This window comes from Sprattus sprattus, assembly GCF_963457725.1.
Source record: "Sprattus sprattus genome assembly, chromosome: 19".
NCBI classification, from domain to species: domain Eukaryota; kingdom Metazoa; phylum Chordata; class Actinopteri; order Clupeiformes; family Clupeidae; genus Sprattus; species Sprattus sprattus.
Window position 1 is genome coordinate 11,907,688 of NC_137917.1, and position 71,590 is coordinate 11,979,277.

A 71,590-nucleotide genomic window follows, 5' to 3' on the forward strand; every position below is an offset into this window, starting at 1 on the left:
GTTTCCGTTTGGATACAGACTACAAATAAATGGCGATCTCTTCTGAAATTGTTCTGCCCAAGTTCTGAGTCTCAACTTAAGGTTACTGTCTTCTTGTGCCACTGACAGCCGCACTAGTAGGAAGAGCTTGTGATGTTCCTCAATGGTCTTGATGTTGCGAAATGTCTATATGCTCCAATACAGCATGTGCCTATTGCACACAGACGTTGAAAATACTGAAATGTAAACAGCCTTAATATACACCCCACACAACAGTGGCAAACCGGTTGCCTATGCACTTGACATTTGACATTGAAATTAATTTCAATCATTTTGCATAAATAACTATAATTACTGACCCAACTGTTTTATTGTTTTTCAAACTTTTTATATTGGAATGAAATACTCTCCTCTGCCAATCAGCCTCTTCCTTGCATGCATGCATTTGCCTCAACAACTCTGTGTCCTCAGTAAAGTGTGTGGGTTATTTGAAATGATTTGTGGCACAGAGCAATGTGACTTTCTCTCTTTGCGGTTTTTACTGCTCATAGAAAAGGTCTGTTAAAAACATTTAGGCAAGGAATCACACATAAGTTATTGTATATGTTATATAGAAATAAATACAAATTAGTTTTACAGACTTTTTCCGTATCTGTGTCCTAATCTCTTTACAGTCTTATCTGTACAAATGGCAACAACATCACAGCTAGACCTTGACCCCTCTCATTTCCTCCATAAACATTTGTGGTTTACCAGAATAGCTTACTTCTTGCGCTGATCCAGATGTTTTCCGAAGCAAATAAAACTAGTGAGCTACCCACCTAAAAAGATTGCAAACACCATCAGCAGCTCAATTGACACTGAAAAAAGCTTTATATGGCCGGGTGATTAATCAAATTTTAATTTAATTTAATTGTGATTGCTCAACAGTAGCAAACCCTTGCCCAGCAATTAACAGATTATCTAAACCCCAACACTGTAGCACACAGTAGCTTTAAGATTAATAGAACTATATTCAAAATAAGTTTTAAGCAATACCGGTTGATATCATCTCATTACTCTGTATTTTGTGCGTACAAGCACCATAGCAACATGTCCACAGATAGAAGTTGGAATGTGCTGTATTCATGACTACAATACATATACATCTTGACCCCTCTCATTTCATCCATAACTATTTATACTTCAGACTTGAAGTTCAAGGTTTTCTTTTAATAAGGAGTAGCCTGCTACTGTGTAGTAAGAACTGTGTCAAGTTATGCTTCCATTTAAAACATGAATGTTTACATGTTTGCCTTTTGTTCATCTCATACCAAATATCTGTTAAGGGTAGTGTTCTTTTACTTTTAATATAGAATTTTTCATTCAAGGACTTTAAATATATTTACATTTCCAGTCTTTTGTTAATGTTTCCTTTTTCCAGTTATAATATGTAAATTATGTTTGTACCTTGCTCTGTGTGTTCCTCATAAATCTTTGCATGAGACCTACTTTGAGTTGTGGGGAATTTCCGATGGCTGCTGTTAAACAAGTAAACAGATAAACCTTCATAAAACATTAACTCAATTCGACAGAAACTCATATCTCATTTAAAATGAAAGAAATGTTATGAGAGAAAGCAGGGTTTTTACAACCACTGAATTACCAGAGTGATCAAAATACTGTATGTGTGTTTCAGGGACAGTAAACATAATAAAAGTAAGGAACAAACATCTGCTACACTAAGGTTACAGCACTATTTATCCAAATTAATTTCCATAAACCACTAAATGTCTTTCACAACTGCAAGGCAGAATAACAAAATCTTACAATTTAACATTTAATCAATAGATAGCAGCACATACTAGTGCTGGAAAATTATTCTAAACTCTCTTTGACAGATGCAATTATGGTAAAGTAATCAATTTTTTTTCATCTCAGAGAACGATTTGATACATGCCGGTCTGTGTTGTCAAGGAGTTTGCAAATGCAGGGAAATTCCATTGTGTGTTATGACGTGTAAGTGGCACTTATTAGGGGGAGCCCAATGAGAAATATGAAAGGCATCGGGGATCAAATCAAACTCTCTCAGGTCTTATTATGTTATGACATCAGTTCAATATTTTCTACAGTAACATTATTTTATGTGGTCTACGTCCAGAAACAATTGCTTCAACCCTTCACATTTTTCAAGGAACATTAAACTTGAAATAAAATGTCTGTTCAATGAACTTTTGAGGCAATATGCATCAGATGGTCTTTTACATGTTTTGGGCTGGACATGTTAGGCCATGACAATTAACTTTTATCCTGATGACGCCAGCAACAAATTCTGATTATGACAAAGGTTTTGGAGTCATGAGTAGCTTACACAGAAAGGACTAGAAATAGGTGCCACTCTACTTTGAGTACATTACAAAGTTAAACATGGCAGGAGTTCAAAGAATTGAGGTGACACCTTATATTTGAAACAAATGTTTCATTGGATGTAATTTTTTATTAAAGTAAGTACACATGTGTTATACAATGGCAATGATTTGATGCTGCAAACAATAGAGCAGCATTATCAGTTATTTTCATATTCATCATATTAAAGTCTAAATAATGTGTGCCTATATAGTATATTCAAAGCTGACAATCACATATTCAATGCATAGAGATTACAGAAAGAAACAACAACTTTCATTCACATTATGATTTCCTCTGTGTGTTTGTAAAGGTGACTTTATAGGATGTATTCTCATTGCTAATAGGATGCCCTCCAATAGTGGCAATGATTGATTGAGACCCTGGACTGCAAAACCACTTGGAGCATGATGGTTAGCTAGAGTTTCAATTAAATAGATACATTTGAGAGTGACTTAAATCTAGTTGTAGTCACATGACTCATTTTTGTGTAGTGGTGTATTCTGGGGGCAGATCTTCAGACTTGCCACTTCTGCAACCATCAGCACTGCAGTTATGAAGAGGAGGAACCACACTGGTTGGGAAGAAAGGCATCTGGAAAAGCAACACATGAACAAGGTAGCTGAAGGATCCACACCCACCTATTTATCACAAGTTGATTAGTAATGATCTTTTCCAATTAAATCTTCATGACTGTACCTGTGTACTCTGTGGAGGTGCAGACAGGTGGGAGGTGGGAAAAGTTGGGGGCAACTGGCTTGAAACGTATACAACCTGCTACAAAGTCAAATACAAAACATGTGAATAGGGGCAGCCTATTCAATGTGGAGTCTTATAACTGACTGCATTGGGCATCAAAGGTGCTGCTGGACTGTCAAGATATATCCCAGTTTTACTCACCTCAGTGTTAGAAGAGCAGGTGGCTTTGCAGGCAAACGCAGATACACATATGGAGACAATGAACTCCAGTAGTGACAACACTATCATCACTCCAGCGATCCCCTGAGTCCTGCTCTGTTGTAGGGGAAAGAAATATTACACATAGCGACTTTGAGCAGTAAAGTTTGCTATATACATATTATAATGTTTGGTGCACCTACCAATGATAATGCATTGTTCCATTGGCAGTTATAGCCATAGTCATCATAACAACCGTAATAAGGGAAGACGATGAAATCCAAGCTAAACAAAATGATGGCAATCCCTGCAGTTATTGTGCTGAAGACATTCATCCCCAGTGATGCTTTGACCTACATGAAAAAAATGCAAAAATCACATCACAATAACCATAATATTAGTTTCTGTCCAATATATTTGAAGATAGCCCATTTTATGGTTATACACATAAATAAAGTTTGATGATCAATGTTCAATGATCAATGTTAAATTCTAGTTGCTATTGGTTTGGAACTCCCCATGGCACCCAATCTACTCACTGTCACTTGCATGTGCTCATACACAGTAATCCCCCCCCCCCCCCCCCTCCTTCTGTGAAGCGCATTGTGTTGCCTCCTGGAATGAAATGTGCTTTATAAATAAAGTTTGATGATGATAATCAATGTTTCATTGAATTAGGCCCACAACAACAGCAAAAGGCTCAACAGTGGTGTCTGGCATCCCAGACTCATACTCATCATGGTATGAACAGAGTTCCAAATTTATAATTCTGTATATTTTTATTTGATCTTTATTTTGACCACTATGGTAGGAACAACACTTTGTGTTCAACTGAATTGATCTGCTGTTGTGTTGAATGGTTGATATCTATCCAATCGGGTGAGATCACCAACATTTATTGGTGCTGTTGTCAGCATAGTACCAACATTATCTTGGTGGCCCTCGTGCAGAGAGAATGGCTGTTTAAGCACAATTGCACCCATATTTATTTTGTCGCTGTTCACAAGGTAAGGTAAGTCATTATTCTGGTGCCTGTGTGAGGCTGGTACCTATTGTACCTACACCACTACCACAGACAGCAACAGATACACCTCAACATAGGTCTCAACATACACCTCGACCAGATTTCACATCTCTCAGTGTTAGTTCAAGTTAACGCTTCAGGGACTGTTACCCAGCGGTGGGAATTATTTTTCCTGTTGTCAAAACTCCTTCTAGAGACAAAACCCACTGAAACCTTGAACCCTTTTTTTTTCAAATATATACAGTTTGAAAATCAAATATAAATAAGCACTTTGTAAGGAGAATAGAACTGATCTCTAGCACATTTCAATCTCTGAGTGAGGTTTCTGCTCCTAAGGACCCACCTATTAGCAAATGACAGCCATTCATATGATAAGGTAATGGTGATTCATTGATCTCTATTTGCCCATGGTGTGGCGAGAAAACCTGTGGGGGTAGTGAGCCACTCTAAAATTATAAATATGTAGCAGTGAAACCACATACACTTTCTGAATGCTAAACTCACATATGTATAGCCAACACCTATGCTTACAAGGTTCAGAGTTCAAAAGTCTCGGTCAGAAATCTTTACAATGTTTTTTTGTACAAATTCTGAGCAGCTCTGAATGAAGGTTTTCGTAAGGGTGATTTTACATTTGATTTAAATACCATTTTATTTGACTACATTCCAAATAAAACATTACTCTAATGTTGTTATTGCTGAAGTCTTCCATAACATAATCATACAGGCAACTAACAATACTTTTAGTTAGGGGAAATATACAAAAACATCAAGGCAAGTGAGACTTCCTAAAATAGTCAAGCAGGCCTCTGTCCGTTAAGGGTTAATTCACAGCCCCTGCGTGCACCTCAGCCACAACCACTGGCTCACTTTTTCAGCAGCCTCAGATGACTCATGGCTCATTTAGCTACAAAGAGTTAACCTCAACGTGTTTATTCCCAAACAAACACGCAAATGATTTTAAAACCTGATTATGTCTCCATGTGTAGCGACACTGGGTCAGGCTAGTTTCATATCCAACACCAAATGCATCTTCTGTCTTCACCCACCCACTGACTGAGGTTCTGCTGAGTTGGGAGGACACCATAAGTGGCCCCAACAATTAATTGAATGCAGTGAGCGTCCATCGCCCAAAGTTCTCTCCAGCATTAACACATCCTTCATATTGCATCACAAACAGACAGATGTATTAAACTGCTCATACACTTCATCTATACTATTATATATTCTTTATAAATACTCAGTTTAACAAGCCAACAAAACCAAAGAAGTTAAGATAGTTTCATTGACAATAAACGAAAGGTCCTGTGCACACTGTGAAAACATGAAAACTGAAAGGTAGTGTGAATGTAATGTATTACAGATGTTACCTTAAAGCCCCATTATGCAACAATTATACTTCAGGATTAGGGTTAGGATAAGCAGTTTAACCTTAAAATAACAGCTTAAAAAAAATTGGGGCGCTACAATGACTTTTAATATGGAGAATCGCATCCGTGCCATTGCCATACCAGGGTCCATAGGCATATAACTGCGTTCTGTAGTTTTGCCTGCCGCAGCCCGCTGGCCTGACTTGTTTACTTTCTGCCGATCTAGTAAGTAGCTATTGATCCATTGTGCTGCTTTAAGGTACAGGCCTGTAGACAGTGTTGAATGTTCTATCATCAAATACTCACCAAACATGGATTGAGCTTCTTATTGGCTCTAACAGTGAGAGAACCAGCAGTGATGTACTGAAAGAAAGAGTGGTTTCACAAATAAAAAATACATATGACATTAGGAGTGCCATTGGTAATATGATGACACAAAAAAGGTTACACTGTGGGTTTAACAAAGTATATTAAGAGGCAGAAGAATTATAACAAGAAATATAACAGATTGCAATAATTTAAACAAACTACTTTAGTGTATACATTTTTAAAGGAGAAAAAATTATGAATAAATAAATGAATCTCACAATGATGGCTCCCCAGAACATGATGCCAGAGAAAGTGGATATTGTATATGCATAAAATGCAGTCACGATACCGAAGAGGAAGACAACCACACCAATCATAATCTGAACTGTCTGTGGAAAATAAAGGCAAACAAATGGACTTCCATGGAATTTGATTGCAAAAATACAAGTTCCAACTATACTCAGTCTGTAATATTTTATTTATTATATCATACATGAGTTATATTGAAGATCATTATCCTAGACTCACCCCCAGAGCTGCTGGTTCTCCTTTAAGGAATTTCCCAAGCATAGAGGATGCTGGTGGAGAAGAGACTGGTGGAACAACTCTGCTCTGGGCTAAAGTGACACTTTGGGCACCTTGTTGTGGGTACACATGAGTGACAACCACAAAGCCACCGGCAGGAGGAACAGAATCAGCCATGGTTACTGCTGGAAGTCGCACAAACCTGAAATGACCAGCAGGTCAGTGAAAGAACAGTTTTCAGAGCACATTTTTCCAAAGAAACTGCACTCAAGAAGAGAAACTGACTCTTTCCTGTTTTTTTTGGCTCATGGCCACAGGAACGTTTTATGAAATCCTCTTTGTCAGTAACTGTGACAAAGCCACACGATTACATTAAAGGGAAGGGAGAAGTGGGGAGAATAGGAAGAAGTTCGGAGGAAAGCACAGAAGCAAGGGTGGGAAAAGGCTGATATCTGGCCAGATATTTTGAGTGTGATAATGTGGAAGTTGTTAGTCCCGACATTGCCCAAGATGGGCCATTCTTCAGTTTTGTCAAGTCCCAACCACTTCTCTCTTATTTGTTTTCTCATCATCCCTCTCTGTCTCACTATTGCCTCAACGTCCTTATTCTCAGTAATAATACATGAGTCAAATTAGGATACAAACTTGAGCCCTTGTCAAAGAGTAAACATTTGGATTGAAAAAGACCTGAAAAAAGGGCCCAGGTTGAAAAGTCTTTCATTTTAGGCAGATTAGATACACACATACAGTTTTAGTAATACATAAATATGCACTGCCAGACAGATTTGACTGACAGATTTACCAACATTTTCACCTTTAACTATCTTTGCTGCACATATGGCAGTGTAATCAACTGCTACCACTCCTAGAAATATGTTAATCAGGTTATTCTGTTATTCAGGGGAGACATCTCTCATAGTTAACCGCTCTCAAGTCGAGCCAAAAAGACAAACACGGACTTACCTTTGACGAATTCTAATTTAAATGGAAACAGGTTCCGTGTGGATACAGACTACACATAAATGACGATCCCTTCTGAAATGGTTCCTCCCATCTTCTGAGTCTTAATTTACGGGAACTGCCTTCTTGCGTCACTGACAGCGGCACTAGTAGGAAGAGCTTGTGATGTTCCTTGGTGGTCTTGACGTTGCGAAATGTCTGTTAGAAAGGGATTAAACATCGGCCTCTAGTGGTAAACAAAAATGTTGCACACTGACTGAGGTACACACAGCCGCGGAAAAAGGTAAGAGACCACTTCAAAATTATCAGTTTTTCTGGTTTTACTATTTATTGGTATGTGTTTGAGTTAAATGTTCATTTTTGTTTCATTCTATAAACTACTGGCAACATTCCTACCAAATTTCAAATAAAAATATTGTTATTTAGAGCATTTATTTTCAGAAAAATGACAATTGGTCAAAATAGCAAAAAAGATGCAGTGTCTTCAGATCTCGAATAATGCAAAGAAAACAAGCTTATATTCATTTTTAAACACAATACTAATGTTTTAACTTAGGAAGAGTTCAGAAATCAATATTTGGTGGAAAAAGCTTGATATAAAATCACAACTTTCATGTGTTTTGGCATGCTCTCCACCAGTCCTTCACATTGCCATTGGGTGACTTTATGCTACTCCTGGCGCAAAAAATCAAGCAGCTCGGCTTATTTTCATTGCTTGTGACCATCCATCTTCCTCTTGATCACATTTCAGAGTTTTTTTTATGGGATTCAGGTCTCAGAATTGGGCTAGCCATGACAGGGTCCTGATGTGGTGGTCCTTCATCAACACCTTTACTGGCCTGGCTGTGTGGCATGGAGCATTGCCCTGCTGGATAAAACACTAAAGGAAGCAAGTTTTTCTTCCGGGACAACGTTGTACTTTGCCTGGCTGAGGTTTGTAAAAGACCATAAGGATTGAACCAAAGCGGACTGGAGGTTCTTCTAAGTTCGTCTTCTCTGATGAGTCCAATTTTCAGCTTTGCCCAACACATGGTCGTCTGATGGTTAGACGGTGACCTGGAGAGGCCTACAAGCCACAGAGTCTTGCACCTACTGTGAAATTTGGTGGAGGATCTGGGGTGATCTGGGGGTGCCTCAGCAAGGCTGGAATGGGGCAGATTTGTCTTTTTGAAGGACGCATGAATCAAGCGAGGTACAAAGTTTTCCTGGAAGAAACCTTACTTCCTTTTTCTTTGACAATGTCCCCCAACTCTGAGGAGTCTTTTTTCCAACAGACAAGGCTCCATGCCACACAGCCAGGTCAGTGAAGGTGTGGATGAAGGACCGCCACATCAGGACCCTGTCATGGCTAGCCCAATCTCCAGACCTGAATCCCATTTAAAAGCGGTGGAATGTGATCGAGAGGAAGATAGAAGGTCATAAACCATCAAACAAATCCGAGCTGCTTGAATTTTTGCGCCAGGAGTAGCATAAAGTCACCCAACGGCAATGTGAAAGACTGGTGGAAAGCATGCCAAAACACATGAAAGTTGTTGATTTCTGAACTCTTCCTAAGTTAAAAAAATTAGTATTGTGTAGTTTAAAAATGATTATGAGCTTGTTTTCTTTGCATTATTCGAGATCTGAAGACACTGAATCTTTTATGCTATTTTGACCAATTGTAATTTTTCTGCAAATAAATGCTCTAAATGACAATATTTGTATTTGAAATTTGGTAGGAATGTTGCCAGTAGTTTATAGAATGAAACAAAAATGAACATTTAACTCAAACACATACCAATAAATAGTAAAACCAGAAAAACTGATAATTTGTAAGTGGTCTCTTATTTTTTTTCCGTGGCTGTATGCTCCAATAATGTGTGTGCCTATCGCACGCAGACACTGAAGCTAGTAAAATGCAAACAGCCTTAATATACACCAAACACATTAGTTTATTTGACTTCTGAAATGGTCCCTCCCATCTTCTGAGTCTCAATTTACGGGAACTGCCTTCTTGCGTCACTGACAGCGGCACTAGTAGGAAGAGCTTGTTATGTTCCTTGGTGGTCTTGACGTTGCGAAATGTCTGTTAGAAAGGGATTAAACATCGGCCTCTAGTGGTAAACAAAAATGTTGCACACTGACTGAGGTACATATGCTCCAATAATGTGTGTGCCTATCGCACACAGACACTGAAGCTAGTAAAATGCAAACAGCCTTAATATACACCAAACACAATAGTTCATTTGACTTTTTACTTTGTAATTTAAGTGTTTCCTGAGGTCCATGACAAAGATATAGAGAGAGAATAGGAGAGAGAGAGAGTGAACGAGACAGAAAGACAGATAGATATTGTTGTATGTTATATATACAGAAAAATAAATAAAGAGTCCCGGAGAGTGAATTAAACAGAGGGAGTGAGTGAAAGTGTGAGTAAAAAAGTAAATGACTTTTTCTGGTAATGGTGATACTGTCATGCATTTTTCATATATTTTTAATATAGCTTACTAAGGTTTTAAATAACCTTAGCTTAGCTATCATGCTTCATACAGTAGACATGTATTTTGATGATATTTGATAGTTTAAGATTTTATATAATTCTCTCTCACACTCTGGAACTGCCTATCTGGCAGCAGGATAAGCAGCTTGCACTCCACTTACCCTTTTCCCCCTATATAATAACTAATATAATTCTGAATCAATTTTTGGGGTTTTCTGTTCTCATTATGTTGCTTCCAAACCCGTTCGAAACACAGGTAATTCAATCCAATCCAGTTCAGATGGTGTGCATTACAAGTTAAAGACCAAAACCATTACTGTCTTGGAAATAGCAACAAGTGTGTTGCCATGTATGTAATATTTGTATGTACAATTTTTATAAACCCATAACTTGTTTAAAAACAAATCGAGCCATCAGTGCTTTCTGGAACCACTTTACAAGGTTGAGATGTGAAATCAAAAATATTTTACTTTTATTTGGACTGTCCCTCCCACTGGTGTATGCAGCTGAAATGACCAACAACTCTAAAGTTTTGTTACTCTGGAAGCCCTTGAACATAGGATGGATTATTAGTGTGTATCTCATATCACACATCAAATGCACTTCTGTATCTTTTACCAGCAAAAAAATGAATAAATTAATTAAAAAAAATGTATGACAATTGATGGAACTGCAAAAAGCTATTCTACTGTTATTCTGTATCAATTCAATTCAATTCAATTCAATTTTATTTGTATAGCGCCATAACAATACAATTGCCTATAGGCGTTTGTACATCTCCCACGCCTGTGTTGCAACAGACAACTGAAAAAACCTAGAAGAAGACAGGATCACATGGATAAACGAGCTATTACTCAAGCTCCTATAAGCAACGTGTAGCCTAGCCGCATAGCCTATATTTAATCTGCACAGCAACACATTATGGTGGTTAAGAAAATCAGTGGTCAGAGCAGACTGTAGGTTATGCGAAAATTAATTCTATTTTGTATTGATAATAAGTGTATTGAGTTTGGAACAGTTCAACAAAGCAATGTGCAACATGAAATGTCTGAGTTGTCTTGTCAATTGCTTCCTATTTCATGGTTTTATTACTAACAACAAATGTATGCTATTGTTGAGGGCTTTGTCCTTCACGTAATGTACCTCTGAAGTGACGTTATTGCTAGCTATCATTGTCTGAAAGGACAAGAGCTAACTTTCATCTTTATTATAGAACGTTTTGAAACCTTCCGTCTATAATACATATTTGTACGTCAGATTTGCTCCTATTGCTGAAAAATTGCGTGGCTAAGTAAGACCACGAAAAACTATCCACATGTAGGTTAAACAGCACACTATCCCAATAAAAACAACTAAGCACAGTAGAAAAAGGTAAGTCTCGAAAAAGGAGCCACGTCATACATTTAAATTGTTGTTGCTGTTATGAGGGGAAGTAATTGGGTGAATAAGCATAGACATATACTGTATGTCTATGTGAATAGGGGTTCAGCTTGAGGTAGCGATGCGATCACGTGGGACAATGACATCATCAGGTTGCGTGAATCCGTGCAGACGAACACCAGCCCCCGTACCGATTCAAATCTACTCACTTTCTACCCCCGATTTGGATCGTTGCGGATAGAGAGTGCGGATAGAGAGTGCTTGTCTACATGATAGGGCTATCTGTATTAGCTATCTGTATTAGTTTGACAAACTAGGCTCCATGTAAACGACCTCTAAGAAACTTGAACACCAGTTCTTAGCAAACGACTCTGTCTCTGTCTGGAAAGGGCTTAGGCTGATTACCAATTGTAAGCCCAGAGCCCCCCACTCCACTAACAACTCACGCCTGGCCAACGTCTTAAATGAGTTTTACTGCCGCTTTGATGGACAATGGGACAGTCCTGACACCATTCCCCGTGACACCCCCCTCCAGCCCCAGCCCATCAACTACACTGCCACCATCACAGCAGAGGCCCGCGCCTTCTCACAACTGCCCACCTCAGAGCCTCCCCCCTCCTCCCCCTACACAGTGGCGACTCTCTCTATCCTGGAGAGAGATGTTAACAGACTATTCAAGAGACAGAACCCCCGCAAGGCTGCTGGGCCAGCTGTCCGGTGTTCACAGATATTTTCAACACCTCACTGGAGACATGCCATGTTCCAGCCTGCTTCAAGACCTCCACCATCATTCCTGTCCCCAAAAAACCTAAGATCACCGGACTCAATGATTACAGACCCGTCGCCCTGACCTCTGTGGTTATGAAGGCATTTGAGCACCTTGTGCTGGTTCACCTCAAAGCCATCACTGACCCCCTACTGGACCCCCTGCAGTTTGCCTACAGAGCCAACAGGTCTGTAGACGATTCAGTTAACATGGCCCTCCACTTCATCCTCCAGCACCTGGACTACTCAGGAACCTACTTCAGGATCCTGTTTGTGGACTTCAGCTCTGCCTTCAATACAATCATCCCAGCTCTGCTTCAGGGCAAGCTCTCCCAGCTGAGCGTGCCTGACTCCACCTGCAGGTGGATCACAGACTTCCTGTCTGACAGGAGGCAACACGTGAGGCTGGGTAAGCAGGTCTCTGAGTCCCGGACCATAAGCACCGGTTCCCCTAAGGGCTGCGTTCTTTCCCCTCTACTCTTCTCCCTGTATACCAACAGCTGCACCTCCAGTCACCAGTCAGTCAAACTCCTTAAGTTCGCGGACGACGCCACCCTCATTAAACTCATCTCTGGTGGGGAAGAGTCTGCTAACAGGTTGGAGATTGACCATCTGGTGACCTGATGTGGTCAGAACAACCTGGAGCTAAATGCTCTGAAAACAGTGGAGATGGTTGTTAACTTTAGAAGGAACGCAGCCCCACCCACCCTAATCACCCTGGAAGACTCCCCAGTCCACACTGCAGAGTCCTTCCGCTTCCTGGGCTCCATCATCTCCCAGGACCTCAAGTGGGAGCTGAACATCAGCTCCCTCACCAAAAAAGCACAACAGAGGATGTACTTCCTGCGGCAGCTGAGGAAGTTCAACCTGCCAAAGACAGTGATGGTGCACTTCTACACCTGCATCATCGAGTCCATCCTCTCCTCCTCCATCACCACCTGGTACGCTGCTGCCACTGCCAACGACAAGGGCAGACTGCATTGTATCATCCGCACTGCTGAGAAGGTGATTTGCTGCAATCTGCCATCTCTACAGGACCTGTTTGCCTCTTGGACCCTGAGGCGGGCAGGTAAGATTCTGAGTAATGTTAACTCACATTTCACTCCTTTACATTGCACATTGCACATTCACTTTTGCACACCTGCACTGCAGTCTTTTGCATTTTACCCCTTACTTTTCTTCTTTATATACACTCTATTTATATATACATCTGTTTCCATACTGTGTTCTGTAGTACTTATGTTATGTGTAGTACTTAGTGTGTTCCTATGTTTCTATGTTATGTAGAAGTACTTACTAATTGTGTGTGTATGTTTGTGTTTTTATGTTTTTATTAGTGCTGTCAAACGATTAAAATATTTAATCGCGATTAATCGCATTTTTGTCATAGTTAACTCAAAATGAATCGCGATTAATCGTAAATGTATTAATCGCAATTTTTTATCTATTCTAAATGTCCCTTCAATATATATATATTTTTAATGCTCTTATCAACATGGAAAAGTAGATTGGCTTGCTTTATGCAATGTTTTATTTTATTGAAAAACAACATTGCCCAACAGGGCGGTACAAAACAAAATTATAAAATGCACATTTCAGTTAAAGGCACCCAGTGCAACTTTATGTAAACATTCAATGAAAAATAAACATTCAATTTCTAGTCTTTTTTACACGTAGTAAGTTTCAATAACTCCATACCATTACATATCGTCATTCAAGGAGCAAAGATGAGACGTCATTGTGTGGTGAGAACTGATAGAAAATCGTAAACAACAACAATCGCCGGTGGGGAGAGGCCATTTTTCCATTGACTGGAAGCCTGCTGTATTTATTGTAGGTTACAAAAAATAAAGAAGATGGCGGCGATTGTTGTTGTTATCGATTTTCTATCAGTTCTCACCACACAACGACGTCTCATCTTTGCTCCTTGAATGTCGATATGGAATGGTATGGAGTTATTGAAACTTACTACGTTTAAAAAAGACTAGAAATTGAATGTTTATTTTTAAGCCTCGAAAGTTGCACTGGGTGCCTTTAAACTCAGCCTATAGTGCAGTTTAACCATGGCTTAATATTTTCAAGTTTGCTGTGAACATAGAAGTCAGGCCTCTTATTTCAAAAACAATGAACCGAAACAGTTAGGTTACCAATAAAAGGTAAGCCTACTAACTCTGTGCTTTCAGCCAGCTGCCTATTATCATCCATTTCGCCGTATCGCGCTCACCATTCACTCAAACGTAACGTTAGCCTACTACACAGTTTGGGAGAGCAAAAAGAACGTGAATCTAAAAAAAAAAAAAAAAACGCGTTAATTGCGCGATAAAAAAATTAACGGCGTTAAAATAGGCTTGCGTTAACGCCGTTAATAACGCGTTAAACTGACAGCACTAGTTTTTATGTTTACTGTATGCACCTTTGCACCAGAACAAATTTTAGGTAGGCGCATACGTGACAATAAATCTGTTTCTGATTCTGATTCTGATTCTGATTCTGAACTGGAAATATTGCTATTCTGTTGTTGAAAGACTATAGCCTTATTTTGTATCTGCAACTCATTTTGGATGTGTACTCTGTCTGTGTCACTGAGACCTGAACAAATGGCATGTGATAGCTAATAGGAACAACAGGTGTGTGTATCTTGGTTCCTCATCACTGCAGGACACAAAAAAGAAACCATACTTAAAATGGCTAAAAAGTTTGATTTATTACTTTATGTATATATTTTGAATACAGTTGGAAGAAGTTACAGCAGAACAGCAGAGGATAACAGACCAGCATTATCTGTAGGCTATTATACATTTCAGCCAAAGCCTGAATAATGTAGGCATACATAATATATTAAATGATGACAAGTCATGCTATTCATGATAAATAAACATCAGCAATTTTGAGCACTCTTTTATACGTATGTTGATATCTTTCCAGTACCTGATGGTGACTTTTAAGGTTGTATTTTCATGCTAGCTAGGATGCGCTTACATACTCACATTCATTTCAGAGAACATGGAAAACAAGGCAGAAATAATTCATGTTGTCACATGACTCATTCTGGGGTAATACGGGGGAATATCTTGTTGCCACTGTTGGCCACATCTTTTCCACTACTTCCATCAGCACTTAAGGAAGAACCACACTGGTTGCTAAGAGAGGCATCTGGAAAAGCAACATGTGGAAAAGGTAGATGAGCTTGAGGTCTGTCATAATTGCCTTATCCATTTAAATGTTTGCGACTCTGTACCTGTGTACTCTGTGGAGGTGCAGACCGGTGGGAGGTGGGAAAAGAATGGGTCACCTGGCTTGAAACGTATACCACCTGCTACAAAATCAAACACAAAGAGGTAAAGAGGGACAGCCTATTCAGTGTGGAGCCTACTAACTGACTGCATTTGGCAGCAAAAGTGCTGCTGGACTGTAAAGATTTATTGTTATAGTTTTACTCACCTCAGTGTTTAAAGAGCGGGTGGCTTTGTAGGCAAACGCAGATACACATATGGAGACAATGAACTCTAGCAGTGACAACACTACAGGGACGTGCAGTCATAGGAGGCAGGGGAGGCAGAGCCTCACCTGTCATTTTGAAAAGTAAAAAAAAAAAAAAAAAATTTTTTTTTTCTATAATAATCATATATATTTATGTATTATAAAATAAATATTCATATTTCTCTAGTTATCTTGTGTTACGAGTGTCAATTCTGCATGATTCCGATCATTTCGAGCATTTTTATTATCAAAATAGCTGAATTTGAACATTTCCGGTTCCCAGTGATCAGCCAATGAGCATTGGACGTGCGGTCAAGGGAGGCAGATGCATTGCAGTCTATGGGCAGGGTAGGCAGTGCCTCCCCTAGGATTGCGAAATCACTCCAAACTGGGTTTTACGCATGCGTGCGCAAGCGTAGAACCTTTTGAGTTGAGCTGAAAACGCATTGAAATATATTGCAAGGGAGGCACGCACTACCACGGATTCAAGAAGGGTGGCGAGCGAGAGGGCACTTGTTGGGTATATAATCTGACGTTGGATTTTCTTCTTCACTTCTCTACTTGAGTTTGACAGCGAAAATGGAAGATTGCATTGCTAACCTGAGGCATGTTGAATTAACTAAGAGCGTTTAAGTATTTTAAGTTAACACAGTAGTATTACACATTTGCATTGGAGTATTTCACGTTTCCCAACGGGACTACATATTCATGCGCAACACGAACCTAAAGAAGCTAAAGGCTGTTGATGCAGGAAAGTTGCCTTGAAGTTGTGGGCAGACTAGGTAGGTGCTAATCCTGAGCTAAACTAGCCACTGACTGCATTCACTCAAGAAGAGGACAACGGATTTCCACTGATCTATACTGATAATCGTGAGTGGATTCATTTTGTTTCACCTCAAACTGACGGTTATGAGCTCCAACGAAAGTGCACCAACTTTAAATTATACTGGCCAGTAGAACATTTTGGTATTGTGTGCTATGTATGCGGTGTTTAACTGTTTACATGTTAATATGTTGTGTAAATAAATATGGAATTGTTTTTTCGAAGCTGTCCGAGTTGGTTAAATGGTCATTTAAATTAGCATCCCACCACCGTAGTTATATTTTCTCCAGACAAAATGAAATGAGCCATATCATTGGTGGGAGGGCTACATACACTAGCTTGCAACTATTCATATCTTATTAATAACTCATCATAATACAATAAAAAAACAATCGTTTGAAAATAATGGTATTAGACAATAAAACAACGTTTTTTCAGTTCTGATCAGATGACAATTTTAAAACCATAGACATACATGTATATATACATTATATATATAGTTTAAACTAGAGCTCAAAATGACGTAATTACTTCCGGTTTCTGTGCCTCACCAGCTCCGAACCTCACTGCACGTCCCTGCAACACTATCATCACTCCAGCAATTCCCCATGCACTAATCTGATATAAGGGAAACAAAGCATTCAAAGCGGTATGTTACAAATGTATGTTACAGACTGCAGTTTATACTATATGGAGTGAAGTGTACAGACCAACAACATTCCATGGTCCTGGTTTGAGTACTGATGAAACACGATAAAATCTATGCTATGTAGAATTATGGCGATCCCTGCAGTTATTGTGCTAATGATGTTCATCACCAGTGATGATTTCACCTGCATGAAAAAAACAGGAAAGAGTAAGTCATTAGAGGCATTATTACTAAATAGAATTCAAGATATTAATATCGGCTGGATACTGTATTATAATCACCCAAATGCATTAAACTACCCAAAAACGGGCCCTATTTTTCAATCGTTTTGGGTGCAATTTTTCTCAAAGGACAAAACGATGGAAATCGGTAAAGAGATGCAAGTGTATCCAGGTGAAGGACAGGTGTGTTTTTCACATGATTACTTGGCTTTAATTGTATTGTTATGTGAGCATTACACTAATTGTTCCAAATACATTATATAAAAATATATGGTTAAGAGGTAGTGTGATTTAAAACAGCCAGATAATATTAATGTACAGTAGGAACAATGCAAGAATAGGGCCTGATTCACAATGATTTGAACTAGGGTACACTTATAGTCTTGTTGATTGAGTACCACAAATATACTGTAGACTGGTAATGAGTACTCCAGTATTGACCAATACAGACTGCCTGCACAAATATGTTCAAATTTACATTTCATACATTACATTTCATATATGTATATAAAATAAATATTCATATTTCTCTACTTATCTGCCGTAAGGGTGTAATTTCAAACTCGGTTTTGCACATGCGTAGAACCTTTGAGTTGAGCTCAAAACGCATTGATAAAATCATGTTAGTGAGGCAAACAGTACCTCTGCCTCAATGAAGGGGTCGAGCGGGAGCTCACTTGTCGGGTATATGCTGGTTCTGACGTTGGTTTTCTTCTACACTTCTATACATTTCTACTTGACCTTGATGGCGAAAATAGAAGATTGTACTGCTAAGCTGAAGCAGTTCTCAAAACTGGACTTTCAGTCCAAACGTGAAATGAGACCAATGCCGGAGCTAAAAGTTTTGCTTCAAACAACGGGACAGAAGGTATTGACATTTGCATTGGAGTGTTTCACGTTTCCCAACGGGACTACATATTCATGCGCAACACGAACCTCGCTAAAGGCTGCTGGTGCAGGAACGTTGCCTTGAAGTTGTGAGCAGACTAGGTGCTTATCCTGAGCTAAACTAGCCACTGACTGCATTCGCTCAAAAAGAGGAGGGAGATCGCGGGACAATGGATTTCCACTGAACTATATGGATAGTCGTGAGTGGATTACTTTTGTTTCACCTCAAATTGACGGTTACGAGCTCCAACGACAGTGCACCAACTTTAAATGAGTAGAACATTTTGGTATTGTGTGCTATGTCTGCGGTGTTTAACTGTTTGCTTGTTAATATGTTGTGTAAATAAATATGTAATTGTTTTTTTCTAAACTGCGAAATGTGTCCGAGTTGGGTAAAAGTTCATTTAAATTAGCATCCCACCACCGTAGTTATATTTCCCTTGACAAAATGAAATGAGCCATATCATTGGTGGGAGGGCTACATACGTACACTCGCTTGTAGCTATTAATATTATTTGACTTATTTGACACGGTGTAAAAGTTCAATAAGCACACCGGTTATAGGTTTAGGCTGTAGGCCTATAGCCTCGTAAAAGTTAGGTTAACAAGTCAGTTGAGTATTGAGCCGCATAACTTCTTATAATAAATAAAAAAAATGATTGTTTAAAAATAATAGTATTAGACAATAAAACATAAAGTTTTTTCAGTTCTGGTCAGATGACAATTTTTAAACCATAGGCATATATACATGTATGATGTATACATTTCTATTTTTTTAAACAACTAAAGATCGGGATGACGTAATCACTTCCGGTTTCTGTGCCTCACCAGCTACGAACCTCACGGCACGTCCCTGGAATTGCTGTAATCAATTTAAGTAAATTAAAGTTTATTGAATTGGAATATGAATTAATGCTATTTCGAAGCTCACAATTAACATCAACATATTCATTCAAATTCATTGAATCATGCTACATTGGTTGGTCATCTAAAGAAATGCACTCAGCAAAAGCCTCTGATCTTCAGTGTTCTTGGGTTATTGTTAGGCCTGAGCTGATTGGGCTTCCTTTCTCTCCAGGACTGCTTGGGTGGTTGAACCCAGTCAGTACACACAGCCAGGTTGCTGATAACTTTTGTGAGGTCCTCATAGCTACTTGTTACTTAAGATTTGTATTTATATCATGGTATTAGTCACTTTTCCAATGCCAAGTGGATGATGAGTACAGAGACATGGTATCAGAAGAATATATCATAGCAGCACATACCAGTTGCACCCCTTTGAACTGTTAGATGGGAGCTTACTAGAAATAAAATGTCAACGTAACTATTAGCTATATAGTTTTCCCTCGCCCAAATACTCACCAAACACTGACTGAGCTTCTTATTGGCTGCAACAGTGAGAGAACCTGCAGTGATGTACTGAAAGAAAGACATACATTTTAGACAGTCAACCCTATTGCTATGATACTGAAAAAAGGAAAAGGACAATATGTTTCAAATAATACATTAAAAACACAAGAACAACCCCATATACAGATGCCATTATGAAAACACATTAATTTCGGACATTGATTCAAAAAACAAAAACATTTATCTCACAATGATGGCTCCCCAGAACATGATACCGGAGACAACAGATGGTGTACATGGACAAAATACCCACACGATGCCAAACAACATTACCACCACGCCAATCATTATTTGAACTGTCTGTGAAAACAAAAAGAAACATATATTATGTCTCAGAATCTCTCCCTGCTCCTTGAAAGTTGACAGGTTTAACCTCCTGAATGCATGTTGCTATTCTTCGGACATTGGCAAGAACTCATGTGAGCTACACATGACATTGGGGTTGTCAAAGACTCACTCCAACGGATGCTGGTTCTCCTTTTAGGAATTTCCCAAGTGGAGAGGAGGCTGGTGGAGAGGAGGCTGGTGGAACAACTTCGCTCTGGGGTGATGTGACACTGTGGGCATTTTGTTGTGGGTACATATGAGTGACAACCACAATGCCAGTGGCGGGTGGGGGAACAGAGTTGCCCATCGTTGATGATCAACCTAAAACATAAAATAACAAGTATAACCTGTTCAGGGGAAATGCAGGTGTATGGCAGGATGGAAATCTTTGGATTGGAAAACACAGATTGCCTTCTTAGAGAGGTCTCTATCCTGCAGCTGCATAGATTAGCCTTTTCGTAGATTTCAGAAACATGAGAGTTCTGGTCTCTGTGGGTTGTAGATCAGCCCCATCTGAAGGGAACAAACCCCCTCTTTGGGTGAGAACCTCCTCTATTTGGCTGTTTTGTTTCAATGTGTGATCCTTATCAAGAAACACCACTGTCCATGTGACTTATTATTATACCAGATGTAATGCTAAATTAAATGGATATTAAAGGGGATGATGGTCAAAGGTTGTCTGGGAAGTCCCGCCCCTCTTTTTCCGACCAATTTGATTTTGCCTTCAAACTCAGTCTGGCAAGGCGGCTATACCAACTTAGTTCAGCATTGTAAGGATCCTTGGAGCCAATCACAAACTGGCTATTGGCTACCTGGCGCGCCATTTGCGGATTTAAACTAACCACGACTTCGTAACAAAATAGGTGTGTAGGTGTTCAAAAACCTACAACGAATATCAGTTTATTCCGTTTACATGAGCACTAGAATAACCAGATAGTCTAACTACAAAACCCGATAATAATCTTTTTTTTTATAGCGTGCATCTAAGCGCTCTCAATGATTAAATTGAAAACGGGGTGCAAAGTACGTCACCTGTATCGTTGGTCTGATTGGTTAAAGGAGTGTCAAATTACGTGACTGAAGTGGACCGCGATTGCGTAGTTCACCAGACTAACTGAGCAAATGAAATGCAGTGAAGGTGGCGGGGAATTCCCAGACAAGGTCAAAGGACTATACTGTACTATAAACAGTATAAAGGACGAATGGCACGGTGGATTGTGTTCACTGACAATGTTTTCTGGAAGTATTCCTGAGCCCATTTCGTGATTTCCATTACAGTAGCATTCCTGTTTTTGATGCAGTGGCGTCCAAGGCAGGGCCGTGCAGAGACCTTTGGAGGGGCAGGTGCTCAAAGTTAAAAAGGGGGCACATGTAGCACGGATTTGTAAAAATGTATTTATCTAGGCCTTTTCTATAGCCTATGTCCACTGGTGTGACGGTCATTTCCACCAGTGTGACGCTGAGTTCATTTCACACTATAGGACAGTGTTATCACAAGGGGTTGGTTTATACCCCCAGACACATTACAGTGTCTCCACAGCTGCCAACACACACACACACACACACACACACATACACACACACACAGACACATACATCCATTTCAAAAACAGGTGCATACTCATTAGGTTTTAAATGAGCAGGGGAACTATATGGGAACAAGGCCTTTAAACTTTAATTGTACAGGCAGCAAGTACTGTAGACAGCTGTGTTTCACTGTGAGTATGAAAGTTGTCAAAAGGGTGCAATGTTTATAGTCAATGTGGGTCCATTTCAACATACAATTTTCAATGAGTGAGATGGATGGAGAGAGAGGGAGGGAGTGAGAGATGGAGATAGTGAGAGAGGGAGTGAGACGGATGGAGAGAGAGAGAGTGGGGGGGGAGAGATCCTGCTCAAAACGGATTGTCTGCACTCAAATACACTGTTGCTTGCAAAATTGCCGTGTTTCAGTTTAAGTTGTCGCACTCAAATACACTGTTGCTATCAGAAATTCCCTGTGTTTCATTTTAAGTTCTCGCACTCGTTCTGCTCAAAGACTTCTGCTCGCTCTCGCTATCTGGCCCTCTCTCTGATTGATATGAAATAACGTTACCAAAATTCACCAACCAATACACAATCATGACGTGAAATGAACGAAAATGCTCTCAGATTTAAAGACCACGCTCTATATTAAACGATACAAACTTCATACGTTGACAAGTTTATTTACGGGAGTTAATCAACTATTTTTGGCTCATATTTGCATGGAGACGCTTTTGTTCAAAGCGACGTACAAGAGAGAGGCATATAAGCCCCTATAGCAAACTTTACACCGAGTTATTCCCGTGTCATCAGGGCACATTTGGCATCACAAGGCTACTCGGCTTACCTAGAAAACGGGGGCTGTAGAGAAACTTATCCGAGGCGTCGGTCAGCAGGGCACGTCAGGGCAGAGAGAGGGCACGTTGTGGATCATGTGACCGACCAAGGTAGATCTAAATTATTATCATTTCGTTAAATGTATTATTATTTTGGGCCGCACAGACGGACGTTTCACACACAAATTAAAAATAAATAATAATAATAATAAAAAAACACTCTGTCAAAAGGGCACTTTGGGCATCAAGGGCAAAAGGGGCAGGTGCTCAAGCCCCCTTAGCCCCCCCCTCTGCACGTGCCTGGTCCAAGGGCCCGAAGATCACGGGCATCCAGTATGGTTTTCCGGCCTTGACCCTTACGCACAGAGATTGTTCCAGATTCTCTGAATCTTTGGATGATATTATGCACTGTAGATGATGGTAACTTCAAACTCTTTGCTATTTTTCTCTGAGAAACTCCTTTCTGATATTGATCCACTATTTTTTGCCGCAGCATTGGGGGAATTGGTGATACTCTGCCTATCTTGACTTCTGAGAGACATTGACACTCTGAGAGGCTCTTTTTATACACTCTTTTTATATCTTATTATGTTGCCAATTGACCTAACAAGTTGCAAATTGGTCCCCCAGCTGTTCCTTATATGTGCATTTAACTTTTCCAGCCCCTTATCTTTACCTGTCCCAACTATTTTGGAATATGTAGCTCTCATGAAATCCCAAATGAGCCAATAATTGGCATGACATTTCAAAATGTCTCACTTTCAACAATTGATATGTTATCTATATTCTATTGTGAATACAATATAAGTTTATGAGATTTGTAAATTATTGCATTCCTTTTTTATTCACAATCTGTAAAGTGTCCCAACTTTTTTGGAATCGGGTTTGTATTATACAGCGGTGGATTGCCAACCAGCTTCTGCACTTGATCGAGTGGTTATACTGACATCGTACAGCAACCTGGCACTCAGTCCCTGGACCGGTTTGATCTAACATGCTGCTAAGCCCTGTAGCAGCACTGTAGCCTCTGAGTAAGCCATAAGAGGTCTACGAGGTCATGTGGGGAATGTATTGAATTGCCTTTAAAGCGCTGCGAGTTTATATCCTAGAGACACAAAAAGAACACCCCCAGAAACCTTGAATGTTCTTCTTTTAAAATATAATAGTTCAAAAACTTTGCACTTTGTAAGGAGAATAGAACTAAAAGCTTGCACATTTCAATCTCTGAGTGAGGTTTCAGCTCCTAACAACCCGCTCATTAGCAAATGACAGCTTTACATATTAAAAGGGTGTGGTAATTCAGTGATCGCTATTGGGTCATGATGTGGCAAGAACACCTGTGGGGGGTAGAGGGCCACAAAGACATTCTACGGCCATTAAGTAATAGCCGTTGTCTTTGAACCAGGTGTCCCAGGTGTTATTACACCTAGCTTATCAATATTCATTGTGTAGGGACACTAGTTTTGGAGAAGAAAAGGTTCCTCTGAAGTCACTATAATGTAGTAGTGAAACCACACACACTTTCTGAATGATAAACTCACCTTTGTATAGCTCTCACCTATGTATACAAAGTTCAGGGTTAAAAGCCTAGTTCTGAAATCTTTACATCGTGTTTTTGTACAAAGTCTGAGGACTTCTGAAAGTAGGTTTTTGTAAGGGTATGTTTAGATTTGATTTATTATTACTGAGGTCTTCTAGAATATAATCATAAATGCCACTTTTGCCTCAATGTTTTCAGTGAGGGAAAATATATAAAAAAAACATCAAGGCATGTCACACTACCTAAAAGAGTCTAACGGGCCTAAGTGTTTGTCTCCAAACTAGAAACAGATTGTGTCCGTGGAATATGCCAAAAGATAGAAATCAGCCGTGGCAAAAATCCTATGCGACACTATTCCTAGAAGAAACTGATTATTAAAAAGTAAGAGGGGTATTTATCAAAATAGATTGTAGGTATACAAAGAAATGAACCTAGGTTAGCCTACCTGACAGGCAAGAATATACATTACAAACCAGGAGCTAAGGCTGAATTCCTAATTTAGTGGAGTCAGATTAATTATGTTTGTACTAAAACAGGGTCCTTTAATAAATATTATATTTCAGCAAAGCGCAGAGAGAGAAACACACTGAAACCTTCTGACACCCAAGTTCCACCATTAGTTTGGGAATTTGATCCTTACACAAGTAATTTCCTGGAGGAATCTTTAAATAAGGCTTTTAACATGGAAATTAATATATGATTATCATTATATGTTCTTGCTCAAGATACTATGTACAAGATGGGTTTAATATGAGCTGAATGCGTGTCGGCAGGAAACCACATGGCATGTAGGTGAAACAAGTGAGCGTGTGTTCAACATGAAAACCAACAGTCAAATCTAGTCTGTGGTTAGGGTAGGACAAGAAATGTACTGCTTTTGCCCAATCAGAATAGAGTATAGTCTAATATAGTCTTATAGTGTAGCATAGATAGAGTATTGAATCAGAATAAAGTTTAGAGTATAGCATAGCCACTATTCATTAAAAGAATAGACTAAAGTCATTGTAAGAAGATCTGAATTATTTTCATCAGCACTGGGTTTGGGGGACATTATCATACTACTACAATTGAAGCATCTTTAGACTGTTTCCTGCAGCCAAACCACTAACCACAGACATTTTCCTCTGCAGAGCTCATAGAACCTCAATGTGCATTTTAAAGCTCTTTGGGCTCCTTAGTCAAAGGAAAAAAACACATCCTGAAAGTAGCACCTTTTTATGTGAAAAAGTTTAAGCTACAACTTGCTTCTCCTTGCATGAGTCATTTTTGAAAAGGTTCATGGTTTTTGGAGTTCTGAATAGAAGAGGTTGACAGCATTGGCTGCTTAGCATTTAGCAATGTTCTCCTGTCGCAAAATGTCCAGACATTTGGAGATGGATGAGCCAGGTTTTAGCCTTTCTTATAGCCAATGATTTGGATTGAGAATGCCCAAATCTGGCTTCCCTTAACAAAATACTGTTTACCTCTGAATTCAGGTGAGTACGACACAGGCAGAACATTCCCTCAGTCGCCCTTAAACCATTCATTCAATTCAATTGAAATGTATTCATACAGCGCTAAAACAATACAATGTTTGGGATTTTTGCAGAAGGGGAGGGGAGACAATCAGAAACATGGCAGTTACATTCATACACACATTAGGATGAGCTTGCTAGTATGTGTAGTGGTAATGTATAGTGGACAAGGTGGGGAGAGAGCACTTGAGTATTGTAGAACAATACAGTGACGTATACCAGTGTGTGCTCGTAGGTTACTATTAGCAGGGTAAGTAGAGTTATGGAACAGAAAACTGGTCAACATGTTTGTGGGAATGAAATGTGTTTATGAAAAAAATTCTTCAGCCTAAAAGGACAGATCACACAACTGTTTTATCTCTCGTCACTGGTTCCTTGTGGCTGCCCACATTAAGTTAAGAGCTCTGATGTTCGCCCCCCATGATGCTTTGCTTTCAATATCATCTCAGAACACACAACTGACACTCACAACTTTCTCCATTGATTTGATTCCAACCTGTCTTTTAAAGGAGGTGCTATATGTTGTGGGTAGCAGGCTAGTGTGCTCGACATGATTAACAAATCACTGATCATTGGAGGTGTACCTTCATTTTTAAAACATGTAGTGGTGCAGCCTTTGCTTGAAAAGCCTAATCTAGCTGCAAATACTCCTTCCAATTTCAGACCAATTTCTTAAGTCCTGTGTTCATTGAAAATACTTCAGAAGGTGGTTTTTAATCAATTACAAAGCTATTCGACTGAGAAAAGGATCCTTGACCTGTATAATTGAACGGACTACTGGCGCAATAACATGAAAGATGTGAATTAAAATCACAAAACCTATTGTTACAAAACCCATATTACAAAACCATTTATTGCTTGATGTATATATTTTGAATACAATTGAAAGAAGGTATAGCAGAACAGCAGAGGATAACAAACACACATTATCTGTAGGTTAATACACATTTGAGCAAAGCCTTAATAAAGAAGGCCTACAGAATCTATTAAATGATGAAAATAATACTATTCATGATTAATAAACATTAGCAACTATGTGCTCTCTTTTATATGCATGCTGATATCTTTCTAGTATGTGATGGTGACTTTCTAGTTTGTATTTTCATGCTAGCTATGATGTGCTGACATACTCGCATTCATTTCAGAAAACATATTAAAGGCACAAATAGCTCATGTTGTCACATGACTCATTATGGGGTATTGCGGGGGCATATCTTGTTGTCACTGTTGGCCACATCTTTTCCACTACTTCCATCAGCACTGATAATCAGGATCAACCATGCTGGTTGGTAAGAGAGGCACCTGGAAAAGCAACATGAGAAAAGAAGGTAGATGAGCATGAGGTCTGTCATAATGATCTTTTCCATTTAAATGTTCATGACTCTGTACCTCAGAGGGGTTCAGTGGAGGTGCAGACAGATGGGAGGTGGGAAAAGAGGGGGGCACCTGGCTTGAAACATATACCACCTGCTACAAAATCAAATACAAAACATGTAAAGAGGGACAGCCTATTCAGTGTGGAGTCTACTTACTGACTGCATTGGGCAGCAAAAGTGCTGCTGGACTGTAAAGATTTATTGTTATAATCTCACCTCAGTGTTAGAAGAGCGGGTGGCTTTGCAGGCAAACGCAGATACACATATAGAGACAATGAACTCCAGCAGTGACAACACTATCATCACTCCAGTAATCCCCATTCTCTGATATGGGGGAAACAAAACAATCAAAGCTGAAACAATTGAATGACTATCCCAGTTCTAAATTAATTCATCATGTACGTATGTTACAAACTATAGTTTATAGTATATGAAGTGAAGTGTACAGACCAAGAACATTTCACCCCCCCACCGACTCTGCCCATTGATGATGAAGAAATCTATGAAATGTAGAAATATGGCGATCCCTGCAGTTATTGTGCTAATGATGTTCATCCCCAGTGATGCTTTCACCTTTATGAAAAAACAAGAAAGAGTCAATCAGTGTAGGCATCATTGCTCAATAGATTTCATCAAAGTTATAAATAACTGCTGCATAATGTTTTATAATCACCCAAGTGCAATAAACTTCCCGAAAATGCATTAAAATGTGGCTCATACTATTGACATGTTGGTGTTCATACAATTCCCACATTTCACATCAAATTCTAACATGTCTCAATACTTCATAATCAATCACAATGTCTTAAAGGGAAACTTCTTTTCAACTTCGACTTTTCAACCTGGGCTCTGGGCCCATTTTTAGAGCTTTTTGAGTCAAATTTCTCACACCGGGACAAAAACAATTGAAATCGGTAAAAAAGATGCAAGTTTAACTTCATCTTGGAGAGAACTAAACCGACGGTACAACTTTAAGACCAAACGAAATATTCGTCGCGCCACTAAGTGTTCCACACTACAAGACTATAACACTATAACACTATTTCACAAGCTTAAATTATTTCTACAGAGTTAATTTTTGCCATATTTTTGTGGGAGCTTACGTTTCTATCCATAGTTGCCCGAAGTTGATCAGGAGAGTGAATGCAAACATGTCAACGCCGAATTTGGCCGATATTTGACACTGTTCCGCTAATGCTATTATTAGGGTCTGACAACATGGAAAGGATCTCTAAAGAGATAAACTTGCATCTTTTTTACCGATTTCAATAGTTTTTGTCCCATGTGAAAAATTTGACTCAAAAAGATCTAAAAATCTAAGGCATGCAAAAACCTTGCAAATACCGACAATAGCACCATCCTGGACCACAGAACTATACTATAGTGCATCTGTCTTTTACATGACCAAATACCATAATACCTGACTAACCTTGTATCATGCTATTGGTCACTTTTCCAATGCCAAGTTGATGATGAGTACAGAGACATGGTATCAGCAGAGTTTATGATAGCAACACTCATAACTGTTGCACCCCTTTGAAATGTTAGATGTGAGCTTATTAGAGAAAAAAATGTCCAAATGTCCATAGTTTTTTCCTCACCCAAATACTCACCAAACACTCACTTAGCTTCTTATTGGCTGCAACAGTGAGAGATCCTGCAGTGATGTACTGAAAGAGAGACATTTGACATTTTAGACAGTTAGCCCTAGTACTATGATAATGAAAAAAAGAAAAGGACAATTTCAAAGTATACATTAATAGAAAACACAATAACAAGCACAAATACAGATGCCATTATGAAAACCCATTAATTTCGCACATGGATTTAAAAAAAAGAATCTCACAATGCTGGCTCCCCAGAACATGATACCGGAGATAAGGGATGCTGTCACATAAAATCCTGTCACGATGCCAAACAACATAATCACCACGCCAGTCATTATTTGAGCTGTCTGTGGAAAACAAAATTAAACATCTTATGTCTCAGAATCTCTCCCTGCTCCTTGAAAGTAGATTGCAAACAACAGGTTTAACATCCTGAAAGCATGTGGCTATTCTTCAGACATTTAGAAAGAACTCATAAGAGCTACACGCCAGATAATGTCATTGGGGTTGTCAAAGACTCACTCCAAGGGCTACTGGCTCTACTTTTAGGAATATCCCAAGTGGAGAGGAGGATGGTGGAGAGGAGACTGGTGGAACAACTCCGCTCTGGGGTGAAGTAAACCTTTGGTACCCTTGTTGTGGGTGAACATGAGTGACAACCACCATGCCAGTAGCAGGGGGAACAGAGTTGCCCATCGTCGACGATTAACCTAAAACATAAAATAACAAGTATAGCCTAGTATAGCTTGTTCAGGGGAAATGCAAGTGTAAGGCAGGATGGAAATCTTTGGATCGGAAAACACAGATGGCCTTTTTCTACTTGTAATTAATCATTAGGTGTGGGTTAGGATTTTTTTTTATTGTGCCTCTAACAACATTCAAGAACTGCATTGTTCCATTTCCATTTTGACTTTCTCACCCAACTGCTGGTGTTCTTTTGAGCAATAAGCCCCAAGAGGCCGTGCTTTGCGCTGATTTTAGAACAGTTAAGGGGAGTTGTAAGGCACGACGCGAACTTACCTTTTCTAAAATCAGCGCAAAGCATGGACTCGCGGGGCTTATTGCTTTTCTAAAACTGTCACTACAAATATTTGATATGGTTTCATTAAATAAAAACAATTAAATTTAAGAATCAGTAATTTAATGATAAACCGTCTTTCTTCCGCCACTAAGTATAGTTCCTAAATAAATCGTTTCCACGCAACCCTTGAAGCAACGCAACAGCCAGATGGAACACTTGCGCTACCGACAAAAAAGGGGTGCTTATTTATTCACATTAATTCGCCATTAATAGTGCAATTGTTGAAATAGTTTTCAAATGGGCTCCTCTTTGCTGGTGCAGCGACAGGGGTATCCTGATTTTGACGCTTCATTGTCCCAGATGATGATGCTCTCCACATGTGTCTGAAATGCGCTATATGAATAAAATTGCCTTGCTTGCAATTCGCTGCGCAGTAATATGGAATGTTATCATAGAATGTTATGAGGACAACTTGAAAGGTTATGCTGGATTTTACAAGTATTATACAGTGGTGGAATGCCAACCAGCTTCTGCACTGGATCGAGTGGTTATACTGACATCGTACAGCAGCCTGGCATGCTAAACTCATCTTTGTATACAAAATTCAAGGTTCAATAGCCTTGTTCCGAAGCAGTCTGAGCACCTCTAAAAGTAGATTTTTGTTAGGGTATGTTAGATTTTATTTTAATAAAATGTACTACATTCCTTTAACTCTCATGTTATTATTGCTGAGGTCTTCTAGAATATAATCATAAATGCCACTTTTGCCTCAATGTTTTCAGTAAGGGGGAATATAAAAAAAACATCAAGGCATGTCACACTACCTAAACGAGTCTAACAGGCCTGTGACTCCCAAGTGTTAGTCACCAAACTAGAAACAGATTGTGTCCGTGGAATATGCCAAAAGATAGAAATCAGCCGTGGCAAAATCCTGTGCAACACTATTCCTACACCAACAGACTGATTATTAAAAAGTAAGTGGGTTATTTATCAAGATAGATTGTAGGGATCCAAAGAAATGAACCTAGGTCAGCGTACCTACCTAACCGTAGCAATATGCATTACAAACCAGGAGCTAAGGCTGAGTTCCTAATTTAGTGGAGTCGGATTAATTATGTTTGTACTAAGACAGGGTCCTTTAATAAATATTATATTTCTGCAAAGCGCAGAGATACAAACACGCTGAAACCTTCTGACACCCCAGTTCCGCCATTGGTTTGGGAAATTTTGTCCTTTCACAAGTAATTTCCTGGAGGAATTTTTAAATAAGGCTTGTAAACATGGTAATTAATATATGATTATTTTTTTATATGTTCTTGCTCAAGATACTATGTACAGAATGGGTTTAATAGGAGCTGAATGCGTGTATCTGTGTTTGGGCAGGAAGCCACATGGCATGTAGGTGAAACGAGTGAGCGTGTGTTCAACATGAAAACCAACAGTCAAATCTACTTTGTGGTTAGGGTAGGACAAGAAATGTACTGCTTGTGCCCAATCAGAGGTAGAGTATAGTCTAATATAGACTATAGTATAGCATAGAGTCTAGAATCAGAATAGAGTATAGCATAGTCACTTCTCATTAAAAGAATGGACTAGAGAAAACAAGTAATTGAAAGAAAATCTGAATTATTTTGACCAGCACTGGGTTTGGGTGACATTTACATACTACTACAATTGAAGCATCTTTAGACAGTTTCCTGCAGCCAAGCCACTAACCACAGAAACATTGAGTTCTGCAGAGCTCATGAACCTCGATGTGTATTATAAAGCTCTTTGGGCTCCTTAGTCAAAGGACAAAAAACACATCCTGATGGCAGCACCTTTTTTCTGTGAGGAAGTTTAAGCAACAACCTGTTTTTCACTGCATGAGTATTCTTTTGAAAATCCATAAATGATACAAATTGAAAGCTTATTTTAGACTAAACCAGTACTGTCCTTTGTCTTTGATTGAGTCTTTTATTTTACATGGTGCTTTTGGTTTGTTTATTTTAACTTAGTGTTCACTAAGACTGCCTCACACACATATTGAAATGAGCTGACACAAATTTAGATAAGTAAATATACATTTAACGTATTATTGGAGTTTTTCTGAAATTGACATCTACAGAATGAAATTCGTGCCACACCAGGTAAATCATATTTTAACCTTGTAAATATTATTTGTAACACAGATGCACAGAGTTCACTGTATAACCTCCTAGAAACCTGTTTACACTCTGATAATTATACCAGCTATCAAAGAAAATTCACTCAATACTTAGTTTAAGTCATGACAAAAAAATACTTAAGAACTTTACAAAGAAATGTTTCCAAGAGGATAAAAAGAGATCAACGGTACCTTCTGAGTGGGCTGTTGCTGCTGTTGCTCAACCTGTAGTGTCAACTATACTGTCCCCTTGCTTCCGTGATTACTGCTTTAGTAATGAGAGCTTTCCAGTATTCTTTCAACCACAAAAAAAGAAAATATCACAATGTAAAATCCAATGAAATAACAACAGTAAAAGAAAAAAAAAGTATACTGACTTCTTCGTCATCACCTCTTTTCCAATAACAATACTGAAATGCTTAAATTGCATAGAAACAGAAGATATGAGCCATTGTTAAACCAAAACTAAGGGAGAGTGTAACAAAGTACCCAAGTTGACATTTAATGGATATTAATTCCACCAACACCCACATAATCGTGGTTAATTACAATTGACTTGGCCAAGGTTTTATAATTCAGCACACCTTAATGTCTTTACTGAAAGATTGCAAACTAAAGGTAAGAGCTCAACAGACCCAGTAAAGATCTATCTATCATGCCAGATAGTATGATAGCTGATTTGGCCATTTTTATACAGTTTCAATATCTAGTTTCCAACAAGTTTCAATGGAAACACGTCAGTCTGTGTAAAGGATGAAGGCTTTTTGATGAGAGAAAGAAGGTGGAATCTCCCTGAAAGGTACTGCCCCACCAGATGGCGCTGTTGTGCAGAAAGCTCAATACATTCGTACTTAGTATATATGGGTGATTCTTTGATTGCGGGCACTTTAATGTCCCCAGAGGTAAAATGTCTGTTAAAAATAATATTTTAAAAAATAAATAGCTTAGTTATTTTAAATAATATTTATTGTACTATGAAAAAAAGTTTTGCACCTCAATGATGAGGTTTTCTATTTTTAAAAATATTGTAAATACTAATACCAGGTCAAAATAGGCTCGTCCCCAACCCAGATTTTTAAACTTCTTTTCTCCAAAACAGATATAAAATATTATTATTTCAATAATAAGGGTCAATATATGTTCTGTTAACATCTTTAAAAGAGTCTAGATGTATTAGCTGTGTTCATATCTATACAATTTGAGAATATTTTTAAACAATATAGCCCTGTCCCCAACACTACCGTCATTACCGCGACAGTCTATGATTATTGCATATATTTGCATGAGGGCAAGATTTGTTTATGCTGTAACCATGGAAAACAAGACTGGAAGTGGTGCACATGTCAGCCATGAGGGAAGAGTGTCACTCGATCTCTTAAAAAGTAAGTAATTTATTATTGTTTTCCTCTTACCCATAGAGTACATTAATTCAGCGTCATTACCACAACGGCTATTACAATAACTCTTTTTGTGAAAATATTGAAATATACAGATTATTCATATGTATATTAAGTACAGTTTGTACTAGCTGTTGAGTGGTGTTAGCTATTCCAAGATTTAGCATCCTTTATCCTGAAAAAAACAAAAAAATGTCATTACCGCGACGGTCATTACCGCGACAAAACTCACTGTTCTGGTAATGACGGGCTGTTTTGGTAATGACATGTTTTTTGTTTTAGCATTGTTATCTTAGTGAGTTTTTAGAAATTAAGTGATGTAAAACATAGTTGAGTGGTGTTATAATGGAATGGATCACTCTTTAAATCTAATTCTGTGCATGTTTTACATTTTCCATTCAGTATGGCACCCGGAACATCGGCACAGAGGTCTAGAAAGCATAGAAAAAGACTAAAGGAGGATAATAAACTTGTTTGAATTTGTCATGAGTTATGAGTTTGAACATTTTGTTCTTTTATGTCAGTGTTAGTTGACAGATAATCTGACTACTTTTTTACACTTTTAGTCTTTTGTTTTGAACATGAAGTGACTCTGTCATTACCGCAACAGCATGTCATTACCGCAACAGCATGTCATTACCGCATTGCTATTTTAATGAGTTTAATTAAGCATAAAAGTCCTTTACAAATGATTTTATTTGAAATGTGGTGCTGTAAGATTAATACCCTAATTGAGTTATATGCACCTATTCAAAGAAAAAATGTGTATATTTACTTTTATAGAAATTAAACTAAAGTTCGCATTGTTGAAATCCTATAAACATGATTTGATATCGAATACATGAAAATATACATAACTTGATGCCTGTAAACTTTTCTTTTTTTTAAGTATTGTTAATAGTCCACTATTTTTACTTTATGGATGAGATTACATTTTGTTCCTATTGGATCATTTTAATTTAAAGCCAGTTTTTGATGTTGTGATGGTAATGACATTTTGCAATGCCATATGTTAAAAAAAGGTTAAAATATACAAAATTCACATATGCAGAATTTTGGTCATCATTGAATCTTTACTTCTAAGCATGTAAACATTGTTTTAACATCATTAATTAAACCTTATTTCTAATTTTAAAATTCAAAAGTTAAAATGGCAAAAGTGCCCGCAATTAAAGAATCGCCCATATACTGTATATACTGTATATATATATATACAGGCCAAATGTGCCCCACGCAATCTGCCTAGTAACTGGACTCGAATATTGCGAAAACCGTGAGAACTGTACCCCGTGACCAAGGAAAAAAAAAATCAGACTACAATGAATTATGTAGACTATTTGTTGAAGGTGCAATTTAATACATTTTCGTTGGAAGAGAAATTAGGGATTAAACCTTTTGGGCAACCTTTTGCAGCCTGGTGAGAAAGCGACTTGAACTTTCAAGACGGAATAGTATGACAGAAAGACATGGCTAACTGCTAGCACAGCAAAACAAGCACTGTTCTGCATGCCTTCTTTTTGGAATTGGTACTAATGCAGACTCAGTTCGGATAACGGATGGATTCAAAGACCTGGAGCATCTGGCAGAAAGCTGAAAAACCCATATCAATTGCGCCCTGAAATTGGGGCAGATGAACATCACGGCACAGCTAGATAGTGCATATCAGCGGAACATTTTTTAACACAACAAACAGACGGAGGAGAATCGTTATGTACTGGGAGGCTGATATCGTGCATAAAGCTCTGTGGGAAGTGCAAACTTTGAGAAGATGTCCGAGGGCGACACCAGGCTAAAAAGACACTATGATTATTTTGGAGCTGATGGATGTATCAATGCAATCTGCAAGCAAAGTTTTGTTCATTTAGCAGCATGTTTTGTTGCTGTTATTTGTTTCAGTTGTGCCTTTTGCTTCATATTGTATGCCACACGAGTGCCACAAGCTTAATAAATTATGCAAGTTATTTGAGCTATGTGTCTGATGAACCAGCACGACGGGCCTGCTTGCTGTATCAATCAATTGAGGTTCGGTGAAAGACTTACTCAAAGGGCTCAGGTGAAATGGGTCGGACTCGTAGGCTATCCGTTTGGGTGAAAGACTAACTCAAAGATTCAGGTGAAATGGGTCGGACTCGTATCCGGCTGGGTGAAAGACTAACTCAAAAGACTCAGGGGAAATGGGTCGGACTCGTATCCTGTTGAGTGAAAGACTTACTCAAATGACTCAGGTGAAATGGGTCGGACTCGTATCCGGTTGAGTGAAAGACTAACTCAAAGGACTCATATTGAATGGGTCGGACATATTTGAATATTAAAAAGGATGCAAACATCGGAGATGTCGCCAACGTTACTATCAGTCTCAGATAGCAGTCACGTTGGCGACATCTCCGATGTTTGCATCCTTTTTAATTTCACCTGAGTCCTTTGAGTTAGTCTTTTACCCAGCCGGATACGAGTCCGACCCATTTCACCTGAATCCTTTGAGTAAGTCTTTCACTCAACCGGATACGAGTCCGACCCATTTCCCCTGAGTCTTTTGAGTTAGTCTTTCACCCAGCCGGATACGAGTCCGACCCATTTCACCCGAATCCTTTGAGTTAGTCTTTCACTCAACCGGATACGAATCCGACCCATGAATTCGCTCAGTCTATGGATCTGTACAGCTCTGTCTACAGGAAGTCCTTATTCGACCACGCAGCTGGCAGCTCCGGGTCCGTATATCAATAGCTATGCTTAATCTAAGTTACAATGCAGATGAAAAACGGATGTGTTAATGTTGTTATAGACCTACAGTTTGATGACATTCGTGCATTGTTTTAATAATGTCGTCCGTAGCAGCCAGAACCGAAAGATTCGGGTTAATTGAGACCACGGACTCGTGACTCATGGGTGAATGTAAGGATTCGGATCTTTGAATCCGATTGACTCAGATTCAACCACCACTAGTTCGCACCGAAATCATTTAATTAATTCCTTTTATATTTTTCTTACATGTGCCAATTAAATGTATATTTTTGTGTTGTAATTTAGTAATCATTCCAATCACCGTTTTATGATAATTAGAATTGTATTTTAAGTTTTATTGGACTTTCCATTTTCCTTTGAACATCAACCACGTTTGGCTAATGGAATTTGTACTTGTTTCAATTAATTTTGTCTAGGCGGACCAAATAATGCCCAAAGTTTATTATGATGTGTATTTTTATGACCCATTGACCAGGTAAAGATTACGTTTTTATTGGAATGTTTATTTGTTTGTTTCGTGGGTAAAATGTTCAATATGCTGCGAAATTATAATGGTGGCTAGGCTAGCATTTTGGCTTGGTAATGACTAGCCTGTAGCCTCGTGTGGCATGCCATCTGCAGTACCTCTTTTACACCACAAGAGTGTGATGTTGACTAATGATAAGCGCTGTTCTGCGCGATATAATTCTGGATGGAGTGTGTTATTGTGTCGTATGACATCGAGTTTATTAATGTACATACTGTTTTAGTGATTAGATATGAATTAGAATACAATGCAATGAGATATGATTTTAATGCAATTAGATATGAATTAGAGGAAAAGTAACTGCTGCAGGCGGACAAAATAATGCCCAAAGTTTATTATGATGTGTATTTTTATGACCCATTGACCAGTGACCAGATAACTCGAATAAACATCTCCATCCATCCTGGATACCAAGTTATTCCATTAGAAGCTTCAAAACACAACGCAGGTTACAGTGGTGCCGTGAACCCGTTTTCTACAAATTGGTCGCTGACCAACAACCCATCGGACCCGTGGGCCTGTTTTCATCCTACGGCTTAAGATCAGCTGAGCAGATACTTCTACATACACAAATGTACACAAATGCATGGGTTATGGTAGCCGCAGCATGTAAATAACTGTTATTGATGTGTCCATTTTAGTGCATATACAGTAAGTGTAGTTGTATATATATATAGGCATTTTCTACTTCCATATTTTTTTTCTTCTCTTTCTATCACTTTGATTGCGATGGCTGGCTCACAGTTTACTGCAGCGCAGTGCTTTCAAACCCCAGTTAGTGTTGGTCGGGGTAGAGGTTTATTAGGGGTGTCCATCCCTTTCCCAGAGCTTAGTTCATCTGTAGGTAGTACTGAAGGGATGGCAGCACATGCTTCACATCCGTTAGTTAGTGACTTACACACTATTCACACTCCAGTTCATGACTCTGTGGCATGACTCTGTGGCAAGCTCTTCATCTCAGCATCACGTAGTGAGTCAGAGGAAAGTGAGAGATCCCCCTACTTTCAGAGGTGACAAGTCAGATTCTGTTACACTGGAAGAGTGGATTGAGATCACGCAAGCGTTCATTAAGAGGGGAGGTCTATCGACTGAGGAGCAAGGTGAAGAGATCCTCATCCACTTAAGGGGAAAGGCCAAGGATGTGGTGAAAGTTGGCGTGAAATCTAGTGGTGTTGACATCAGACGTAGCCCAGATTCTATATACAGCCTTTTGAGGAAACATTTCAGTTGTAACCATTTTTCACCTCTGCCTCTGCAAGACTTTTACACTACCCTCCCTGAGTCGCAGGAGGATCCCTATGACTACTGGCTTCGCCTAAACCGTGCTGCTGATGTCGCTGCTGAGTGTCTTAAGGAACAGGGTAAGCAGCAAGACATGTCTGTTGAGGTCACACGGATGTTCATAAGGAACTGCCCAAATTCAGAATTAGCTCTCACCTTTCGTTCCAAGACCATTGACAAGTGGTCAGCTGCAGAGGTGCAAGAATTATTAACTGAATATCACTCAGAGAAATTCATCAGAGCAGTATCGTCTAAGAAAGATAGGGTTGTCATGGAAAAGACCGTGGTTGTGAATAGGATGGAGGTGAACAGTAGCCCAGCGCCTCTGTGTAACGTGCAGTCTCCACCACAGCTCATGTCTACTGACAACTCTTCTATGAAGAGGTTGATTGGAATGCTCGAAAAAGTTCTCATGAGTAATTCCCAGTCCAGGCCGACTAATAGGAGGACAAGTGGCCTACCCCGCATTCAAGGTCTTAGTGACTCACCATGCTTAGTCTGCAAAGACTCTTCTCATTCTGCTTTGTCACACTGTAAAGCTAACAGACTGTGTTTCCAGTGTTTTTCTCCTGACCACGCGAGGGACAGATGCCCGCAGGGAGGAAAGAGTGCAGCACCCGCTGGCCTGGTTTTAAACTGACTGATCTGCGTGTACGGGAGGACCATGTAGATTTTGAGAGTATACCTCCCACCTCTAGCTTTCAAGCTTTTTCAAATTATGACTCTTTAAGTCAATTGTATAGTAGCGATATTTCTTCTGAAAAAACTGTTATTTTTCAGAATTTGCAGGCAGTTCCAAGGTCTGATAGTTTATTTTACACATTAGCTTCGATTGTGAGTGGACTTTCTTTCAAAGCGCTCATTGATAGTGGATCTATGGCATGTACTCTAAGTGAGTCTGCTGAACAAATGTTATTGAAATACATTCCAGGCATGGCAAAGCAGTCGGCTCAGGATATAGTGATTGTTGGCTGTGGAGGCCATCGTGTTACTCCAACAGCAATTTATGACCTCCCGGTCACTGTGTACGGCTCTTCAATGACTGTCCCCACATTAGTTGTGCCAGGTCAGACTGAGGAGATGATCCTGGGCACCAACATCATCAAAAGGCTTTTGAGGCAGCTGAGAGAGACGAGTGGTTACTGGAAACTCATGTCGATGCCCAGCCACAACCAGAGTGATGAATGCTGTGAGTTCTTGTCACTTTTCTCCAACACTGAGAGGTGGAGAGGCAAGTCTGTGCCAGATAGAGTAGGTACTGTAAAGCTCCAGAGAAGTGTGACATTAGAGCCGCAAACAGAGCACCTGGTTTGGGGAAAGCTACCCATGTCTTCAGTCCTGTCTGTGGGCAGCACAGTCATCATTGAACCAACAAAGTCTAGATCGAGACCAAAACAGATAATGGTTGGCAGAGTGATCACACCACTTTGGGGAGATGGTTCTATCCCACTGAAGATCATCAATCCAACCAATCACAGAGTCGTGTTGAGAAGAAACACTAAAATAGCAGATGTGTAACCTTGTATCGCTGTGGATGACCTGCCACAGCCTGAACAGATCAAGTTAAATGTACAGTGCACTGACAGCGGCTCTTCTTCAACACCTAGATCCAGTGATGAAATGAAACAAGTCCTTTGCCGTCTGAACCTTCCGGACATCGACCTAGAGTCTTGTGAGGTGTCAGCCCACTGGAAAGACAAACTTCTACAGACCATTGAGAGATATGAGTCTACCTTCTCAAGGGACAAAATGGACTGTGGAGAAGCCAAAGACTTTGTCCACCGCATTCATCTGACAGATGACAGACCCTTTCGTTTGCCATACAGGCGTATACCACCAAGCCAGTATGATAAACTAAGAACGGCTCTGAACGAGATGGAGGAGAAAGGGATCATCCGCAAGTCGCACAGTGATTATGCGTCTCCCCTCGTGCTCGTCTGGAAGAAGAATGGCGACTTACGTATCTGTACGGACTTCAGGTGGCTGAATGCTAGAACTGTCAGAGATGCCTACCCGTTGCCTCACCAGTCTGATGTGTTGGTCGCTCTTGGTGGAAACGCCTTCTTCTCCACTATGGATCTGACGTCAGGCTATTATAATGTGCCTCTGCAGGAAGAGCATAAGAAATTCACAGCTTTTACTTCTCCTTTTGGCCTGCACGAGTACAATCGACTCCCCCTGGGTCTCTCCAACAGTCCAGGCACGTTCATGAGAATGATGATGTCCATTTTTGGAGATGAGAATTTCAGCAGTGTCCTATGCTACCTGGATGACCTGATGGTTTTTGCCCCATCCGAGGCTGTGGCTCTTCAACGCCTTGAAATGATCTTCTCTCGTCTGTCCAGTCACAACTTGAAGCTGGCCCCAAAGAAATGCTTCTTCTTAAGACGTTCCGTCAAGTTCCTTGGCCACATTGTCTGTGAGGAAGGCATTAGGACGGATCCAGGCAAAGTCGAGTCCATCAGCAACGTCCAGAAGGTTGATTTAATGGAGGCTGATGGGCAGACACCGTGTTCAAAGAAGATCAGGTCGTTCCTTGGTATGGTGCTGTATTATCAACACTTTATTGAGGGATGCTCTGCAAAGGCCAAGCCACTCTTCAAGTTGACAGCAGGCTCCAGCAAGAAGACTCGTGGCAGGAAGGGGACGAAGCCGAAGAACAGGCTCAGCATCACAAAGCTCTCTCCTACTGACTGGACACCTGCATGTCAGAAGGCTTTTGAAGCCCTGAAGACAGGTCTGCTGCAAAGCGTTACTTTGGCTCACCCATTCTTCGATTAACCTTTCATTCTGGCTGTAGACACGTCTTTTGACGGAGTTGGGGCAGTTCTTTCTCAAGTCCCACCTGGTGAGAAGATTGCCAGACCAGTAGCCTTTGCCAGCAGGACGCTGTCTCGTTCACAGATGAACTACCCTGCTCACAGACTGGAATTCTTTGCATTGAAGTGGGCTGTCTGTGAAAAGTTCAGCCATTGGCTAAAGGGACGCCACTTCACAGCGTGGACTGACAACAACCCTTTGACATACATTTTGACAAAGCCCAGACTGGATGCCTGTGAGCAGCGGTGGGTGGCCAAACTTGCATCCTACAGCTTTGACATTAAGTATGTTCCAGGGCCCAGAAACATTGTTGCTGATGCTTTGAGCAGAGAACCATTCGTCCAGTCTTGCATAGGCCACCGCCTGGTCACAGAGCCATATCTGTCACTCTTGAGGAATGTCAGTGGTGTTGTGGATGACACAGTGCAACATGCCTTCAAGTACACCAACAATCATCAGATGGTTCTTAGATCAGGCAAAGATCCACACAACACCTCCGACAATGAAGCCTCAAGCATTGGGTCAGTCGAAGCTCCAGATATCTCAGCCGTTCTGGATGCTCATTCCACTGGTGGCCTGAGTGAAGTCATGGGTGCGAGTCCATCTATTCCCCAACTGCAGCAGGCTAACTCCCCCTTTCCTCACAGCAGCCTCGTAGACCAGCAAGGGCAGGATGACACCATTGGCAGAGTCCTCTACTACATCGAGAGACGATGAAAGCCATCTAAGATTGAAAGAGCGGATGAGCCCCCCGGTGTGCGTCAGCTGGTAAAATACTGGGACAAGCTGGTTATCCACGATGGTTTACTGTGCAAGACGAGAAGAGACCAAAACACAAGCAGACGACTTTTTCTCTTTGTGGTACCCAACTCTCTCAAGGCTCAAGTGCTTGAGGGGATTCATGATGCAGCTGGTCATCAAGGGAAGAGCCGAACGCTGTCTCTAGCAAGACAGAGATTCTTCTGGGTCGGCATGAAGAGAGACATTGATGATCACGTGAAGAACTGTCATCGCTGTGTTGTCGGGAAGACGCCAGAGCCCAATGCTTGCGCTCCACTTGAAAGCATCCGCACATCAGAGCCAATGGAGCTGGTCTGCATCGACTTTTGGTCTGCGGAGGTCAGTGATGGGAAGTCCATGGATGTGCTTGTTGTGACTGACCATTTTTCCAAAATGGCTCATTCATTCCCATGCAAGAATCAATCTGCCAAGCAAGTGGCTCGAAGACTTTGGAATGACTTCTTTCTTGTCTACGGTTTTCCGAAGAGAATTCATTCTGATCAAGGAGCGAATTTTGAGAGCAAGCTGATCAAGGAGCTGTTGACTCTTTCAGGCGTCGAAAAGTCCCACACAACACCATATCACCCCATGGGCAATGGCGTGGTTGAAAGATTCAACAGGACTCTCGGAACATGATAAGAACGTTGCCTCCTAAGTCCAAAGCCAAATGGCCTCAGATGCTACAGCTTCTCACCTTCTGCTACAATTGCACAGAGCACGAGACAACAGGCTTTGCACCTTTCTATCTCATGTTTGGCAGAGTCCCTCGTCTTCCAGTTGACATCCTGTTTCAACATGTACTTTCTGATGACGTAGTGGTAGACCACAATGAGTTTGTGTCACGCCTGAGGAAAGATTTGCGTGAAGCGGTTCAGATTGCACAGAAACACAGTCAAAAAGAGCAGACTCGACACGCCAGGCTCTACAACAGGAAGATCAAGGGTTCGCCACTTGCCGTTGGTGACAGAGTGCTCGTTGCAAACAGAGGTGAAAGAGGTAAAAGGAAGGTAGCTGACAAATGGGAGTCTGCTCTGTATGAAGTTGTAGCTGTTAAGCCTGACGTCCATGTCTACAAGATCAAAGACATCAACTCAGACAAACTGAGGGTAATCCATCGAAATCTACTGCTTCCTGTGAACTTCTTAACGATTGACGATGGACAAGAAATCCATACCAGTGGCAGTGACGAGATGGTCCATGAAGTCAACCCTCCAGTCGAGATGGATGGCAGTGACGAGATGGTCCATGAAGTCAACCCTCCAGTCGAGATGGATGGCAGTGACGAGATGGTCCATGAAGTTAACCCTCCAGTCGAGATGGATGGCAGTGACGAGGTGGTCTCTGAAGTCAACCCTCCAGATGAGGAAGATGGCAGCGGTGACCGAACTGCGCACTGGGTGCTCTCTAGCCATGACCATTTTGAGATGGAGGATCATCAAACTCGCCTCTCTGAAGTGCTTGATGTATCTGAGTGTGTGTCGGAGCCGCTTGACTCAGCTAGTGGCATAATGACTGAAGCGAGGAAGAACAGCAGTAATGTTCCCCCTGCAGACAGTGGGCCACCCGATGTTGAGTCTCAACCAGTAGTGCCCATCTATGAAGGTACAGGCCTAGATGAGCTTGCTGTGTGCATTCAACCCTGCGGCTTTGAGAACACAGTTGCCCGAACAAGACGAGGCAGACTTATCAATCCACCAAAGAGACTAATTTGTGAGATGAATGAGCAGGTGCTTGACCAGTCAGAGTTCACAGTGAACTCTTTTCTTTCCATTGTAAAGAGCTTGTTTTAAAATACCAGTCTTAGTATCAGGAATCCTTCTCGTCAGTCTGAGCTGACTAAGAAACAGTTAGAGATAAGTATATAGAATAGCCAGGGGTGCAACAGCCCAGTGTCAGGGGGGTATGCAGCAACAATGTAGGCGCCCCCCCCCCCCCCCCACACACACACGTTTTTTTTCTTTTTTTAAACAAAGAAATAAATAAGTGTGCCAGACATCATCATGTATGGCCTTTAAATAATAAAGGTTTATTTTATATATATTAAGTATATACGCCTACCATAATGGTAATGGTACGCTATGGTGCATACAGTATATACTGTACACACACACACACAAATATATATATAGTTAGTGACAATATTAACAAATAATAAACAGTTGCAAACTTTAACATTATTGTTAGGTTCCGTAGGGAGGGAAAAGAGACCCAATAGCAGACCCAAATTGCTGGCAAAACTTGTGTTTATTTGTCCACAAACAGGTTTCCAAAAAGGGTTCAAAAAGTCAAAACATAAAAGATGCAAAAAGTCAGAGTCCAAAAGGTAACACACAAAAGATCCAAAAACAAAGCAGGCAGAGCAAAAGAGAAAAATACAAAAACCAAGAACTTATCTCACACCGGCAGATAATCAGGGAAGGTGGAAGAGTTAAACTCTAGAATCACGGACAGACAGACAGAGTCTTTCATACAGACTTTAAGTGACGATCAGACATGGAACACTGGGGAGACTGAACTTAAATACAAGAAGGGAGACATTCAATTGGTGGGAAACAAACAGGGGACAGGAGAAACTAATTAAGACAATGAGTGGACTGATTAACGGACAGGTGTGGTTATTGGTGACAGGGAATCCAGGAAGTGACAGAGGGCAGGTGGGGGCGGAGTCTTAGGACAAAACAGAAAACACATGGCATAACAAAAACACAAAGAGCACATGTAAAAACAAACGCAGGGAAACACATGGAGAACACACACAAGAAACACGAGACAAAACAGGCAAACACAAAATGGACCGAGCAGGATCCTGACAGTACCCCCTCCCTAAGGGCCGGATTCCAGACGGCCTTTGCAAAACCTGAAAGAGTCCGCGTAGGGTGGGTGGAGGGGGTCAAGGGCAAGGCAGGTGGGCAGAAAGCTGGACACAGACCACGGGTCAGGAAGCTAGCCGGGTGGACGACCGAAGAGCCAGGTGGATGACCGGGTCGGTGGACAATCATGGGCAGAGTGTCTGGCGGCCGACCGGACGAGCGGCCAAACAGGGGCAGAGTGTCTGGTGGCCGGCCGGATGAGGACCCAAACAGGGGCAGAGTATCTGGTGGCCGGCTGGATGAGGACCCAAACAGGGGCAGAGTATCTGGTGGCTGGCCGGATGAGGGCCCGAACAGGGGCAGAGTATCTGGTGGCCACCCGGATGGGGACCCAAACAGGGGCAGAGTATCTGGTGGCCGGCCGGATGAGTGGTCAGACAGGGGCAGAGTCTTTGGCAGTTGGTCGGGTGGACGCCCCGAATGAGGCAGGCGCCTGGGAGCCTTGTTGGGGGCGAGGAGGTCACAACACGCCTCCTCGACCAGGATAGGAACACCTGGGACAGGGGCGCCTGGGGTGCTCGGGACAGGAGCGCTCGGGACAGGGGCAGGAGAACCTGGGACAGGGACACAGGTGCCTGGGATAGGGACACCTGGGACAAGGACACGAGAACCTGGGACAGGGGCACAGGAGACATGGGCACTCGAGACAGGGGCACAGGAGACATGGGCACTCGAGACAGGGGCACAGGAGACATGGGCACTCGAGACAGGGGCACAGGAGACAGGGGCACAGGAGACATGGGCACAGGAGACATGGGCACTCGAGACAGGGGCAGTCAGGGCACTGGAGACAGGGGCAGTCAGGGCACTGGAGACAGGGGCAGTCAGGGCACTGGAGACAGGGGCAGTCAGGGCACTGGAGACAGGGGCAGTCAGGGCACTGGAGACAGGGGCAGTCAGGGCACTGGAGACAGGGGCAGTCAGGGCACTGGAGACAGGGGCAGTCAGGGCACTGGAGACAGGGGCAGTCAGGGCACTGGAGACAGGGGCAGTCAGGGCACTGGAGACAGGGGCAGTCAGGGCACTGGAGACAGGGGCAGTCAGGGCACTGGAGACAGGGGCAGTCAGGGCACTGGAGACAGGGGCAGTCAGGGCACTGGAGACAGGGGCAGTCAGGGCACTGGAGACAGGGGCAGTCAGGGCACTGGAGACAGGGGCAGTCAGGGCACTGGAGACAGGGGCAGTCAGGGCACTGGAGACAGGGGCAGTCAGGGCACTGGAGACAGGGGCAGCCAGGGCACTGGAGACAGGGGCAGCCAGGGCACTGGAGACAGGGGCAGCCGGGACGCTGCGGACAGGGGCAGCCGGGACGCTGCGGACAGGGGCAGCCGGGACGCTGCGGACAGGGGCAGCCGGGACGCTGCGGACAGGGGCAGCCGGGACACTGCGGACAGGGGCAGTCGGGACACTGCGGACAGGGGCAGTCGGGACACTGCGGACAGGGGCAGTCGGGACACTGCGGACAGGGGCAGTCGGGACACTGCGGACAGGGGCAGTCGGGACACTGCGGACAGGGGCAGTCGGGACACTGCGGACAGGGGCAGTCGGGACACTGCGGACAGGGGCAGTCGGGACACTGCGGACAGGGGCAGTCGGGACACTGCGGACAGGGGCAGTCGGGACACTGCGGACAGGGGCAGTCGGGACACTGCGGACAGGGGCATGGAATGACTCTGGGGCTAGAGCAAAAGCTCTGCGAGGTGCAGGGGTAGGCCGGGTTGCTGGAGCTGACGCTGGAGCTAGAGCCCTGCGAGGTGCAGGGGTAGGCCGGGTTGCTGGAGCTGGAGATGCCTGGGCAGAAGCAGGAGTGGCTGCAGTGGATGCAGGAGGAGCAGCTGCAGGAGACGCAGCAGCAGGGGTAGCAGCTGCGGGGGCAGCAGCAGCAGGAGCTGTAGGAGAGCGGAATGGCTCAGGGGCTGAAGTCCGACGAGGCGCAGGAGTCAGCCGGGCATCTGGGGCCCGAAGAGGTGCAGGGGTCAGCCGGGGAGCCGGAGCTCGAAGAGGTGCAGGGTTAAGCCGGGAAGCTGGAGCTCGAAGAGGTGCAGGGGTCAGCCGGGGAGCTGGAGCTCGAAGAGGTGCAGGGTTCAGCCGGGAAGCTGGAGCTCGAAGAGGTGCAGGGGTCAGCCGGGGAGCTGGAGCTCGAGGAGGTGCAGGGGTCAGCCGGGAAGCTGGAGCTTGAAGAGGTGCAGGAGTCAGCTGGGGGGCGGACGCTGGACGAGGAGCAGGGGTTAACTGGGGAGCTGGAGCAGGAGTCGTGTCCGCCATTTCCAGCTCATCGGTGTAGATGAAGTGCTGATCACGCATGAAATAACCCCCACCGATCCACCCACCGGGCTCACAGTGGAGTGTTGGAACGGGGATCCGGCAGGGTGCTGGCACTGGCCCTGGTGTGAGAGGTGCAGGAGGTGCTGGAGATGGAGTCTTAGGTGCGGGAGCAACGGGGGCGACGGCGGTCATCTGAGCAGGGGCGGAAGCTGTGTCCATCTCTTCCTCCTCATCCGAGTCATCCTCAGAGTCATAGGCCTCCCAGTCATCAGCACTGGCTGGCTTCTCAAAAAAGCGGTCCCCCAATATAAAGCCCCCATCGATCCACTCGCTGACATCCTCCTCAATATCATAAGGGGGTGCTGGAAGCGGAGGGGACGAGAACAGAGGTGGCGTTCTGAATGGGGTTGGACGGATGGCCAACCGACTACCCGCAAACAGAGCGTCTCGGCAGGGTCCGGGTTCAGGAACTGGTTGTGGCGAGACCAGAGGTGGTGTTCTGAACGGGGTTGGCCGGATAGCCAACCGACTACCCTCAAACAGAGAGTCTCGGCTGGGTCCGGGTTCGGGCTCAATGACGCCACTCTCGGACCACTCATCCTCTGAGAACTCGTCATCAGTAACCCAGTCCTCTCCACTCGCTGACTCACCGTCCCAAAAGATCTCCCACGGGAGCAGATGTATGGCCTCATTAGCTTTAAAATCAAACGACGTGCAATACGGGTCAAACTGTGTTTGTCTGTTCTCCATCAGGTTTGGGTCCGCTGGGTCCATCTTGGTCTGATCGTACTGTTAGGTTCCGTAGGGAGGGAAAAGAGACCCAATAGCAGACCCAAATTGCTGGCAAAACTTGTGTTTATTTGTCCACAAACAGGTTTCCAAAAAGGGTTCAAAAAGTCAAAACATAAAAGATGCAAAAAGTCAGAGTCCAAAAGGTAACACACAAAAGATCCAAAAACAAAGCAGGCAGAGCAAAAGAGAAAAATACAAAAACCAAGAACTTATCTCACACCGGCAGATAATCAGGGAAGGTGGAAGAGTTAAACTCTAGAATCACGGACAGACAGACAGAGTCTTTCATACAGACTTTAAGTGACGATCAGACATGGAACACTGGGGAGACTGAACTTAAATACAAGAAGGGAGACATTCAATTGGTGGGAAACAAACAGGGGACAGGAGAAACTAATTAAGACAATGAGTGGACTGATTAACGGACAGGTGTGGTTATTGGTGACAGGGAATCCAGGAAGTGACAGAGGGCAGGTGGGGGCGGAGTCTTAGGACAAAACAGAAAACACATGGCATAACAAAAACACAAAGAGCACATGTAAAAACAAACGCAGGGAAACACATGGAGAACACACACAAGAAACACGAGACAAAACAGGCAAACACAAAATGGACCGAGCAGGATCCTGACAATTATAATGATAACCATTGCAACATAATGCCTTAAAACGCAAAAGTAAGCCTACAAATAAAGATCTTTTAAGGTGATGATGTGTAACAATGCTGCTACCAAAATATTCTAGAGTGCTCTTTAGTTGCTACTAAATAATAACACGCTGTGTGCTCCGCAAAGTGGCTTGAGGCACACCTTTTGACTTCCCCTGTCTTTCCTGATCCACCATCCTCACACCTGAATGAAATTAACTCACTGTTAAATATAGCAGCCTTATTGAATTCTTAAATCAGCCTAGTGATGGCATCAGATCAGATACAAAATTAAAACTATTTTGCAGTAAAGTTGACCCTGAGCTTCCATGCCAACAGATAGCCTGTATGTTTGACAGCACAGCTACATGAACAACTAATGGTAACCATGGTAACCAGAGTTACGTTTCCAGCTTCTTGTTAGTTACTGTGAATGCTACCAGAGCCCTTCTGCCACCTTATATTTACCAGTTGTTATTTTGCCTTAATAAAATTGATGGGATTGATGTATGGTTTCATGTGTCGACTGGACAAGTCTGAGAACTGCATAGTAGAGGCTCTGGTCAACCCTCTAAAGAGCTGTTATCGCTTTACCTCAAACTTAAGACGACATTGGCACAAATGTCTTCATACTTTTTAATGCACTGTATTATGTGTGTTGTATCTTTTTGTTTTTCTCTATTTCTATTTTTATTTATTTATTATAATTGTATGTCTGTTACTTTATATGGAACTTGGTGTCTGAAATAAAGAATAATATGATTGGTACAGTAGGGTTAAACCAAAATCTAAATGCAGCTATCATCAGCCTAATTGATGAGGCTTAAGCTAGCCATAAACCCCCATTTGGCTGCTACATTTCTATGTTAGCAAACGCTAGCTAGCCTGCTAGCTAGTCTGTAAACATTATTTGCAAGCCTCCAACTCAAGCACAAACGTAAAGTCACCTTAAAACCTACCTGTTGCCTTTCACCATCCACTTATTTAATTGCTGTCGCATCCCCTGACATGTCTTCTCCTTTTCCCTCTTTCTTTTTCTGTTTTCAGCTCCCGAACAGCTTTTTTGCTTTATCCATCTTCCATCCAACCAACTCACTACTCGTAGCCTAGTTAACTGCTTGTGTGTTCAGCGGTCACGGAGCTCACACTCCCTCTTCTATGTCAAAATTCTATTATGGAATCTTAAGCGATGAGGCGCCTACTCTAGCCTGTTTAGTCCTCTAAAATGTTATACAACATTAAGGAAATGCAGAAATGATTTAGAAACGCACAACAGCAGCTACATAAAGAAAATACCCCAAACATTTTATTTTTATTTTTTTTACCATCGCTTTGGCGCCCCCATGGTGCGGCGCTCCTATGCGCCGCATACAGCGCATACCCACTTTTTGCGCCACTGAGAATAGCAGCATTTGAGGTGTAACAGGCATCTCTTGGGTCTACTTTCAGTCTGGGGTAAGGCGCAATTCCATTCTTTAAGTAGCCTACTCCTTAGTTGGAGGATTTTTTAAATCGACAGCTTTCAATACTTTTAGGGACATTCTAGTCTTTTTCTCTCTTTCATTTTTTTTCTCTTCTCTTGTGTATTAGTAATTCTCCGATATGTCTCCAATTTAGCAGAATTTAAGGGGGGTGTATGTAACGGGGCTCTATATAAAGGTTAGAGGTAAAGGTTAAATCCTGCGTCATTGGGTTGTGACTTTTATTTTGAATTATCGTTCTGAATGTTGAAGCATATCCTGTCCTGCAGCAGAGGAAAAGTAACTGCTGCAGGTAGGTTGGGCAAATTGTGTTCGCACCGAAATCATTTAATTAATTCCTTTTATATTTTTCTTACATGTGCCAATTAAATGTATATTTTTGTGTTGTAATTTAGTAATCATTCCAATCACCGTTTTATGATAATTAGAATTGTATTTTAAGTTTTATTGGACTTTCCATTTTCCTTTGAACATCAACCACGTTTGGCTAATGGAATTTGTACTTGTTTCAATTAATTTTGTCTAGGCGGACCAAATAATGCCCAAAGTTTATTATGATGTGTATTTTTATGACCTATTGACCAGGTAAAGATTACGTTTTTATTGGAATGTTTGTTTCGTGGGTAAAATGTTCAATATGCTGCGAAATTATAATGGTGGCTAGGCTAGCATTTTGGCTTGGTAATGACTAGCCGGTAGCCTCGTGTGGCATGCCATCTGCAGTACCTCTTTTACACCACAAGAGTGTGATGTTGACTAATGATAAGCGCTGTTCTGCGCGATATAATTCTGGATGGAGTGTGTTAATGTGTCGTATGACATCGAGTTTATTAATGTACATACTGTTTTAGTGATTAGATATGAATTAGAATACAATGCAATGATTTAAAAAAAAAATGATTTTAATGCAATTAGATATGAATTAGAGGAAAAGTAACTGCTGCAGGCGGACCAAATAATGCCCAAAGTTTATTATGATGTGTATTTTTATGACCCATTGACCAGTGACCAGATAACTCGAATAAACATCTCCATCCATCCTGGATACCAAGTTATTCCATTAGAAGCTTCAAAACACAACGCAGGTTACACTAGCATGTATAAATATCCTGGCCATGGATGCATTAATCATTGCATCTGTCTTTCAAAGATGTCAGGTAAAAAACAAATGAGCATAAACACATCAGCGGAGGAGATGGTGGAAGAGGAAGAGACAGTGCAGGTGGAGGAGAAAGAGACAGTGCAGGTGGTGGAGGAGGAGATGGTGGAAGAAACAGTGAAGGAGATGGCTAGAACAAAAGGGATAAAAGTCCAGGAGTAGCCACCTACAAGACCTCTTTTGATAGTGAATGGACCTCTAAATGGCCATTTATTACTGTAGGAAGCACCAGCTCATAATACTGGTGCTCTGTCTGCCGCCAAGAGAACTCCTGTGCCCACCAAGGTGTGGGATGTCATAATTCTCTCTCTCTCTCTCTCTCTCTCTCTCTCTCTCTCTCTCTCTCTCTCTCTCTCTCTCTCTCTCTCATCTCTCTCAAATCGAATACTTTGTAATTGGTCGAATTGTCAGTGCCATGTGTCAAATCTTTTCTGCAAGTCTGATTATTATTATTATAATTATTATTAACAACAACAAAACACTAATAACAAGAGCAATCCGAGATTTCTGACCAGCAAGGAGGTACACAAATCCGGATCCAGATCCGGATCATCCTGAAATTTTAATGGGGTTGTCCCAGGACCAAGATCCACCTCTTGTGAAAATTTCAGAAAGATCCGAGAAATCTTGTCCACAGACAGACAGACAAACAGACAGACGGACAAATAAATTAACGGACCCGATCGCATAACCTCCTTGCTGGAGGTAATAATATGGGGAGGGGTCTGGTCTGTGGCCATACAGCAGGGGCGGAGCGGGTGGATACGGCGGGCCGGGGCGTGGTCGGGGGGAAATGTCACTCTTGCCTGTCTTCAAAACTTGAGAGCCCTGGTCATTCACATGTTCATACACGTTATTCATTTTGACAGGGGCAATGAAACTCAAAAATCTTCGAGCTAGCCAGGAGTCGAACCTAGAATCTTCTGATCCGTAGTCAGACGCGTTATCCATTGCGCCACTAGCCCGTTGCTACATTCTAAATGGGACTATTATTATAAACCAATCAATTGTCAGTTTGCAAACGAACTAACCAATCATTTCCTAGTGCATTTCATGGCTTTAGTCTATAATGTGTTTTATTTACCTTAACACGAGCAATGCATGTCAAACTTAGGATACATTTACCACTATAATAAGAAACGTTTAAGATACTTAAAAAAATCTTCCATACTTTTACATGTGACACGTCACTGGAGTTGTTAGTGCCGATGTAAAGATGGCGACTGCCTACGAGAGCTTCAATTTGTAAGTATCCAACGAGCTAATGTAGCGTAAATTGATTGATTAGCTCTCAGTTCGGACTTCTGCCCTCTTGATCATGTGTGTGAGGGTTATTATTTGCTTACAAGGTCTTTGAGAAGGGAATAGTCATTAAGATATTGTACAATATTGTTGTGTTCTTCTAATGCTGTCATTCAGTACTTGCCAGCTTGCTACCAGACTGCGACCAGCTAATGCTAGCTAGCTAGCTAATGTTATAAGAAACTCCGTGAGAGACCCTATGTAATAGGCAACTATGCTAAAGGTCATGCAAGCTGACCGGTCTGTTGATAGTCAGTATTTTATTTAATACAGTTGCTCGAAATAATCGTCTTTGTGTTTGAAGTTTAACGCCTAACAGTAACGTTAGTCTAGTTATGGTTAGTTAGCTCGCCAGTTAGCCAGGTAATGTTAACTGGTGAGCTAGCTTACTGTTATAGCACATTCATGTTACTGTCACCGGTAATGACAGCTATGTAGGATAACTAGCTGTATAGCTTCACGGTGTTGTAGCTAATGTGTTAAACCATAGATCTGACACCTCTTCATAGAAAGGACTAACTCCTCCAGCTCAGGCTAAATTAAACGAGTCCCTTGAGATGTACATGTAACGTTAAGTCATTTACTGTGTCTGTGAACCTCTCAGGCTGTAAAGTTTTGAAGGTCCCATACGTTGGAAAATCGGAATGTCGAATAACGTTGATATCCTATTCAAACATTCAATTTAGCCCCAGTAGCTGTCGTTCATATAGATTAAATAAGATGTAATACGTAGCCATTCAGAATCATGCTTCAATATGAAATCATCTTTCGTCTTCATCCCTCAATGAAATGAGTCCCAAAATGGTATTCCATTATTAGCGTTAACGTTACTTATTTACTTTGGCACTCTGTTATATCCAGCTATATTGCTTGAAAAGGATTAATCGGTTGTCTTTCAAAACGTTGTTAAATATTTTTTTTAAAGTAAACTCACATGTACATACATCTATGACTGGATCGTAAGGAAATATTTGGTATGCATATTCTGATATTTGTCCAGCAAACAGTAACCACAGTAATCTTATTAATAGCTGATGGCCCTCACTCAAAATAACGACACCTTTATGTTTTGTCTCTTAAGGCATACAACCCCTGAGAGATTCTTTATTGAGGCCTGTGATGATGGGGCCAATGACGTCCTTGCCATTGACAGGGTGTCAACAGAGATGACACTTACTGGTATGTGTGTGTGCGATGGGTGTCATTTATTCTGAAAGAGAGCTATGTGTTGAGAGTTATGTGTAAGTTTATAGCCTTAATAAGGTCCTTTGTTGGACAGGGAAGAGCCGTAAACCTCAGAATTTGCTATTGTGTTACCTGCCCAAGTTTCCTGTGAAAGTATTTGTAACAGGTGTTTGTGCCTCCAGCTGTTTCAATAAGCCATGTATTATGAATGAGAATAAGCCTAACATATTTGTTTAGGTGTACTCCTCTGAGGGTCAAAGTCCATTATATTTCAACTCACTTGTTTAAGCTGTATCATGCAATATTAATCATGCAGTGTTGTGTTTGTGCAAATAGTCTGATCCTGTTCAAAAGTGTTCAGACACTTTTTCTGAATGCATTATTATGTTGCTCCAGTTTCTTGCCAAGGTTTCATCCCTTCTACACCTCGAAGGTACCTTTTCAGGTGCTCTTTCCCATTTATCACCGTGACATTTTTTTGTTGATTATTTTTCAGTGAGGAAGGATATCCCACCTTCAGCAGTGACGCGACCAATATGTGGCATCATGGGAACGATCCGCTTGGTTGCAGGTATGCCCTCAGCCCTGTTGTGAGAGAAGGCCATATCCACAAGCCTCAACTTGGGCCATATTTTTTAGATCTTTTAGGGTCCAAACCTTTACTAAGGACCATTAAGGATCAAAATCGGTCCAGTATTGAGTTAGGATGCTAAAACCTGCCAGCTATTTACAGTTACCAGATGTATATGGCATTGTGTTTAAGACATAGCATTCTGCTATATTAAAAATACGCCTACAGCAGTGTTGCACTGATATTAAATAGTCTACTGTGAACTGGGAGACTGTTATTGAGCAGATGGAGCAAGACAGCCCTAATGTGTCATGAAGACTTCTACTGAATGTTGCTATTCACTGAATTAAAACTTCGCCAATTGGAATAAAGGTTGAAAATAAGGGTGTAATTAAAATCTGAGGCTACACTTATAAATTTTCATTCAACACATTTTTATATGAATCTTAAGCTAACACTTTGCAACAGTTTGACACTTTTTGAGGTATGCTTTTATGAGCAACTACTTTTGGTATCCTTATCAAATAGATGTTGATGGAACTTGGTCATGTGACCGATCACTTGTCGTTCCCAGAAGCTGTCCATGCTAGGCACTATGTCGTTTTGTTGTTCTGGTTGGAAAACTCAACACCTTCGCAGCACAACACCAATCCTCTCCAATACCAGCAAAAGACATGGCAAAAAAAACCATTTCTTATGTTAGCAAGCTTGTATCAATGCCAGTCGATTGTTGCTTAATTTTTGTGCTTTATTCCATGTTACTATATTGGTTGTGATTTTCAATAATCCAACAGTTCCCTCTTTGTGATGTCTGAACCTCTTTCCTCTTCAGGCATGTACCTCATTGTGATCACAAAGAAGCGAAAGGTGGGAGATCTGCTGGGTCACTTGGTGTGGAAGGCTGTGGAATTTGATGTCATCTCCTACAAAAAGACAGTCCTTCACCTCACTGATACTCAGGTGGGTGGTTCTTCTAAAAAGCTGCTAATGTGTTTGATAAAGTGTGTGTGTGTGTGTGTGTGTGGGTGTGTGTGTGTGTGTGTGTGGCAACAGTCATACTCCAGTGTGTGTGTGGTTGGAAGGGTTGGACTCAGGATGCTTGAACTGAGATGAGTGGTAGTGCTTCTCTTTTCTTTATAAACCCAAACACAAATTATGCTGGTTTCATGCTTAGTTTTTTTTTTATACATTCTCTATGCTTGCTGCTGTCTACCTTGTTCAGGTGTACTCCTCTGAGGGTCAAAGTCCATTATATTTCAACTCAGAGTGACATGCTTTGACAAGTGTTTTGCTGTTCGGTGACTGTTTCGAGCAAAATTCAGAAACTATGAAAGGTCTGCCGTTACATGTCACGTGGTAGAATATAAAACCACTTTTATTCCCACAATTTGTATTTATGTTGGCACTGTCCCCTTGGCAACAGTCATACTCCAGTGCAGTACAGTGCTTAGAACCTCTGCCTGTCAAGAGCAGAAGAGACGGACAGCCCTTGGCTCACAGTTACACACAGACATTGCAGTGAAACGTGGACATACCAAACAGCAATCCTCTCTGGAGACACAGATGTTTCTGTGTGCCTAACCTCCCCCTTCTAAACATTCCTCGTCAGCCATAATGACAGGCCTCAGTCAGACACTCTCAGTTCGGCCCCTTGTTTTGCTGGAGGAACGTGGAGTATTTGGGAGGTTGCCATAGCTTTAGCAGCAGGTTTACACTCTCTGTGTGTCTCTTTGTAATACAGATATGGTCACATGGTCCTCTTGTCAAAATGCAAATATTAATTCATTCCAACGAGTAGAGTACATATATTACTGTAAGCATATATAGAATACTTAATATTAGTTTACTATATTAGTAAACTACTAAGTATATAGAAGTTAAGGCACTCCAGTTACCTAGTGAGTCTAAGGACAGTAGTGTGCACTTTCATTCTAATGAAAAGTCCATGCCCTTGTCCCCACAGTACAATGCAGTCAGGGACAATTACACTGACGGAGGTTATCTCTGCTGAATAGCTCAAATTGGAATCTACCTATTAGCATTGGTTTGTTCTCAGAAACCTTGCACAGTGTGACTGGTACATAAATCATGCATTTAAGTGATTTTCTTTTTCTTCTTTCTTGTTCGGCTCTTAGATGCAGGACAACAAGACCTTCCTCTCCATGATCAACAGTGTGCTGAACACAGACGGTTTTTACTTCGCCACAGACTATGACCTTACCCACTCTTTGCAGCGCCTGGCTAACACCAGCCCTGAGTTTCAGGAGATGACACTGCTGGAGAGGGTGAGAGACACACACACACACACACACACACACACACACACACACACACACACACACACACACACACAGACAAACACTCTATTCAGCTGTGAGTAAAAGCTTGGACACTGTAATGTAGAAGTGGCATCCAGTCACGTCAGTCTTTGGTTTTTAGGCGGACCAGAGGTTTGTGTGGAATGGACATCTGCTGAGAGATTTCATGGCCCAGCCTGAGGTGAGAGGGAAACCCCCATCATTCCCTGTTACCAACCGATGTGTCCATCAGTGGTCTGATGTATTTTGCACAGGCATACGTGTTCTGCATACATTAACTTAGATTTCAGTTGTATATGGACTCACATTTGACAAAGAGAAAGAGAAAGAGAAAGTAATGTGCTGTTAGTGTATTATCATAAATACTGCTCATGAGTCATGTCAGAGTAAGAAAGTAATGTGCTGTTAGTGTGGTATCACAAACAATGCTCATGCTTTCTCCTGGTGTGGTGTTCTTTCCACAGCTGCACAAGTTTGCCTACCCTGTGGTACATGGCTGTATCCTTCAGTATTGGCAGATCAATTCGTTTCAATGGTGGAAAACTTTTCTGTGGTTTTATTTTATTCATACAGCTACATTAGACTTGATACCCAAAAGTGAGACATTTTGCACAAGATAACTCACTTAGCTAATAGAGACTATGTAATGTGGCCTTCTAGACACTAGGGGGAGGCAGAGATCCATATCACTTCTCCTCTGGATTCTTGCACTATAGTCTGAGAGCTACTCTGTTCAACCAAACAGCTTTTTTAGTTTTGTCACTTCTTTAGTTTGGTTCTTTAGCTTTGTTGCCGTCTACTCGTTAAACAGACACTTGAGTGATCTTGTATAAAGAGAAATGTAGAAAAACCACCTCTAACCTCACACGGTTTCGCGGTGCAGCATTTATCATAATCATGTACTTAGAATCCAGCACTGGTATCATCGTTGTTATTTCGCTTATTGAAATTCATCAATTTGGGTGTTATATCAGCGTGCTGTGCATTATCATGCATTATCTGTTATTTCTGCTGTCCTCTTTTGCTCTTCTTTGTTTGTCATCCCCCTTGGTGCTTTCTGACAGAGTTATGGCATTGAGCCACTAGTTTATTAAGGCTTTTAGAAGAGTTAATTTTAGCTTTATGACAGGAGATTGCACTTAATCTGTGTGTAGCTCCTTATCAGTGAATAAATAGCTTATTTTATTGGGGGAATAAGTTGGCTTGATGTTAAAAGATATGATTTGCGTTGGCAAGAAGCTGTATGATGTTGACGATTAAATATTTCTGCTGCTGCCGAGTGCTCTGTCATGGTCATCTGTTTTTGTGAGTGGGTTGTTGAGTTGGTCAGCGTCATGCATGAAGAGAGTATTGTTGTATTTGTAGTTGCTCTGTCGATTCCATAAATTGATGAGCCATGTCTTGACCTGCACTCAAGCCCTCTTGGTATAAATGCTACCTGGAGGTTTCTGTCATGTCTGTGGAGGGTCCTTAACCCACTCCATCACAAGACATCACTATGCACTCCTGCTGCATCAACGGCAAGATCTTCGGATGGAACATCATCTCCAGGAGGAGCTGTTTCCGAGCTGGAGTGCGGTATTACGTGCGAGGTGATTGGTACATGATTAACTTTTTCTGCATGTTATGTCTTACGGCTCAACATTTCAGAGCATAAAAAAAAGAAACTGTCAAGTAATGTCTACACACAGTTTACTCGTAGAAATAAGGAACTCCCCAGGGGACACATAAGTGGATTAAAGGTTGATATCACACACACACGTAGACAGAAAGGAAGGAAGAGAGACTCCCTGAGTAAGAGATTGTCTTTCTTGGGCTCTTCAAGGGCTTTGAAAAAAGATTCAAAAAATACTTTGGGCAGGACATAAGAAAGACTAACAACACAGTGCCACAATCACTAACTTTGGTCTTTTTTCTGACATTTTTGACATCTCCCTCGCTCAGGCATTGACTCTGAAGGCCATGCTGCCAACTTTGTGGAAACGGAGCAGATCATCCAGTACAGCGGTTCAAAAGCATCGTTTGTGCAGGTGAGAGATGGAGATGTGGAGTTTATTATTGCTTAAGAGGCATATCAGAATCCCTTGTGTTGGTGACACTCAGCATAATCCTATCACAGCGCCAATCTTCTCTTTTGCAGAACTGATTACATGCCTAGGCTGAACACATACACATTCAAATAGCCTTAAAGCTGCAGCTTCCAGGCTGTAAGGAATGCTTTTTACTTCTCGCTGTTGCCATGAGATGATGTATTTAGACTTTTGGGGTTGAATAAGAGTTTCACCTCTGATTATGCTGGCCTTGCGGTTTATCGGGTAGTAGTAGGGTAGTAGTGTGAATTGCTCCCTTATTTGGTCAGTTATGTAATCACTTGAAGAAAGCATGTAGATCCCAAGATAAATCACAACTTCCTTGTATTTGGGAATTATTTTAACTTGATTGGTTTGTCTTCCCTTCTCTTCTCCACAGACCCGAGGATCCATCCCCTTTTACTGGTCCCAGAGGCCAAACCTCAAGTATAAGCCCAAACCCCAAATCAGCAAAAATACCAACCATGTAAGACAACAGCCCTTATGTGTTCCTGGTCATTTTTAGCCCAATGTAGCATATCATGGTCATGAAACCTTGTCTGCACCTATGATATGTAGGAGAGAAGCGCTATAAGTAATGATCCTGTGTTCTCCTCCTTCTCCCGTCTGCTCTCAGCTTGACGGCTTCCAAAGGCATTGTGACTCTCAGGTCATCACATATGGGAAACAAGTTCTTTTAAACTTGGTACGTTTTATTTTTTTAATTACATTCTTGCTGTATTCTGTAATCTTTGGCAAACTATTCTACTTGAATTAGTCTATTCTTGTCATTTATCAAGAGGAAACCTTCCATCAAACCTGATTCATGTGCTTTCCGTCCTGTTCTAGATCAATCAGAAGGGTTCAGAAAAACCCCTGGAACTTGCCTTTGCCAAGATGGTGTCCAGTTTAGGGAATGGCATGGTGAAGTGAGTGAACCTATGGATTCTGCTGTGAAACTGGTGACGCTTGCTGATCCTAGCCTCACTTGTTGACTGCACCGTTTGTCTCCCCTGTAGGTATATAGCGTTTGATTTCCATAAAGAGTGCAGTCGGATGAGGTGGCATCGCCTGCAGATTTTGGTGGACATGGTGGCTGAGATCCAAGAAGAGTTTGGGTATGTGTTTGATGTTTGTGCCAAACACTTTTTTTGTAAGAAAAAGGCACAGAATTTACCAGTAAAATTTGCCTCTAAAGGAAATGAGGTCTGGAAAGGAGGAGTCTCTGATTTAGATTTTGCAAAATGTTGTTTACATTTGGGCTCAAGTCAAGTGCATTTAGTGAGGAACTTGCTAATCTATGATGTCACTTCCACAGCTACTTCCTGGTGGATGCGGATGGCTCTGTGCTTGTTCAGCAGGATGGAACGTTCCGGAGCAACTGTATGGACTGCCTGGACCGCACCAACGTGGTGCAGAGCCTCCTGGCCCGACGCTCCCTACAGTCGCAGCTACAGGTGACCCTCCAGCTCAGTCTCCTCGCTCTCAGCTTCACTTCCTGTCCAGCTCTCTTTACAGCTGGTGCCTGTTGGACAGGGCCCCTTAAGCATAACTGTTGCCTGTTGGAGTTGCTTTACCTTTGTCACATGACAAACACAGTAGCATTTTGCAGTAAAAAAAGCAGACGACTTAACAATCCAAGGAAAAATAAAGCCGATGTTTACCTGCTCAGTTTATTTTTACTGGGAATGTGCAGACAGTTGCGTAACTGTGATAACAGTAAGGCACGCCAGACCTGGCAATACTTTGTGTGGGTGTTTGGCAGAGTCAGGACTATGGACTTTGAGGATCGGCTGCTTTCAAATGTGATGTTTATCAGAGTTGTGGCTGTAAAAGAGGCTTAAGATAAAGCCATTCAAGGAGCAGTAAATGATTCGTGGGGTGGGGGATTGTGTTTGTGTGTGTGGTACTGTACTGTACAGTACTGACCAACTCCTATGGTCTTATGTAGAGAATGGGTGTCCTTCATGTGGGGCAGAGGATCGAGGAGCAGGCAGACTTTGAGAAGATCTACAAGAACGGTGAGAGAACACTAATCTCTCATGCCAAGACAATTCAGCCCCTCAGTCAGTATTTCTATTTGTTTCGAGGTCACTTATGTGCTCCCTACCTCTCCCTTTCTTTCAGCATGGGCAGATAATGCCAACGCATGTGCCAAACAGTATGCTGGCACGGGGGCGCTGAAGACAGATTTCACACGGTGAGGGCATCTCTGCTCCACACAGCAGCATATCCCACCACCGCTAGACCTAACGGAAAACTCCAGAGAGCTTCTTATTAGTGCTTCCTAATCAGTCCCTGTGTGCGCGCCTGTGTGCTTTTTCATGTGTGTGTTCATGATTGGATTAATATGTGATGGATAAGATAAGGAATGCGTGATAACCCAAGTGATAACTGCTTTGTGGCTGAGTGTGTTGCAGTTAATCATCTCTGCCTCTAACCCCCCCGAACCCCCTTCTTGTCTACAGGACAGGAAGGAGGACCCATGTGGGCCTCCTGATGGATGGCTGGAACTCCATGATCAGATACTACAAGAACAACTTCTCTGACGGATTTAGACAGGTCAGCATAGTGATGGAATCCGTATAGTAGGCATGGAGTCGATCAGCCACGATTGCCTATTTGTGTATGTGAACAACAGTGTGACCTTTGTTTTATCCTTAAAATGTGCTCTGCTTTATTGTTGTCTCTCTGTCAGGACTCCATTGATCTATTCTTAGGTAATTATTCAGTGGACGAGGTGGACATGAGCACACCGCTTCATGAACCCAAAGACTGGAAGTTCCTCACGGTAAGAGTTAGGTGGGAAGATGAAACAGCAAAGGCATATAGTAGGAGTATTAATGGGCCCTGAGGAAGTCAGTGTTCATGTAGAGGATGGGTTTTAGGAGTTAGTTGTGTTGTGTTGTGTTATCATATTCCAGACCCTAGCCGTAGAGTTCATGTGTTTTATTACCTAGGGAGGATCAAGGGCTGTGGGTCCAGTACAAAGTTTTTGAACTGTTGCATTTTTGAAGTTACATTTCCAGACCTGGCAAACTTTGTTTTTGTGTTTCAGTTGCCCATTATCATGGTGGTGGCCTTCTCTATGTGCATCATATGCCTTCTTATGGCTGGTAAGAATACATCTGACTTTAAGATCATAAGTTTCCTCACATATTGATTTCAGTGCCGGTATATCTTTAAAGCCTCAATGCAGCTTGTGTTATGCTGCAGGAGTATTTTTCCTGTATTGTAACAAGCGGTGTGGTTGACAGCAAAGTTAAAACCCGCTTAACCCCTTAACGTCAGGTCTGTTGAATGACTGCATGATGACGCTTGATTGACAGGTGACACATGGACGGAGACGCTGGCGTACGTGCTGTTCTGGGGTACAGCCAGTGTGGTGACGGCCGGCGTCATCCTTTTTAACGGCCGCGACTTTGTGGATGCGCCCAAGCTGGTGCAGAAGGAGAAGCTGGACTGAATGTGCGCGTGTGGAAAGCAGCTGGGTCCCACCGACACCCTCAACTCTTCATCGGCCTCCTCCTTTTCCACCGGACCCTCCTCCTTCCCTCGCCTTCGGGAGGCCAGGAGTCTGTACTGAGCAGCAGACAGGTGGAAGGGTTAAGAAGGGGAAGAGAGGAGAGGAGGAGGAAGACGGAGGTTTGGGGGCAGAGGGCCGGGGTGGGACTGGATTAGACGGTGAAGAGTCGTGCTTGTGTCAGATAAGAGACTGGCCGAGAGGGCGACCTCACCGTGGCTGCTGTCCACACGTATCAGGATATTACATGGACGCATGCACACACACATTTATTCACACACACACACACACACACACACACACACACACACACACACTTACTCACTTACTCACTTAAACACACGGTGCTGTATAGTGGGGGGAGCAAGTATGAGGAGCGCTTTACAGCATCCAGCCACTGCAACTTCATTGAGATCATGGGTCTTTTCACTCTCTTCTTTCCTCTCTCTTTCTCACTGTCTCTTCCTCCTCCTCCTCCTCCTGTATCTCTCATTTTTTCACTGCCCGTCTCTCTCTGTCTCTCTCTGCCTCCCTCTTTTCTCCACTCATCTGGCTGACATCACGAGGCCGATCCGGCCCCTGGTCTCCTCATCGCTGGAGCTTTTTACCCATAATGCAGTTGCGCTGACGACACTCTCCTGCACCCCACCTACAAACTTTGATGCCGGATCTTCACATGCTGGCCTCTCCTCACACAGGGTTCTGCCAAATCTGTGGCTGAGAGAGTGGGCGAGGAGTCTCCCTCCACCAGGGGCGAGTCTTCTTTTCTAAAGTCCATTGTTCATCAAGCCACGGCCAGTGGCTGCATCTCACAGTGTTTAAAAGGGTTGTAGGCTTTCAGCTGTGACTCAGCGTCATTAAGGAACAGGATTTTATCTCAGCTGAATATGTACAGTATTGTATTTTGCCTTGATTTTGACATGACTTTTGCCTTGAGTTTGGAGTCTTCGTCATGTGAAATGTTCTCTGAGCTGTAACTGTTAAATGAACAGCAGACTGTGAAGGGAAAGTTAGCTTTAGAAAGGGGCAATCTGAAGTAAGTCCATCAGAACTTGGGGGACCGATGGTTGAGTGTCCTATGGGAGAGAGTCTCTGGTCACTGTACCGCTTGCCTGAGACAGACTTGCAGGAGGAAAAAGACAGAAAAGTGTGGGAATGAGGCCCATGACTGACCCGTGCCACATCTGTTGTCTCACCCTGCCTACATCGTTCTCATTTATTCCTCTTTCATCCTCATGTTTTTGCCTCCTTTGTTCTTTTTCTGTTAGCTTTCCATCTCCTCTGTCTCCCTCTCCTCTCCTCTCCTCTTGTGTGCTGTTATTCCTGTGTCTCTGGTACCCCTGCTTCAGCCTTGTAGTGGTCTAGCTGCCTTAAGCTTGGGATGGGAGAGGGAGTGGGGAGGGGTTGTCCTTGTGTGCACTTTTGAGATGAAGGTGTACACGGTGTCCATCACGGCACAGCAGGAAGCAGGACATTTCCCCTCTTGAAATTCTTCTCATGGGACAGTGCATCTGAAATAAGGAGGAAACCATTAGTGTTGATACACATGAGGTGACATCTTCCATTCTAGTCAAAATAGGTTTGTTGCTAAATATGGTCCCATATCTTAATCGTATTCAGCGCTCTCCCTAATGACAGCCTCAAAGGAAACATATCTATGGATATATTTACTCTCTCTTCTATTTGAAAACGGCATGTACGAATCAGACCATCATGTACATTAGAGTAACAGTCCTCAATCTGTTCTTCAGCTCTCTTATTTATGTCAAAATGTCCATGTTTAATCTCTCATCATCACTTGGTCACCATTCTTGAATTTTATCCATTATGCCACAATTGTGTCCAGGACACAGAATAACATAATGTTTTAGCTGGTAAGAGGCTTTTGCTTGTGCCCTTCTGATAATGTACTGTACATGTGTTTTTTGGAGGAGTGTTGACTGTATGCTTGCCAGTAGACACCATTGTTATAAACTTTGCCAAATCAAGCCTGCTGGGACTTGCACCACCATAGTTTAAGATGCAGTGTGTAGAGGAATAAAGGACACTCGTTGTGGCAGATGTTTGTTAGTGGCTTTGACCTAATCGCCTCTGCATTCTGTTTCTTCTGTAGGCCTCACTATGGGGAAACAGCAGGCTTTTAAATGTATATGCATCCCCCCCTGCTTTTAAATTATTATCAGTTTTCAATTATCATGGCATCTGCTGATAAGTTGTTTGGGAAATTATTTGGGATGTTTCTTTTGTAATAAATATTTTGATCCGTGGGAATTTGTAATGTCAATATTATATTTCAAGACAGAGGTCTGTCGAGGAGGTTTGTAATAAAAGGTGACACATTTTTTCCATTAGACCAGGTGATCAGCACTGCTCTGACTGAACTGACCAATCTTCATGGGAAATCTTTAAACTAAAGGAGGCTTTAACACTTGTGTGCCATAATCTCCTGTTTCAATTTCACAATCTGTTTGCCATGTGGGGTGGAAGGATTTGGATGAAGTACATTGTAAATACATGCACTGGCTAAAACGTGCCATGGGCCTTCGCTTGTATTCTCTGAAGACATTCCTGACAGAAATTCCGTTGCAGCAGTTTGGCTTTGGATTTTGTGTTGGAAGAGAAAAACAGGCTTAAAGTGCCACACCAGATTATCTAGAATGAGTACACAAACAAGAGGAAGTGTACCCTATGGTCTCACACACACACACACACTCTTTTACTCTCTCTCTCTCTCATACACACACACACACACACACTAGAAGCAGCTGGGGGCTGTCCAATTAGAAAGATTTACTCTTCATGGTTTTGATGCTCAGACAATGACAGAGGGGAGTTCTCTGCACATAATGACCTGCAAGTTGTACATCTGTACTGTTCTCACTTTGTACTATTAAAGTGACCAAGGACCTCTTGGGAACCTCATCATGCATAAGCATGCTATCAGCTATTACTGAACTAGACTGGAAGATTTGTGGCATTAATGAACAGTGGGTGTTTCGTCTTCCCTGATACAGTCCATAAAAAGGCTTCTCATACCGATAAGCCTCATGGTTATTGCTTGATTATGACAATTAATTTCCTTTTGCACAGTGATTAGTAGATACCATTATGGTAGTATTTATCTTATTCAATTTATAGTTATTACTTATTTATACAATTACATTGGAAAGAAAACACAAGTGTTTTAGAATGACAATGTTTGCGGTGTAAGATACAGAAGAGCACGTTAATGTTTACCCTTCTGTACGCGGAGAGCTGTAGGACAAGGTGGAAGGAAAGATCAGCCTTGGTCCTCCAATAGAGACTACTTCACGAGATGGCGCTCTTTCAGGCAATGGTGTCTTTTGCTGCATTTCCGGTGTGTGTGGCTGATTTGAATCAAATGTGTTGAAGTCAATGCTGGATGTGCACAGTTCTCTGTGATCCAGTATAATTTTTATTAAACCGGCGGAGGATTTTTGGAATCTACTGCCACCATGAAACTTGTTCGGTAACGTTAACGTTACAATGTCTCACTATGTGTGCCTTGTGGTAATTCCTAGTAGCATAGCCATCGTAACAATGTTTCTAACGTTAGTATGTGAAGGCCTATCACCGAAAATACTTTCTCAGTAGCCTACATGACCTGTCGTAATTATTTCAGAGCCGTTCTGTTTTGATTAAAAGAACATAAGATGCAATAGAATGACGAATGCACGAAGGCATTTCTTATCAACCCATCCCCATCTCCCCGTTTTCTTCAGATTTCTCATGAAACTGAGTCACGAGACTGTAACTATTGAATTGAAGAATGGTACACAGGTGCACGGAACCATCACAGGTTAGTGTGGCCCTACGCATTTACAGGAGAGCTGTTTCCTCATCATGTGCAGTTTGTTGTAGAGAAATAAACTACATAGGCCTACTACTAGGGTCAAATGGTTGAATAAAACACCCAACTCTGTTTATGCCTCTCTGCGAATAGGCGTTGACGTGTCCATGAACACACACCTGAAAGCTGTGAAAATGACGCTGAAGAACAGAGAGCCAGTGCAGCTGGAGACTCTGAGTATCCGTGGCAACAACATCCGCTACTTCATCCTGCCCGACAGCCTGCCACTGGACACACTACTGGTGGACATTGAGCCAAAAGTCAAGTCCAAGAAGAGAGAAGCGGGTAAGTCACATTAGGGATGCACAAGCACTGATAGAGATGTTCTTCTTGAGTTAAGAGTGGCTATGTGAAGAAAAGGCTGGTTGGTCAGCAGGAAATTACCGAACATCTGTCCTTTTAAAGGGTCTGATCATAAAACGAGCAGTTCTGAGGTGGTGTAATGGATACCTAAGCATCCTGTAGTTGTAGACATAGTACAACCCCCATAAGAAGTTATTTGGCCAACGGTTTAAAAAAAAAAATCTTCAGGAACCTTTTGAAAGTCTGTGTTTTGCTAGCCGTGCCTTTGTGGAACATTTGTATGAAGGACCCTTGAGCAGGACTAACTGTAGATCTACATTTAAATCGGTCTCCTTCGTATGTGTAAAAAACACCCTGCTTTAGTTGGCTGGTGTATGTGAAAAATAGCTTGTACACAGACAGCTTAGAATCCTTGGTTCTGATAATGCTACTGCTGCAGTGAAGTGACCTGCAATGCACTGAACCTGCAGCCATTTTAACCAGAGCTTGCCAGCAAATGTGTCCTGCTCTTTAATTGTTTACTTGTGGTGAGAGGTTGACCCCGTCTGCCTTGGATAAATCAGTTGCAGATTTGCAGTGAAATCTCCGAACAGCATGACTTCAAGCCCTGGGGGACTTGAATACTGCTTGAACTGTATTTTGTTGCTGCAGCTGGGAAATCTCAATATCCATGTGACGAAGTTTGTACTTGGTGGAGTGAATCACGCCACTGAACCCTGAGAGCAATGCACGTTGCATGCATATCATTAAATGAGCGTGTGTGTGTGTGTGGTTGCTTGTGTTAGCCAGTACTTTATTTTACATTGCAAGCCAAAAGAAGCACTGACACACACTAGAACACACTTTGTATTAATGCTGATTTGTTTTGGAGGGAAACTGAAATGTGTTCACTAAAGTCATTGCATTTCATTCATTTGTTCTTCCTGTTTTTGCCTTTCCATTTCTCTGACTCTCCCAACTAATGGCACACACACACACACACACCACCTTTCTCTTTTTCAGTGGCTGCACGTGGTCGAGGCAGGGGTAGAGGTCGAGGACGAGGGAGAGGAAGAGGACGAGGAGGACCCAGGCGATGAAGAGCCTTCCCTCTATAACTCTCCTAAACAAGAGAATTTACTTTTCTTGTGTTGGGAAAGTATGGGTGACATTTTAATTTCAGGTTTCAGATTGAGGTTTCACAGCAAAGACAGCTGGATGTTTTTGTATTTGTGTTGGTATGTTGTTTGCTTGGAAGATTAAATCTTCAGTACTTTTCTGAATCTGTATTTTATGACTCATATTAATAAGGGGACAGCCTTTTATTTGTAGTGTTATTTACGTTACACTAACAGAATACAACTCAGGGATTAAAGCATTCCGGCACCGTGCCGGATTTCCGGCGTGTGGCGTTTGGCTGCGGAAAAAAAGTCTAATATAATTATATATAGGCCTATATATATTTTTTTTTAACACACGTCTCGATATCATCACCATTACTTTCGAGTTTATGAGTTCGTCTGCCAATGATATGAAAGGAGCACAACTTTCAGGCGCTCAAAATAACATTATTAGCCAATCAGAAGTAGATTGGGGCGGGTCTTGTGAAAATGTGCTTTCAGCACCGGCTTTTCTATATGGCTCTGCCTTATGCTACGTAGAGACAAACGTAGAGATACTGTCACACCGAAGCAGAGTAAATTCAAGAATCCTTGGGATGATGCCCTCCTAGTTGATAAAGGATTGAAAAATACATGGCGCTGGGCATGGATAGAAGAGATGGGGAAGGACGGTAAGCCTTTTGGTAGCCGGTGTAAGAAGTTAAGAGAAGCAGGTGCTCTCTTGAGCTCAAGAAAGCTTCTGTATGCAACTAGCGGGGGAAAAGTGCTTCCAGTGCTTCCACTTCATCACCCGCTCATAGAGCAGTTCGCGCTATCCAACACACAACGCTTTTACAACCACATCTGATGTACCAGCATCAATAACTGACCGTTAATGTGCCCTGAAATACGCTTGTGTACGTTCATCGCAGAACACAATCTGCCTTCCAGGCTCGCCCAACCCCTGTTGAATTTATGCCAAAATATCGCTGAAGTCAAAATTGCTTTGAATAAACTGTCAATATCCAATCAGCATGCCAGCTATTTTAACACATGGCATAACACCAGAGTCCAAAAGACGTATTTCGGAAAAGCTAAAAAACGGCATGTTTTTCTTAAATGTCGACAAATTCACCAACAACAACATAGACAATGTCCTCGTTCGTTTTTTGGATGAAGATGACAATGCATTCAAAACGTAACACTTGCCAGGCAGGAACATGAATATAGCCAATGCCTCAGCACTTACTGCTAGAATAAAATATGTACATTTTAATTTACGATTATTTCTTTTGAACAAAGTAATTATGGAACTGTTGCAATATAAATCCACAGTATTATCTACACTGTTGCACTTCAACGGTTTAAAAAGTGGATCACTGTCCTTTTTCATAGATCCTCAATGAAATGGTTGCAAATCAAATCTTCTTCCACTGACTGAATTTCACATACCCTTATAACATGTCACCTTATGATTGTAGGTCATCTTGAAATCTTCCAAGGACAAAGCTTAGCAGCAAAACTTGATATCAAGAGAAATCGTAAATGCTACATGTGTTAGTACCATATTGTAGTGAGGTGGAGTACTATTGCTGACCTTCTTGGGATTGCAGTTTCAAAAGTCCCACCATAATCTGCCATCATTCATTTCTAAATGTTTTTTTTTTTTTTTTTGACCCTGTAAATGTGTGCACCACCGGACCACACACCCCCTCGTACTCAACCACATTAAAAAAAAGTTCAGGCACAGGATTTTTTTTTGCTTTAAACCCTGACAACTGGTGGAAAGCACTTACACACTCATACAAAAGTATGAAAGTTATTTCTACTAAAAGCCTTTAATTTCATACAGATATTAAAAATATACACATCTACACACACGCTCTTAAGCTAGGAGATTGCCTTAAAATGCAGCTCTTTTAAAACAAGGCTGAGACAAGACAGAATCCTTATAAATGCCATTACCAATTTGGTACTTTGGTTGTACAAACTGGGCACAGATATTCCATCTTATGTTAATGGTTTGATCCACAAACTTTAATATGGTCCTTCATAGTAACAGTTTACCCAATGGCATACTGGGAAACTTTTCTTTTTTCCTGAATCCAGTTTTTGGAGAAGATTAGTAGTATGAACACCTCCGCCCCATAGAGCTTTTAGGGATTTCCAGGTTGAATGTTTCAGGAGCCTGTACACACCTCCAGAACTAGCACTGCAGTACAAAATAACTCAGAATTGATTCTGTTTGGCACAGATAGACTTAGGGAAATAAAGCTAGCTTTTAACCTAAGGGCCCAGATTCATACAGTCTTTCCCAAGGTGAATGTGTCTTGGGATAGCTGGGATAGCTTCTCACAAGGTCATATGGAACTTGAATGATGGGAAGGTTGGTAAGCACTTCTCTTGTGATCAATATTGTCACTGGATGGCCTGCAATACACTTTACCTGGGTTTTTATATCTTTGGCCCTTGATTCTTTCAGTGCAAATAACCAGGATTAGCATCTTGGAAAAGCAAATCTTGTTTGGTGCCTATTTATACACTTGGCACACAAGTTGGCATATATTCCAAAGTAGCATATTTGTTACTTCATATTGTTCATGGTTTCAATTCAGATAAGCAAAACTTAGATATAAAACTATACAAATCTTAAGCTATTACACGATTTGGCAAACTACAACCCACAATTTGGAGACGTATAAATCTATGTACAAAGACTTTACATTTTTTCAACAACACCAACATGTTCAGGTATGCTGTTCACTTTCAAAATAAATGTTCACAGTATTCCTCTAGCAGTTGTCAGTACCAAATATAATGTCCATTTTAACAGTCTGTTTTCTGGCGCAGAAAATGACAGTAGCCGGTGTTCCTAATAGTTATCCCTCTGATGCACAAACTGCAAACCTCTCTTGAAGGCTAAACACTTAGAACCCTTACACAAATATGTAACCTAAAATTAATGCTGATGTTGGTACAAGTGTCTCCTCGCTTTCAATTGACATTGCATACACTATTGAAATATTAAAGATTTTGTAGGTGATGTTGGCATTTCCATCTAACCTCTGCCAGATGTAGCCATCATAGGAGCCACCACCCCCCTCCAAAGTAAAAAACGAAACAGGAAAATGCGCAAATCAACAGAGTGAGTGACTGTATAAGCGTGTGCATAACAGATGATGGGCGCCCTACAACCCTGAGATGGCACTGACAGTTTGTTCATGAGAGAGCACAGGTTTTTGCTTCTTTTTGCAGAAGGCATAGAGTGCGGTTGCAGGCACACAGCAGACCGATGTTGCGAGCAAAAGGGCGATGAAGGCTTGACCATACCAGGGATATTCCATCACCACTGACTTTCCCTAAGGCAGACAAAGACAAAAAAGCAGTCACAAAAAATTGTTACTTAAAGGTGCTGTATGTAAGAATGTTAGTTTCAAATATTCAGATATTAAAGGAAGTGTAAGTGATTCCAAACCAATCATGCAATCAGCAACAGGGGCCGTTGGTGCTCCTGCCCCGGACAGGAAGGGGGGGGGGGGGGGGGGGGCAGTGGGAGTGAGAGCAGTGATAAATCTGGCACATGCTAGCTACAGTGCTGAATTACATGCAAGAAGGAGAGATGGCCAAGAAACAGCCAAAGAGGGGAATGTCTGTAGAAGTTATATGACCAAAAGGCACGGTCGAAGAGCTGCGTTAGCATTGGTGAGGTGTTTCAATGGTGGAGACTTCCAAGAGTTGAAAGGCATGACAACTTTTGTAGAGGCTGCTCTATTTTCGCTAGACAGGTGGGTATCATTAGTTTTGCTGTTGCACAGAACCAATACTTCACTATTGTTTTGTCCTGTTTGTTAATGTTGGTGGTAGCTTATGCCAACTGGTAGCTAGCAAGCAGGTACCTGTGCTACATATTTGTGTCACATAATGTTTAATTGCTTTCCCAAGGACATTAAGCCTATTTTATAAATTGCCAAGATATGCTGTTGTTTTGATGTTCTCTATAATAGCAGGAGAGTTGGGCCTATGGCTCCCTAGAGTGGCTGTGCATTTTAGCTTCACAGCTGCAACTGTACAAATTGACAGTTTGCTGAACCACAACCTAGGTAATGTTAGTTACATTACTTGTCGTGTGGTTGTTCGCTCTATATCATGGTATTTGTCCATTAATGATTGTGAATTTGAAAAAAAGTGAAACCTGCCTTACTAGCAAGGTTACCTTCCCAAACAACTAACTCTCGCTAGTTTTTGTGTTGGATGCTATGTTTGTTTGATTTAGTTTTTTTTGCATCAACAATGAGAAAGAGATATCCACTTCCAAGCCGTATAAGGATCTTCACCTCCCATGTTAAGCATTGCGCCTAGGCTTGTGAGTTTGAATATCAACAATATTTCTCCAGTGTCATTTACCCTACCATTAACTAGAAATTGCAAAAGAATGTGAAGAAATAATGTTTTGTGAAAAGGATGGCATCACTGGCATAATTCTACCCTGACGATGTCATACTCATAATTCTAATCAGAATATGAGTCTGAGTCTGCTCCATTGAGCTGTGATTATGGGGCGTGTTTCAACGAACCAGGAAAGAAAATGCCTCTTCGCTCAATTGGATACCTAGAACTAATCAGAGCAACGTAGTATGACCATCTGATACATTAAACTTTTACCGGATCCCGTAGGAAGGACGGCAAAAACATATTTTCGATCGACAAATGCCTTAATCGCGTTTCTCTGTTCCTCTTTCAAAATGAATGCGCCGTCAATATCTTCACTAACAGGCTCACGAGATGCCGCCATCTTTGTTGGATTTCGAATCTACCGCTTGATCATCTGTCCATCATCGTATAAAGCCCGCCCTGGCACTTTGATTGGCTGCACTGTTTTCTACCAGGAAAAATTTCTCCCCAACGGTCAAAGAGCCAGACCGAACTTCCCGACCACATTTTTTTGTGGGCGGGGTTCAGGCTGGTATCCAGGCTAGCATAATTCCACACTGTCAAGAAATTGTGTTTCTTATCAGTAAAATCCCATTTCAGAGGCCAAAATAATGACATTTAGAGTTTGTCTGAATTTGTGAAGAAATGGAACGCTCCACTTTTTAACAACATATCCCGAATCAATTTTGCTGTAGTGCTGTAATGATTTCAGGAACAGACCCAAATAAGCATGGCTAAACTGTAG

The 71,590-nt window shown here is 41.7% G+C and overlaps 6 protein-coding genes across 6 annotated transcripts in view; 2 read left to right on the plus strand and 4 right to left on the minus strand.

Annotated features, from left to right (window-relative positions):
• Positions 1 to 2,650: 2,650 nt before the first annotated feature.
• Positions 2,651 to 7,557, minus strand: LOC308381023 (membrane-spanning 4-domains subfamily A member 4A-like). Its single transcript, XM_080858516.1, has 8 exons — positions 7,453 to 7,557; positions 6,493 to 6,691; positions 6,243 to 6,353; positions 5,962 to 6,018; positions 3,465 to 3,614; positions 3,265 to 3,378; positions 3,064 to 3,141; positions 2,651 to 2,958 (listed from the first exon to the last, which is right to left on the minus strand). Exons 2-8 carry the CDS (start codon positions 6,664 to 6,666, stop codon positions 2,845 to 2,847), a joined length of 798 nt encoding a protein of 265 aa, XP_080714642.1. The 5' UTR covers positions 6,667 to 6,691; positions 7,453 to 7,557; the 3' UTR covers positions 2,651 to 2,844.
• A 7,559-nt stretch (positions 7,558 to 15,116) lies between these two features.
• On the minus strand, positions 15,117 to 20,178 carry LOC308380601 (membrane-spanning 4-domains subfamily A member 15-like; the record flags this gene model as incomplete). Its single annotated transcript, XM_080858010.1, has 6 exons — positions 15,117 to 15,226; positions 15,312 to 15,389; positions 17,083 to 17,209; positions 19,497 to 19,553; positions 19,734 to 19,844; positions 20,002 to 20,178. The coding sequence occupies 6 exons, from the start codon at positions 20,176 to 20,178 to the stop codon at positions 15,117 to 15,119; spliced, it is 660 nt and encodes a 219-aa protein (XP_080714136.1).
• A 6,361-nt stretch (positions 20,179 to 26,539) lies between these two features.
• On the minus strand, positions 26,540 to 28,964 carry LOC308380602 (membrane-spanning 4-domains subfamily A member 15-like; the record flags this gene model as incomplete). Its single annotated transcript, XM_080858011.1, has 7 exons — positions 26,540 to 26,587; positions 26,675 to 26,755; positions 26,878 to 27,014; positions 27,108 to 27,234; positions 28,275 to 28,331; positions 28,508 to 28,615; positions 28,791 to 28,964. 7 exons carry the CDS (start codon positions 28,962 to 28,964, stop codon positions 26,540 to 26,542), a joined length of 732 nt encoding a protein of 243 aa, XP_080714137.1.
• Positions 28,965 to 51,291: 22,327 nt separating this feature from the next.
• On the plus strand, positions 51,292 to 63,428 carry sacm1lb (SAC1 like phosphatidylinositide phosphatase b). The gene is made up of 20 exons (XM_080857658.1): positions 51,292 to 51,438; positions 52,577 to 52,674; positions 53,177 to 53,251; positions 54,084 to 54,211; positions 55,387 to 55,536; positions 55,691 to 55,750; positions 56,034 to 56,067; positions 57,060 to 57,161; positions 57,514 to 57,599; positions 58,039 to 58,125; positions 58,276 to 58,344; positions 58,488 to 58,567; positions 58,658 to 58,756; positions 58,957 to 59,095; positions 59,590 to 59,659; positions 59,766 to 59,838; positions 60,107 to 60,200; positions 60,337 to 60,429; positions 60,697 to 60,754; positions 60,968 to 63,428. The coding sequence occupies exons 1-20, from the start codon at positions 51,410 to 51,412 to the stop codon at positions 61,102 to 61,104; spliced, it is 1,761 nt and encodes a 586-aa protein (XP_080713784.1). The 5' UTR covers positions 51,292 to 51,409; the 3' UTR covers positions 61,105 to 63,428.
• A 1,119-nt stretch (positions 63,429 to 64,547) lies between these two features.
• On the plus strand, positions 64,548 to 66,562 carry LOC308381021 (small nuclear ribonucleoprotein Sm D1-like). The gene is made up of 4 exons (XM_080858514.1): positions 64,548 to 64,651; positions 64,905 to 64,981; positions 65,126 to 65,317; positions 66,338 to 66,562. The coding sequence occupies exons 1-4, from the start codon at positions 64,638 to 64,640 to the stop codon at positions 66,412 to 66,414; spliced, it is 360 nt and encodes a 119-aa protein (XP_080714640.1). The 5' UTR covers positions 64,548 to 64,637; the 3' UTR covers positions 66,415 to 66,562.
• Positions 66,563 to 69,602: 3,040 nt separating this feature from the next.
• Positions 69,603 to 71,590, minus strand: part of slc6a20 (solute carrier family 6 member 20) — a gene marked incomplete at both ends in the record, with an annotated part of 11,201 nt that continues 9,213 nt past the window's right edge. The window contains one exon of the mRNA XM_080857836.1: positions 69,603 to 69,773. Within this exon, the coding sequence (XP_080713962.1) occupies positions 69,603 to 69,773 (171 nt within the window). The remainder of the gene's footprint in view (positions 69,774 to 71,590) is intronic.

Bases quoted from the DNA above. Each gene is read 5' to 3' on its own strand.
- sacm1lb (XM_080857658.1), top strand. From the start codon at position 51,410: ATGGCGACTGCCTACGAGAGCTTCAATTT. The intron at 52,675-53,176 runs GTATGTGTGTGT...ATTATTTTTCAG, and splicing joins AACAGAGATGACACTTACTG to TGAGGAAGGATATCCCACCT. The intron at 58,757-58,956 runs GTATGTGTTTGA...TCACTTCCACAG, and splicing joins GAGATCCAAGAAGAGTTTGG to CTACTTCCTGGTGGATGCGG.
- LOC308381021 (XM_080858514.1), top strand. The intron at 64,982-65,125 runs GTTAGTGTGGCC...CTCTGCGAATAG, and splicing joins GGTGCACGGAACCATCACAG to GCGTTGACGTGTCCATGAAC. The intron at 65,318-66,337 runs GTAAGTCACATT...TCTCTTTTTCAG, and splicing joins GTCCAAGAAGAGAGAAGCGG to TGGCTGCACGTGGTCGAGGC.
- LOC308381023 (XM_080858516.1), bottom strand. From the start codon at position 6,666: ATGGCTGATTCTGTTCCTCCTGCCGGTGGCTTTGTGGTTGTCACTCAT. The intron at 6,019-6,242 runs GTGAGATTCATT...TCTTTCTTTCAG, and splicing joins TGTTCTGGGGAGCCATCATT to TACATCACTGCTGGTTCTCT. The intron at 3,615-5,961 runs GTGAGTATTTGA...TTTTTCATGTAG, and splicing joins AGAAGCTCAATCCATGTTTG to GTCAAAGCATCACTGGGGAT.